This window comes from Mesoplodon mirus (genome assembly GCF_964341445.2).
Source record: "Mesoplodon mirus genome assembly, chromosome: 11".
Taxonomy (NCBI): Eukaryota; Metazoa; Chordata; class Mammalia; order Artiodactyla; family Ziphiidae; genus Mesoplodon; species Mesoplodon mirus.
In genome coordinates, this window is record NC_138987.1 from 90,010,532 (window position 1) to 90,082,620 (window position 72,089).

At 36.7% G+C, this 72,089-nt stretch overlaps 1 pseudogene across 1 annotated transcript; it reads right to left on the reverse strand.

Moving 5' to 3' along the window:
- Positions 1-3,881: 3,881 nt before the first annotated feature.
- LOC309811976 (large ribosomal subunit protein eL43-like) lies at positions 3,882-53,077 on the reverse strand (annotated as a pseudogene). Its single transcript has 2 exons — positions 52,976-53,077; positions 3,882-4,179 (listed from the first exon to the last, which is right to left on the reverse strand). The product of its transcript is annotated as a large ribosomal subunit protein eL43-like (transcript).
- Between the last annotated feature and the right edge of the window lie 19,012 nt (positions 53,078-72,089).

The window sequence follows — 72,089 nt, forward strand, 5'->3', positions numbered from 1 at the left end:
AACATAAACAAGTCAATTTACATGTCACAGTGAGGTTCAGGTTAAAAGAAAATATATAATGGATTTCTGTATATTTGTGATCTATTTTAACTATGATTTTATTTAAAAGAAAAAAAAAGAAGATAAATAGATGTACTGATTTTTCTCCATATAAACTTTGCTCTTATAATAGCCATATGAATAGTTAGTGGTAGTTTTCACCGTCAGTCACATATATTTTTTGAGTGCCTACTATGTGTAAACATTGTTCTGGACAAAGACCTTCAAAGCAGATAGGTCTCTGCTCTGGCAACAACTACTTTGAACTAATTTTGCCTCAAATCCTTGCAATAACAACTTTAGAAATCTAGAGGAAAAAACACTACCATCAAAGGGCAGGGATGCCTGGCATACAAAGTGGGTATTTTTCCATTTTGAAATGAGATCTTGTAATATGGAAGAAAACTTAAGTGTAATGCAAGTTAATTTTTTTTTAATAAATTCAAATTAAAAACCTTGAAATTGGTTGAAATGTGTCATTAAACTGATGAAGTCAGCAAGAAGATAGGCATTATGTAGTTAAAGGAGAAATAAATTTACAACATGGATATAGAATCATTAACCCAAATTTTCCTCAATCTTTTAAAATTAGGATGATTCACCAAGCTCAGGGAAGAAGGCCAGAAGGAGTTATAAACATACTTTTCAGAGTGGTAAATAAGTATCATGAAAAAAAATGTTAGATTAATCTTGATGAGTGAGTCAATTTGAGCATTAAAGATATATGGTTATTCAGTTGTAATGTCTTCTTCCTGGCATTGCACCAGAGCATAGGCTATATTTTCAGGGAATTTAAGTTCTATGGAAGGAGGACATTTGACAAAGAAACATTTCCAAATAAGACAGTTGTAGGATCTCCTTTTCTGGAGGTATGTAGGGACAAGCATTTTGGTTTTGGCTGTGTCTACAAAGCAGCCACATAAACTGAAAAATAAAACCTCATTCAAGCAAAAATTAGGGGTTCCTCATCTAATTCCAAATAACTGCTGTGGTTATTCTCTCTAGTTTTATCATTATTACATAGACATGTCTCTTGTTCTATCAAAAAGCCCAAGAATGGTTTTGGTTCGTGGCTTTCAAAATCAGAGAACCTTTATATGCACAAAAGCTGAAGCTGATTATGACATAAACTTTTAATTATAATCAAAGGGAAAAAATAAAAGAGAATGTATGTTGGTTGGAAGACCATGAATTGTTATCAGGGGGTATGACATCTAATTCATTCATCCATTCAATCATTCATTCTTTCAACAAATACTCATCGTGCATTTACTAAGGTAGGTGGGCAACAAACAAACTTCTTCAAGAAGTCTAACTTACATTCTAGGGCAACAAAATGGAGAGCAAAATAAAGATATTCTCTACTTCAGGGACTCATGGTTTGATCATTACAATAATAGCAAGAGGAGGAAGATGAGGCAGAGAAGGAAAAAGGGAAGGAAAAATTAATCTTCGCATATATAGTAAGGCTGAGAACAGCGCTTGTTACAATGAAAAACCTCTTCTTTTCTAGTTTATTGCTGCCTCTGAGTCATCTCAACCAAATATTTTATATTTTCCAACTATAGTGGTTACATTTTGCTTAATTTTCAGCACATTATTTTAATGGCACAACTTTGAATTTTGTTTTGAAACAAAAGCACTGCTACAGGATTAAGATGCAAGTGTACTTTTAAGATAGAAGTAGAGTGAACTCGATTTGGAAACAACTTTTCCGGCAATGGTATTTTTTTAAAATTATGAATTATTCAAGAATAAAGTCCAAATTCACTTCTGAAATTATCCCCTAGAATTCTAGCCTCTTTGAGATTTGCAGGATCTCCTTTGTAAAGATCTGAAATGACGACCAAACCCTTTTTACATCTATTCATACATTTATTATTAAAAAAAAAAAAAAACCTTTTAAACTTGACTGATTTATTTCAAACACTCGTACAACTGAACTAAGAGGGCGGGGTGGGGGGTAGGGAGTGTTTCTCCAGTAGCCTTAAAAAGAATGTAGCGCTATTGTGTTCATAGTTTAATCTGCTGGGATTCCATAACCAAGGAAAGATGGGTGTCAGATCTCCACGCATAATCTTCAGTACATCCGGACCTGAGAAACGGAGGTGGAGAAAACGAAAACAAGATAAAACTGAAGCAAGCTTGCCTTTAACTTTATAAGAATGTGAATAAAATAGTGTAGGGGAAAAAAAAAGCCGTCATCAGTTTCAAGATTGGGGCTCAGACACCGACTCTACCTGGGTTCCCTGTTTCTGCTCTGTGCAGATACAGCTAATGCACCACTGAAATGGGAGGCAGGTGGACGGGAAAGCCAGAGAAACTTTTTTTTTTTCCTCCATCAGATTGAAGTGAGAACAGGAGCCATACTTCGACAAAAGAAATAGAGAAACAAATGGGGACAGAACACCCACAAGTGCAATGGAAGCCCTTCACCCAGTCCTGGTAGAATGTTCTGGATCTGATAACCTTATAGTTATCTCAGAGCAAGATAAGTGTCGCCTTCAAGATTAAATATTCTTTTATAGGGAAAAGATATGGCAACCAATACCCCTCACTTCATCCTGCTTGATTAAATGGAGACTAACGATTCAAAGTAAATCATTTTTAGGTATTTAGACGCCAAGTTAAATAAGTAAGTTTTTCATTAGCATAATAAAAACACATGAAAATGCTGTTACTGTACCCAATTTGAAGAAAACTCTTAAATGGGAGAGACAATATATCAAAAACTGAAAGTTCCTAAAAAATCACATTAAGAAGTAACTGAATTACTTTTTGCAAAGTATCCATACCAAAAGGCTCTCACTAAATATAAATTTTAAGAGAATATTTTAAAATATTTTTAGATGTATTTTCATTGCAACTCTGAACTTTTTTTCTGATGACCCTTTAGATCTTAATACAATCCACGTCCTTATTTTCGTCACCTGAGTCTCCTTTTTAAGTCAAACATTAGTTTCAGATTCTAAAAGTGCTGCTTTAATGTTCATAAATAGTGTAACACACTATCTGAAAGAGAGATGGGCAGTTCTGTTTCTAGACTGTGGAGATTTTGGCTTGTTTCTTTTTCTGTTTGTGTATGAGCTGCCTGACTTATCAGTTACTGGATAAAACTGGCTTTTCAATTACTTGTATTAATACATTTCAATTTATTTTAATCTCATTTCATGTTTTATTTCATCATCCAATCAAACATTTTCTAACTACTTTCTGAATTTGTTACCAAACTTTGATACCAAACATCATTTCCAAACTTTGCTTTTCCTTTTCACTTTACCATATACACAGTGTGAAGGTGCTGTGGTCTTAATTCCATCCTTCTCTCTTGATTTCAGACCATACCTTTAAAGTGTCCTTATTACTTGCTTTTTGTTTCTTTTCCACTTGTTGCTGTTGCTTTCCTGGGTTTGGTCTTAGTTTTTGTTTTTCGATGCTTGTTAACACTGCCTCACTTCGCTGGTTCAAAAAGAACTATTATTTGCTCTATGAGTTTTCTTTTCTCTTGGTGACTATCAGCTTCTGTTTCCTATTTTGGGGCAGAAAGGAAAAAGCCTGTGAATGATGGGCTCTGATTTCAAGACTAGCCCTTTAGAGCAACTTTCTAAAGTGCCAACCATTTAATTCAGAATCACTCAGAAATCTTTCAAGGAATGCAGATTCCTTGGATCTCACCTTTTCCTTCCTGGCATAAGATGGATTTTTTTTTTTCTTCTTAGATAACAGCTCCCAGGTTATTTCATTTCTATAATCTATTTCTTTCTCTTTTAGCAGTCACTAAACTTTAGAAATCTCTGAGGATATTTATTGGGGGGTTACATAAATGAATCCATTTATTAAGGCTAGCAGTGTTTCCCATGGTAGAGCTTCTGATCTTTCCATTCCTTCTGTCTTCTGATGATGGACTTTTCTGTGACTGCAGAAATGGTATTGTAGGGTCAGTATCACTGGCTACCATTTTCATGCAGGAACCACAGTGCCAGACACCCACAGATAGCTCTCCCTCTTGGTTTTGTGACAGAAGGAGCAAGTGTACTTGGTGTACTGACTCATTTCAATTTTCTTCACCATTTTCCTGAGGGAGACACCATAACAGGTCCTGTATTTACAGACAATTGCAACCTTCTTGGTGCATTTAGCCTTGTAGCCACAAATTAGGTCCAAGATCAGAGATCTCTGAGGTTTTATCAGTGTTGTTGTTGATGTTGTTATTTTAATGAATAGAAACTATATGATCATCTCAATAGATACAGAAAAAGTGCTTTTGACAAAATTCAACATAATTTATGATAAAAACTCTCCAGGAAGTGGGCATAGAGGGAACCTACCTCAACATAATAAAGGTCATATATGACAAACCCACAGATAACATCATACTTAACAGTGAAAAGCTGAAAGCATTTCCTCTAAGATCGGGGAAAAGACAAGGATGATGACTCTCACTACTTTTATTCAACATAGTTTTGGAAGTCTTGGCCACAGCAATCAGAGAAGAAGAAGAAATAAAAGAAATGCAAATTGGAAAAGAAGAAGTAAAAATGTCACTCTTTCCAGATGACATGACACTGTACATAGAAAATCCTAAAGATGCCACCAGAAAACTACTAGAACTCATCAATGAATTCAGTAAAGTTCAGAATACAAAATTAATATACAGAAATCTGTTGCACTTCTGTACACTGATGAACTATCAGAAAGAAAAATTAAGGAAACAATCCCATTTACCATATCACACCAAAAAGAATAAAATACCTAGGGATAAACCTACCTAAAGAGGTGAAAGACCTGTACTCAGAAAACTATAAGACATTGATGAAAGAAATTAAAGGCGACAAAAACAGATGGAAAGATATACCATGTTCTTGGAGTGGAAGAATCAATACTGTGAAAATGACCATACTACCCAAAGCAATCTACAGATTTCATGCAAGCCCTATCAAAATACCAATGGCATTTTTCACAGAACTAGAACAAGTAATTTTTAACTTTGTATGGAAACACAAAAGACCCGAAATAGAAATAATAATCTTGAGAAGGAAGAACAGAGTTGGAGGAATCACACTCCCTGACTTTAAATTTCGTTTCTTTTTTTTTTTTAACATCTTTATTGGAGTATAATTGCTTTACACACTTTAAATTTCTTAAAAGACCTGTAGGAATTTTGTTTGTATTTTTTATCCTCCTATAAGTTGTATTCTTTTCATTTTAAATTTATTTTTCTCCTTTATTAGGATTCTTCATTCTCATTTTCCTCCTACCAAAGCAATCATTCAAATATATTTAACATATATTCTTTTGTTTTTATATGTTCTTGAAACTATGTCTTGCTATTTTGTGTGCACAAATTTCTAATCTACATAAATGTAATGTGTAACAAATTCTTGTTACTTTTTTACTCAGCATTAAAGGTCCACGCATGTTTCTGGATGTTCATCTGTATGGTTCATTATCTCTGAATGTCCCCTAGTATAGCATGTGACCCAACACACTGGGTCTGTCTGCTCCTCTAGTGATGGTCACCCAGATTGCCTCCAACTCTGCTACCATAAATAACACTAACATTAACATAATTTTACAAATCCTTTTTCAACCTTGTCTGAGAATTTCTCTAGGATGTATACCCAGGACTGGAATTGCTGAGTGGTTGGTAAGTATATCCTCAATTTGGCTAGATGCACCAGGTCACTTTCCAGAATGGCTACACCAACCCAGCGTGCCTACAGCACATAAGTCCTGTTATATATATGCACCTCTGCAACAGTTGGCTTTATCCAGCTTTCTAATTTTGTATTTTGGTGGTATAAACTCAAAAAAAGTTTATAAAGAAAAGAGGAATGTAACTAATCAACAGCTCTTACTGATTAGGACAAATGTTTCACATTGTAATAGATGCTGAAACTTTAAAGCAAAGAATACATCTGCATTCAAAGAACATGCAATGTAATGGAAAAGAGGGAGAGAAGACACGTGGAAAACCTTTGACAGCAGAATGAATACAATGTGGAGAAGAATAAATGGAGGTCATGTAGCCAGCAAGATTAGCAGAATCAGGGAAAATTTTCTGCAGAAACTGACCCTGAAATTTGAAGGGGTGAATACATTTGACTGAAGAATGGTCCACCTGTGCTCGGGAAAGTTTATCCTCATCTACTGAAAGTACATTGTCAGTAATCACACCCATAGAACTACACCAACCCTGGACATCAAAGTCTCAGACCCCCTTGCATTTTAAAAGATGGGTAGCACTATGCTGGACATTCAGCCAAGAGAATAGCACACACAAAGGCGGTAGGAAGAGGATACACAAAAATTACGGAGATCAACATGGACACTAGGCTGAGAATGTACTACCTGCTTTAAGTGCATGTTCTCATTGAATCCCAGCAGTCTGGGATATTGGTGTTGGTCATCTTTTTTTCTTCACATTTTTTTTTAATTAGTGACTTACAATTTTCAAAAGTTTCACATATATGATTTCATATAATCTCATAATAACCCTTTTCCCCCCACCCCTGTATTGCACCTCCCCCTTCCCTCTCCCCACTGGTAACCACTAGTTTGTTCTCTATATCCGTGAGTCTGCATCTTTTTTTTATAATCACTAGTTTGTTGTGTTTTTTGGATTCCACATATAAGTGATATCATACAGTATTTGTCTTTCTCTGACTTATTTCACTTACTATAATGCCCTCTGGGTCCATCCATGTTGCTGCAAATGTCATTCTTTTTATGGCTGAGTAGTATTCCATTGTATACATGTACCACATCTTCTTTATCCATTCATCTGTTGTTCGATATTTAAGTTGCTTCCATATCTTGGCTATTGTAAATAGTGCTGCTATGAACATTGGGATGCATGTATCTTTGTTTTTTTCAGATATATGACTAAGATTGGAATTGCTGGGTCACATGGTAGTTCTAGTTTTAGCTTTTTGAGAACCCTCTATACTGTTTTCCACAGTGGCTGCACCAATTTACATTCCCACCAACAGTGTACAAGGCTTCCCTTTTCTTCACATCCTCGCCAACATTTCTTATTTGTGTTCTTTTTGATGATAACCATTCTGACAAATATGATGTCACCTGGCAACCAACCAGACCAGGAGCCAATCAGCCTACCAGACTGCCCACATAGTTAGCCTGCCACAACAGAAGGACTCACGCAGCCCTCCTAGGGGAAATACCTGGAATATGTAGCTTGGGAGATGAGAGGGAAGTGCACTGCAGGGACACAGAGGGCACTTCTCCAAGTTCAAGACATGTAACTAACCTACTACATACATAAAAATACCAGTAGTGAAGAATGAACTAATGTCATTTGCAGCAACATGGATGGATCTAGAGATTGTCATACTCAGTGAAGTAAGTCAGACAAAGACAAATATCACTTATACATGGACTCTAAAAAAATGGTACAAATGAACTTATTTACAAAACAGAAATAGAGTCACAGATGTAGAAAACAAACATGATTACCAAGGGGAAAGGGAGGGAGGCATAAATTGGGACATTGGGATTGACATATCCTCACTACTATATATAAAATAGATAACTAATAAGGATCTACTGCATAGCACAGGGAACTGTTCTCAATACTCTGTAATGACCTATATGGGGAAATTAACAAAAAGTTGTAAATCAACAATATTCCAATAAAAATTAAAAAAAATAAAATCCATGTTGTAAAAAAATAAATAAATAAAAATTTTAAATTCTTCCTGTTTAAAAAAAAAATACCAATAACAACTTAGACAAAATGAGGCAGCAGAGGAATGTGTTCCAGATGAAGGAACAAGGTAAAACCCTAGAAGAAGAACTGAGCAAAGCAGAGATAGGCAATCTACCTGAGAAAGAGTGGTCATGATCTTTTTTACATTAAGAAAACAAAGCCTTAGAAAAGTAAGTATTTGGTACAACCAGAATTTTAACAAATGTTTGTTTTATCTCAAAGTTAATGCTTGTTTGTTGTTGTTGTTTTGTTTCCCTGGTCAAAAAGGTCATATAAATATAGAAAAAGTAAGAATTATATGACTTGCCTATGGAACAAATGAATTCTATTTTAGTGAATTAGAAGCTAGTAAATAAGGACCAAAGGCAATCTGGCTTCTGTTTGATGATAATTTTCAACTACCCTGTAAATTCTAGACAATATTGACAGGTGCCAATGGAATTTTAGAGCATACTTGGATGTCTGGAAAAGGAGACCCTATGTAATATACTAGTAAATGCTTCTAATGGGAAACTGGCTTATATTAATAGCCATCAAGGCCACATCCCCTGTAAGGTCTCTGAGTGGTAGAGATGATAGATAGATCCATAACCTGTAAAGGTGATATCATATAATATAACCTCTAATTACAATTAAACATTAATTAAATATTTTTCCAATTGTGTCCATTTCCTTGCAAAGAATTTTATAGATTAGACTCTTTCTGTTTTCATAGTCCAGCTCTTAAAATTAGTAAGTAATTGCTGTTAGTCTTGTTTAAACTTGTTTAAATACAAAGTGCACAGTGAGATATTATTTTTGCAGAGATTATGCTTCAAAGCAGATATCCTCTCAAAAGAAGGTATCATGAAAATTGAATCTGCCAGATCATCAACATGTATTGCAGAGACATCTAATATTAAAAAATAACACTAAAGGAAATCCTGTGCTTTCCACATGACATATTCTGCATTCATAAGCATGTAAAGGACAAGCTTCTTTTTTTGTGAGTAATACAATATTTCTTAAAAGCATGCATTTTTATATTCTTTATTGTTAATCAGAGAGCATACTGCTATTATACCATTAACTCACAAGAGATTTCTGACTATATTTTTATATTGATGACACAGTATCCAGCACTAAGCCAGTTGAAAAAAAACAGGCACCCTCTTATGTTAAAGTAAATTGGAATGATTTGGATCAAAGACAGAGATATTTAGATTGAGGAACTAAATCCCCCCTTGAGACAATCTATAAAGGTTCTCTTCTAAACCTAGATATTGAAGCTAAAATTAAGCAGCTCTTTTAGCTTAAATAGAATGTGCTCAAGCTGACATAAAGTTTCAGAGAAGACTCCTGTCTGTATCCCCCAGAGTTTGAAAATTCTAATGATCTGAAGTTCGAGATGGAACAGATTCTTCAGTGTTTGTCTTCAAATGGCCTGTGACTACTTGAGGCTAAGTGGGTACAAAGCTAACCTGAAACCAGAGATTCTAGGAATTTCCTGACAATATCCCTATTCAAAAATTTGGTCTCTGCCATGGCCAAGTGAGAAGAGTTTTTAAACCAAAATTCTTCTAATCTGTTATTAGAACTGTTATAAAATTTCGTATTTGTCATTGCTATATCAGGACTTCACCAAGTGAAGATGGCCAGAAACTAAATTCAAAATAATTTAAGCCAACACAATATTGTAAGTCAACTATGCTTCAATTAAAAAAAAAAAAAAGAAGTTAAACACACATTTTAAACCAGTTTCCCGACCTTTATTATATCAGAGTTACCTGGAAGGCCTGTTAAACCTTTGGGCCTATCCCCAAATGTTCTGATTCAGAAATGAGCATTTCTAACAAGTTCTCAGATGAAGTTAATGCTGCTGCTCCAGGGATCACTGACTTGAACAAGTAAATAAAAAACAAAAAAAACTCATGTGATTTTTTTTTTTTGCGGTACGCGGGCCTCTCACTGCTGTGGCCTCTCCCGTTACGGAGCACAGGCTCCGGACGCACAGGCTCAGCAGCCATGGCTCATGGGCCCACTCCATGGCATGTGGGATCTTGCCGGACCAGGGCACGAACCCGTGTCTCCTGCATCGGCAGGAGGACTCTCAACCACCGAGCCACCAGGGAAGCCCAGCTCATGTGATTTTTAAGTCCAGTGGTCCAGGAGTCCTATTGCTGCTTCAGGTCTGGGTGGCCCAAAGGGAGGAACTTAAATACTGTAATGAGAGCTCTAACTCTCCAATTATTAGTCAGATTCACTCTGTGTAAGCATTAAGTGGTTAGTGGCACACCCATAATCATGATATACAAGGTAAGCAAATTCATCGCAAAGAGACAGTCTTACCCAATTCTCTGTAAGGAAAGTTCTGGGGAAGGTTCTGTTTGGTCTTAGCTTATTCACATGCCTTTTCTGGGGGGAAAAAGTGACTGAGCCTAGGGTGATGGTGAATTGTGATTGTTCAGGTCTAGGCCATGTGCATGGCCATGTGTCCAGAAGAAGTTCCTTCAATAGGCTTGGTCATTTCAATCCTATTTCTTTTTTTTTTTTTTTAACATCTTTATTGGAGTATAATTGCTTTACAATGGTGTGTTAGTTTCTGCTTTATAACAAAGTGAATCAATTATACATATACATATGTTCCCATATCTCTTCCCTCTTGCATCTCCCTCCCTCCCACCCTCCGTATCCCACCCCTCTAGGTGGTCACAAAGCACCGAGCTGATCTCCCTCTCCTATGCAGCTGCTTCCTACTAGCTATCTATTTTACATTTGGTGGTGTATATATGTCCATGACACTCTCTCACGTTGTCACAGCTTACCCTTCCCCCTCCCCATATCCTCAAGTCCATTCTCTAGTAGGTCTGTGTCTTTATTCCCGTCTTACCCCTACGTTCTTCATGATCATTTTTTTTTCTTTTTCTTAGATTCCATATATATGTGTTAGCATACGGTATTTGTTTTCCTCTTTCTGACTTACTTCACTCTGTACAACAGACTCTAGGTCTATCCACCTCACTACACAAATCACTCTAAAAGAAAGAGGATAGTATAGAATCCTCTTTCTTTTAGAAAGATTTGTGTCCATAAAATTCCTCAGCCCTCCATGTGAGTATGCTTTGGCATGGCAGCTCCTTGGCAGGATTATGCCTGCAAACATCCATATCTAGTTTGGAAAGATAGTCTTGACCCTAGCCCTGGGACCTACATGTAAATATAGAGTTTAAATTACCTTAATGACAATTTTTAAATCTTTAGTAATGTTCTAATTATGACAGTAGCAAATTTTAAACAGTCTCTGACAGTGTTATTACCAGTCCAGAGAAGAAAGAATTCAAACAATATGAAAATTGGTGATGCAGATGAACACAGACTTGTAGTTCAGCAGTTCAACTGATTTCTTTCCTAAGCATAAGGTAAACTCGTTCACATTCAGAGGCTCTTTAAATGACATGATTTAATGTGACTAAAAGATGTACAGATGGCACTACACTGCCTCTACTGGGAGGAGAGGTCAGGCAGCAATTGGCTCTAACACAACCCATACTAATGTATAGCTACAAGCTGCCACATCAGGGTCCATCCTTCCTAGAGCCTGTTAGGTGAAGTAATCAAGCACTGTGACAGTACTCCCCAGATGCAGGAAAACATGGTGACATTAATGCTACCCTAAGTAATGTCAGACACTCACAAAATGACTATTCAGGAGCAAATTTTAAAAAATTGATTACCCATTTATTTGCCTAATAAGAAACCAAATATTATAAAATATAAAAAAGAATATATATATATATATATATATATATATATATATATATATATATAAAACAGAATCACTTTGCTGTACAGCAGAAATTAACACAACATTGTAAATCAACTATACTTCAATTAAAAAATAAATAATTTTTAATTTAAAAAAGAAACCAAATGCTATAAATATTAGGTGAGAAATCTAATATGAATCCAGCATCCTACCGATCGTTGAATTTTTTCATAGGAGCACTGAAAGATGACATTTAAAATCACAGCAACATTGGTACTTATACTTTTAATACATATTATCAAATGTAATTTGTATACTACATACTTTAGATAATAAGAATGAGAGAATTAAACCAATCAAACAACACAAAATTCCACTGATATAGATAAAGGGTAGTTGGTACTACCTTGCTATTCTAAACTCAAACTTGGCCTCATAAACTAATGAGTGCCTTATGGAAAATGACTATTGAAACACTGTGGCTTTCAAAATATTAAAGACCAGAAAAAGGACATTGTCAAGAAGAAAAAGTTACTGATCATTTATTTCATGAAAGAATCTGTACAAAATACAAGTGTGCAAGGACCAAAGAGACACATTCATTAGACAGAATATGACTACGTATAATTCCATCTATAAGAAATGTTAAATTTGGTGATATGATTTGTGATGGAAGTAGCCCAACCTACAGTTGCATCTGAAAAGCAAAATGTAAAACACTTACATTTTCCAATTTAGAAGCAATGCCTCTTCCAACTAACAGGAGATAAGGGGCACGTTCTCCTACCTCCTCATTATTGAAGAGAGAAAAATGAACAATGAAAGGCAAAACGAGACCTGGAAAGGACAAGTGACTACTGAGAATCGCCAAAGAGACTAGCAGCAGAATTAGAACAAGAACAGGTCTTGTCTACTAGATCTGTTCTCATTCTACCATAACGTTCTTCTATGTCTCAGCCATCTGTTTGTGGGCTAACTTAAAACAATTAATTACAGTACTTAGGATTACTAAGCACTGTGATCATTTACTTCCAGCTCCCAGTCAACAAGCTGTGATGTATTTTCAGTTCCATTATGCACATAAGGTAATTGGGATCAGGTGATATGTCAAATACTAAACATCTGGTTTTGAAAGAAAGACCGTAAATCAGATCTCCTTTTACTGCTGCAGCATGTTGTCTTTCAACATAACTACGTCCCTAACTGGGCTTGAACCACCAACATAGCAATTAAAAGCAAAACATATAAATAATTGTAAAGAGATTTTGGTTAAAACTCACATTACAGGAGATGTTCAACTTCACGCTCCTTAGGGCCACTCCCCTCATTCTTTTAAATTCTGTTGGTTACTGTGATATTGCTAAATAAATTGTTCAATCTCTCCTTTCTTAATTCATTAGCAATAAAATATATTTTCAACTTCCTGATGCTGAAGGTGGGAAGGTAAGTCACATTATTTCATTTCTCTTTAGCCCATTCTCCAGGCAATTTAAAAATTATTAGTTAAATGCTTCCATCATTACCACTGTAATTGTAAATAATATATTTAAACCTCTAGTACTTATTCCAGCAATTATAGATGGTATGACTCCAGTGGTGTCTCTGTTATATTAAGATGATGTTAATACACTTACTCTTTTCTTTTCAGTGAGATAGGCCACCATTGACTGTATTGTTTTAATCTAGTTTTGATATCAAAATATGCTAATCTGATAAAAGTTAGTTGGAAAGCCTCTCCTCCTTTTCTCTTCTCTGGAAGTGTATATGCAAGATTGAAATTATTTGTTCCTTGAATATTTGGTAGAATTCAACTATAAAATTATCTGGGTTTATTGCTTTTTTGTAAAAAAAATCTGACTTCTTTTATTGAAAAACCTGTTCTGGTTTACATGCTCAACTGAAGGTGAATATCCAGACCTCACACACAGCTGGTCTTCTGGAATAGCTTTTCCTGGGGAGAATTCACAGTAGCTAACCTGAGTTTCCACCATTGATCTATGTAGTCTGTAGCAGTATACAGGAACTTGCAAGGCTATACATCAAATTTCCATACGAGAAACCCTGGTCCCTAGGCTTCGAAGTTTTTAAGTTGCAGGATTAGGGAAGAACTAGCCTCCTTGGTGAAAACACAGAAGAGTCTATAACAGCAAAAAGATATGGTAGCTTCTTCAACATTCATGGTCTAGAAGAGATGTGATCAAGAGCTGGCATTCAAGCCCTGAAATTACAGCAGTGTGATCAAGTGGAACCTTTGTGCCCTGTACTTTATGACCACCTTAGCTTTTAAAGATTGGGGAGCACCAACCATTTCCCTGGTCGGAATCCCAAAACTTGTGATTCAGCTATATGATATGATGAACCAGCATCTCGATCTACTCTGTCAGCATTCTTCCGGAACTGATTATATTAAGCACAAGGCTCTGACCAGTTTTCATGGAATTTTCCTTGAGACCAGACACTTTTCTGGGAAAGCCAGGCCGTAGGAAATGAATCTTGGACAAGTTGACCCTTACCTCTTAGGTTTTCTTTTTTTTCTTAAATCATTTTTTCTAAGTAGCTTTTTTAAAGGAATTTATTTCATTGAGTTTATGAAATTTCTTAGGACAAAATTTTCATACTATTCACATCACTTTTTAAATATCTCCTTTTAAGAAAATTAATTTGCCAATTATTTGTTTTATGTTTTTCAAAGAAGCAGATTTTTTTTTTTTTTTTTCGGTACATGGGCCTCTCACTGTTGTGGCCTCTACTGTTGTGGAGCACAGGCTCTGGACGCACAGGCTCAGTGGCCATGGTTCATGGGCCCAGCCACTCTGCGGCATGTGGGATCTTCCCGGACCGGGGCACGAGCCCGTGTCCCCTGCATTGTCAGGCAGACTCTCAACCACTGCGCCACCAGGGAAGCCCTAATGAAGCAGATTTTTAACTTTGTTTTTCTATTACTGTAGCTTGTTTTTACATTCACTGATTTCATTTACCTAACAAATGTTGACTGAGTTCCAACTATTGGCTAAGCATTCTTCTAGGTACTGGGAAAAAGTAGTTTAAAAATCCCATGTGATCAAATATGCCATTCTAATGTAAATGACACAAACATGTAAGGTATATTCTGTGTTAAATGGGATATGTTCAATGGAGAAAAATATATCAGAGTAGAGGAGTTAAGAAGAATGAGAATAGAGGGTAATTTTGTAAAAAGGAGTCGAGAAAGGCCTCATAGAGATCACATTGGGGAAAGACCTGAATAGAGCAGGAAATGAACCATGTTTCTCTCAGAAAAGCATTGTATGTGGAAGTGTCAGCATGCTCCTGGTGTGAGAGCAATGCTTGGTGTTTTTGAGGTTCATCAGAATCCTTGTGTGACTGGTGTGGAGGAAGCAAAAGAGAAATAAGGGAATGAGAGGGAGATGTTTGCTCTTACTTCATTATTCCTTTTCTTCTACTTTCTTTGGATTTAGTTTGATGATACTTTTACTATTTTTTTTTTTGTGTGTGTGTGGTATGTGGGCCTCTCACTGTTGTGGCCTCTCCCATTGCAGAGCACAGGCTCCAGATGCACAGGCTCAGTGGCCATGGCTCACGGGCCCAGCCGCTCTGTGGCACGTGGGATCCTCCTGGACCGGGGCACAAACTCACGTCCCCTGCATTGGCAGGAGGACTCTCAACCACTGTGCCACCAGGGAAGCCCTAGTTTTTCTAATTTCTTGAGTTGGATACTTTGCACAATAATTTTTAGGTTTTCGTCTTTACTAATATAAGTATTTGGGACTACACATTTTCCTCAAAATACATGACTTTTGCTACATTCGTTGCATTTTATATTTTATGCTTATTATTTTGTTACAATAATAGTCCAATGTCATTCTGACAGGTGTGAGGTGATATCTCATTGTGGTTTTGATTTGAATTTCTCTGATGATTAGCAATGTTGAACATCTTTTCATGAGCCTGTTGGCCATCTATATGTCTTCTTTTGCAAGATTTTTATTCAGGTCTTCTGCCTGTTTTTTAATCAAGTTGTTTGTTTTTTGAAACTGAGTTGTATGAGCTGTTTATGTATTGTGGGTATTAAGCCCTTTTTGGACATACCATTTGCAAATATTTTCTCCCATTCAGAAGGCTGTCTTTTCATTTTGTCAATGGTCTCTTTTAATGTGCAAACGTTTTCAAGTTTAATTAGGGCCCATTTGATTATTTTTGTTTTTGTTTTCTTTGCCTGAGGAGACAGATCCAAAAATATTGCTAAGACTTAAGTCAGAGAGTGTTCTGCCTATGTTTTCTTTTAAGAGTTTTATAGTTTTTGGTCTTTGATTTAGGTCTTTAATCCATTTTTAGTCTCTTTTTATATACAAAGTGAGAAAATGTTCTAATTTCATTCTTTTACATGTAGTTGTCCAGTTTTCCCAGCACCGCTTATTGAGGACACTGTCTTTTCCCCATGTTATATTTTTGCCTCTTCTGTCATAGCTTAATGGACCATATGTGCATGGGTTTATTTCTGGGCTCTCTATTCTGTTCCATTGATCTCTGCATCTGTTTTTGTGCCAGTACCATACTGGTTTTCTTTTTTTAACTTTTTGTTTTATATTGGAGTATAGTTGATTAACAATGTTATATTAGTTTCAGTTGTACAGCAAAGTGATTCAGTTATGCATATACCTGTATCTATTCTTTTTCAAATTCTTTTCCCATTTAGGTTGTTACATAATATTGAGCAGAGTTTTCTGTGCTGTACAGTAGGTCCTTGTTAGTTAACCATTTTAAATATAGCAGTGTATACATGTCAATCCCAAAGTACCATATTGTTTTGATTACTGTAGCTTTGTAGTATAGTCTGAAGTCAGGGAACCTGATTGGCTCTTATTTTTGAAATTAAGCTTCCATGAATTTAAACTTGCTGCCATTACATGATTGCTATTTCAATCTCTATGGCTGACTGGGAGTTCATGGAGACTAGAGCATCATCTTAATCACCTTGTTTCCAGAGTAAAATAAGATACCTAATGTATAGTAGATCCTCAAAATAGATATTTGTTGGGTGAGTAGAGTTTATTATTGCCACCATTGTTCTATTTATTGATTTTCTAGATTGTATTCTCTTTTTTTCTCTTGGTTATTTGTTTTTTTATTGTTGGTTTATTATTTGCTTCCCTGTCAGAAAAAACAAAACAACCTTATAAAAAGGTTTTGTGACTACTTAGAAATCAGATTTTTAGGTGTTTCTTTGTAAGTTTCTTCTATTTGTAGTATCTAACTGGACTGGGAATTCAGTTTTGCTTTATAAAAATTAGAAGATTTGTTTCTATTTTTTTTTATGTTGCACTTTTAAGAGAATAAGAGGAGAAGTAAACCTCAAAAACACAGAAGGCTAAAGATTGATTTTCCGAAAACCCTTACAAATGAACATTTTTTAAAGAACTGGAATTTTTAATATGAAATTTATATGTTTACAGTGTTGCATTGCTGATCCTGTCCATTTCCCCAAGTACCATTAAACTTGGCTAACACCAAAAAGTCTTTTGTGAGAAGTTTATCTATGACAGCAGATAAGCAAAATGAGTTCCATCTCTAGGACAATATGATGGAAGAGGGGCAGCTTGAACAGGGTACCAAAATGACTCATAATATGACTTAGTTTGAAAGAGGCAAAAATCTCAAATAGGACATTCCTTCTTGCGCTGGACTTTCCAGTAAACATTAAATAAATATTGAATCCAATCTTTCTTAGATTTTAAGAGGCAGTTGACAGTTGAGCATTAGTTAGCTGTAGGAAAGAATGAAGAAATGTCTATGATTGTTCAAATGCAGTTGAATAGTAGAGAAGTAAGTTAGTAGGTTTGCAACAAAACAAAACAAGATAACTAAAATATATATTTAGAAGACACTTGTTTGTATTAACTTTTTGGAAACTGCTAAAATTAACATTAAGAATGATTCAGTTTATACTACACAGAAAGGAAAAAACAAATTTGGAACTAAAAACTGTTTCATGCATTTAACTTATCTTTAAATTTTAAAGTTCACATGTTATTTTTTAGGTTATATATGAATAAGACAGATGCTACTTTTGAGCTCTGGGTGTTCAAAGAAAATGGCTGCTAATCTACTTAGCTGAGGACAATAAGTTTTACCTTATGCTCAGAAAAAAATCAGGAAGATATTTTTACCGATTTTACCAACAGCAGGAGAAACTTCAAACTAATTTTTCTCTTTTAGCAAAACCACATATAAAAGTGAATGAATATAAAATCTTAATATAATTCCCTAGATTTGAAGAGCTTCTTTCTTCCAAGAGCTTAAAGCAATTTGCTTTATGTTCTTATTCAGTCTAGAAACCTTCTGTGATGTAGATATGCATTATATGATAGACAAATATGTATTTTTGCCCTCATTCTATGAATAAGATAATTAATACTTGCTAGATTAAGACTGGTTGGCTCAAGATTGCAAAACTAAATCCAGATCTCCTGATTTCATGGCCAGATCTCTTTCCAAAGACTTTATTTACATTTTAAGCAATGCAGAAATCCCCTTTGCTCCCACTTGATTTCAGTGAATGACCTTGACTGCTTGTCAGGCAGATGCCATGCTGTCTTCTAAAAACTAGATTCTTCCTCCTTTCCATATTTCCATCCATGTGGAATGCCCTTTCTCCCTTTGATGTATTCAAATCCTTCCTTCAGGTCCCACCTCATCTAAAAATTATCCTCTGGCTAAAGAGGCTCAACTTCCGTTGGTTCAGCCAAAAAAATGACTACATTCAACCAATGTGTTTAACCAACCATAACCATGATTCTGGTATGGTAACAATATCAGCATATTTCAGAAGAAAATACACCATTAGGTTGTCTTCTTTGAGGACAGGGACCATGTCTTAGTCATTTCTGTTTATTCAGTCCTTACATAGGGCCAGAAATACAGTAGACAATGAGTGTAAATGTTTGCTGAGAGAAAGTTGTTGTATAGACAGTGTTGATATATTGTCCTTTCTGAATATTTATGGAATAGTTAAAATATAGAACAACAACAATTATTATACACTTATGTTAATGTGTTTAAATCACAGAGCACAATATCAATTCAGTTGGTGGTAAGTAAAGCTGGCAACTACCTCACAACCACTGCTGGCTCTCTGCCCATCCTGCAATGTCTTTGATGTCTGTCAAATAGGTTATGATGGCTAAAGATGTGAGGAGTCTTTTCAGTTGTGCCCTCACCACATCACACCACTTCTTAGTCTCTAGCTCCATTCCCTGGGGTTATCCCCCTTTCCACTCTTTTGGTTATTCTCCACCAGCTGCTTGTATATTACCAAGTCCTCACTGGATTTGGAGCAGGGATACAAGAGTGGAGGCATGTGGTGGTAGATTGTAAGATAGCAGTTGAGGTATCTGCTTCCTCTTTCTGGCCATGATCATTTTTTCCTCCCTTTTTCAATATCTTCAACTCTCCTGAACTGTCAGACAGCAATTAGAGTTTTCCAGGTGGTTATAGGTTTTCTGTTTTACTATACCATTTGACCTGCGGCTCTCTATGTACCTAACAAGGAATCAGACACATAGTAGATGCTTGGTAAATACTAATTAATTCATCAGCCCCCTGGAAAGGGAGTTCAACAGAGGCACCTCTGAAATACCAGAAGGAAGAGCTAAGGTGACTGATGTTAATAAGAATTACTATTCATCCCCCAAATCAGCAATAGAATTGCTATTTCCAAAATTAATTCTTAACTAACATAAACCCAATCTAGCAAGCCATATTTCTATTTAGTTCAATTGCTGTCTATTCTACTCCTCTTAGAAGCTAAAAAATGCTTTTTAGTAGGAATCACAGGACCATAAACTTCCTACTTTTCCAGCTTCTTGGCTAACTGGAATAGGAAAACAGAAACGGTATTGCCATTAAAACTGAAGTTATGTAAGAGATACTGAGATCATCAAAAGCACCGGGATTCATTTATCTATGAATAATTAAGAATCAAGTTTAAAAAGTGTGTTTTAAAAGATGGCAGATCCCCAATAGCCTAGACTTCAGCACTTGCATTTTTTAAATTATGTTCATCAGCTTTAATACAAAAAACAAAGCTTTCAAACTGAGAACTCATTGATTCTCTTACTCTTCCTTTTCACTGTTCATTAAAAAAAAAAAGGTGTGGGAATCTCTCACCCATTTTTATGAACATTCTTTAACATTCATTGAACAATTCATGTATATGCTAAGCCTTGTTAGGGAGATAGCATTGGTTTTGCATTTTCCACGGTCTTGCAAAGGCACCTTCTGAGACATTTGCTACTGTAATCCATAAATGGATCATGATTGTACCCTTTGTTTCACCTCAAGCCAAAAGCAGCTCAAGTTAAATGCCAAGCTTCCCTGAGTTACAAATTTAGAATCTCTCCCAGATGCTTGCTCGCAGGGTGCATTAGCCCACTGCCTGGGTTGATTAGCATGCTCTCTCCAAGTAGTATATTGACTACCATATGTGCTTATCATTTATCATACTTATATTCATTTTATTCTTATCCCAGTAATGACAGCTTTCATGTAAAATGAAAGGAGAAAATACGGTTAATATCTTCTCAGTACACCTTTCACATCATGCACAAACACACGGGCTTCTGAATCAAACACGTGTCTTCTCTGAATTTGGATTTTAGTCTTACTATTATTATTACTCTCATTCAAAAATAATCTGAGGATAACCATTTTTTGTGTCTTCAGAAATGGTCAAGCAATAAAGCTGGCAGTGGGGTAGGGACAGCAAGGAAAGGGGATAGAGGTTTCTGATTTGTCAGTGAGGGGAAAAGCAATGACAGTGGAAAATTAAGCCAGTCGTCTGGCCTAAGACAATGCTTGTTTTCAAGCTTAATCATTGGAGAATATATCAGAGGTATGTATTCAGCTTTGGGGTCAAGTAATTTTGAAAGTCCGTTTTGGTGTGGATAGCCAAGAGCCTTAACAAGTTTGAATGAAATCCAACAAGGGCAAACTCTTTTAAGTATGTTTTCTATTGGTTCAGAAATGACAGGGTGGATGGCAGCTGGTAATGCAACTCCCCTCTCAGGAAATCTAAAATTAGAAATCTTCCTTACAGTTCTTCACCTGGAGCTGCAAAGACACTTTTGCACGTCCTGTCAATTTAATGACATTTTTCCTTCTTGCTATTGGGCATACAATGGTTAAACAGAAAACAATTTTTGAGCAGCTGCCGCAAGTAGGGTGGGAAGGATAAGATGTTTACTGGTGTTACTCAAGGAATGTCATGGTGTTTATAGTTAACAGTCCACGAAGGATGACTTTCTGACTGGAACTTGCTCAGGAGGGATCCTTTCTGTGGAAGGTTGTGGAACAAATCTCTCCCTCTGGTTCGGGATGGCACAGAATGCTCACGTTAGACACAGAGCTGCTGAGCATCTTATTTCCCTATAGAAATAAGATGACAAAGATTGCTACCTAAAATTAACTTGGGGCCACTGCATTCTTCATGATTTGTGAATAGCAAATAGCAGCACAAACCATGAAGCAAGGACATGACCAGTCAAAACACACAGAACACAGTCAAGAATGGTGTAGGAGGAATATCAGCAATGCCGGAAAACTGAGGAGCTAGCTAGAAATCCACAAAATGGCTCTTTCCAGTTCTTAGAGAGGAATACAAAAAATTGGTATGAGAAGCCCAAAGTATTACTTTTATAATTGTATATATTTATGCTTAATTTAATTCACAGTATAGTGAATAGAATTCTCCTTCCAGAGTGTGTGGTCAGACATGCCAAAACTTTCTTTGGTTGTGTTCCTAATGCCCTCCATTTAGAGCAGGGTTTCTTAACCATAGCACGATTGATATTTTGGACCAGAAAATTCTTGTTGTGGGGGGAATGCCCTGTACATTGTAGGACGTTTAGCAGCATCCTAGGCCTCTACCCACTTTATGTCAGCACTAACCCCACGAGAGTGACAATAAAAACATCTTTAGACATTGCCAAATGTCCTGGAGAGGGAGGGATGCAGAGATTAGATTGTTCCCTTTGAGAACCACTGACTTAGAGGGATACATAAGCCTTATCTTATACTAAAGTCAAGATTCTAGCCTACAGATTTGAAAATTGTCTAGTAGAAATATGGATGGAATCTTGGCAAGGTTTATTTCTGACTATACATGCTTCATGTAAAAGGCAGGGACTGATTTCAGCTAGAAGAAACATTTGTGCTAAGGAAGTTCTTTTTGCCTTCATGGAAAGACTAACCTACAAAATGTAAGAAGTTAAGGAACTGACTCAAGGATTTCCAGATGTCTTCGGAGCTTGGCTCAAAGTAAACATTCCATCACTTATTTTAGGAAGGGATGAGTTATTTTTAGTTTGTTTTTGGCTTTTTTGGGGCCTCTCCATTTGCTGCCAGTTCAGTACAAAGCCAATTGAAATAAACCATTTTCAACTGCTTACCTACTTAAAGAGCATTTTTAAAACTCATTCACCCTCTAAGCATCTCCATTTGGTTATTTTTAGTTATCCATGGCCCTGTAGGATTTCACTATTCCCCAATAAGGGTAAAAACAAATTAAAAAAAAATCTCCAAAGACACTAGCCACTTCAGGAAGAAAGTTTATTAAATTAGCAGTTGACACATCAGCACCTTGGAGGGTGGAAATGTCTCCAGCCTCTAAGACTCACCGTTTTTCAGCTCAGCTAAGTAATCAGTTGTGCAGGTATTTGCCCAAATTATTTAAAACTCTTGATGTCTAAATATTGAGAAGATCTGGTTCAAAACAGGTGGTCACATTGTTAGCGGTATTCGTAGTTTGGGCAGTATTGTTAATTAACAGATTCACTTTGACCCTCAATTTTTTTTTTGGTTGTCAAGGAGGTAAGAGAAAAGCTGTTTTATAAGTACCTTTTATGGGCCAGGTGAGAAGTTGGCTGACAGAGTATACGGATTTTATGCACTTAGAAATCCTCGAGGGATTAAAGTAGTTTTAGAGAAGAATGTGCATAATCTATATAATCTCAGAGGAAAGTCTTTTATATTCGCTTAGGGAGAGGTAAGGAAGGGATGAACAGAGGTGATGGGCGTAGGGAACACCAGGAATTTGATATGACTGGAGCATTACAGACGTATGTGTGTGTGTGTGTGCATGTGTGTGTAAGTGTGTGTTCATTTGAGCTCTACACTTGGTAAGTATTTTGTTCATTGCATCTACCTATAACTTCAGAGACGTATTAAGGATGAATTTGTCTCTGTAATAGTTTTTCCACAACACTGGTGAGTTGTCAGGGAAGATACAAATTTGTAGGCCTATATTCTAGTCTATCCATTAATCACTCAGCATAGGATTATTCTGCTACCATCAATGGTAGATTTAGTATCAAATTAGATAGTGTTAGATTGTCTTCTGGACCTGTAAACCGAAATTTTGTAGTAAATACATTTTTATCTAGACTTTGAACTACAAGCCAAAATTAAAGGTTTGGATTTTTTTGTTTGGTTTGGTTTTCTGTTTTTTTTTTTTTTTTTTTTTGCTGTATAGCCCAAATTTCTCCATATTTTCCTCATATGTAAAAATCACAGCATTAAAAAACTGAGTGTTAGTTGCATAAGAAAATTTTGCATACAGAAATACCATAGCTAATTATCATTCACTAAAATAATTTTAACAAAACTGGTTAGCTTATTGATTGTTAAAAATATTAATAAAATAAACAGGTAGAGGTGATTCAATTTCAATATCCCATAGTGTAAGATTACCAACTGAGAAAATAATTATTCCCCTAAATAATGGTTTGTGTTCATGTTGCATACTTCTGCTGTTCTCCAATGTCCTCAATATTGGTCACTGCCAGAGGCAAGTGTTAGACAAGACAGACAAATGGTCTGATCTAGAATGGCAAATTCTATGTTTCCTTAATACAGTCTCCTGGAATGACAGCAGTTATGTATTTTTAAGTCGGCTCTTCCATTATGACGATAAATGGTTATTTAAATACAGTCAGGTTCAAATTACACTAGTGGAAAATGCGGCAGGAAAAAGTATCAAAGACAAAGAACTTTTAAATAAATCTCATTTCTCGTCCCGCCATATGAGGTAATTTCCATGCCAGATGGCAGATGTTTATGCTGGTACTTAAAAGAAGTAAAAATTAAATGGATCTCAAAACTTAATTGTTTTTAGCTTAAAAATGCTCTCCAAAAAATGGGAAGTTTAGAATGATCTCAAAAACTCAGGATCTTAATATATAATTTTAATTTGGAAAAAATAGTCAACTCTTAAGTCATTCAATTTTTTTAGAGTCCATTATTGAATTTTGATATTATTTTTCCATCAATTTAAAAGATGCCACATTTTCTAGAAGGGATGGCCAAAAATGTTCAAAAGACTATATTTTAATGTATAATGATTCAATCAGCTCTTTAAAACTGAGCAACAGATGAGGTGTTTAGACACTGTTAATCATTATCTATATCAGTATAAATCAGAAAAGTTACCTATCCCAGGCTGTTTTTTTATGGTGAGGATCAACACAAGGCAAAAAACAGAGAATCTTCCCGAAACAAACAATTTCTACATGAGCAACTCCTGTTTACCCAGATGAAACCAACAATTTACCAATGAGAAACCTCTTTTTGCCTTGAAAGCTTAGCATGATGGAGAAAATTTTTATTAATATAACATCTAAATTAATTGCTCAAAAAAGCAAACTTGACCTGGTTGTTATACAGAGACTTTTCTTTTCTGTAAATACATTAACACTGATCAGAAATAAATCCTGTTTTCTTCATCTAAAATGCAGGATAAACATTTTAGCAAATATTTCTGGAAATCCCAGCTGAAGGACAGCTATAAGCCCAAATAACTCTAGCAGTCCTTTAAAACTTTTGTGTTTTGAAAAATCCCCCGAACATTTCTTCTTGTACTATAAACAGTATAGAACAGTGCCCAATTATGGGAAAATAATATTTAGTTTAGTAAATTATAGTGAAACATTCTAATTATTACTCGTAGGAACTAGAAAACCTGTAATATTCTTGAACTTCTGAATTCTGAACAATTAAGTCAACAAACTTCAGCTGAGCCCCAGTGATGAATTTCCTGTTTTACTATGTATAGAAATATAATTTCTGTGTAAGCAGAAACATGAAACCATCTCTATCCTCAATTTGTTTACAGTTTTTTTGGTGAAGACCTGGAGGCTTTTAGAAAAAAAATGATATTTTAATTATCCAAGGCTAGTTTCAGCTTCAGTTTTTGTTCTTTACAAAACCTAAAATACATTCCTGTTGAATTTATTTGAGGCCGAGTTACAAATTGCACAACCAACAAAGGATAGCTTACTCTGATCATCTGTGAGATGCTGACCTCTGAGGGCACATCACCTCTCTACAAAGAAGACTTAAGCCTTGACAAGTTTTGCCCATAATTTACTCAAGAGCGGGCATCCTTAACACATCCTTAATGTTCTCCACTCTTCTGTAGGCCACAGATGCTCTCACAAGTCAAGCCAAGCTGCTTTCTTAGATTATCACAGTCCTAGTGGAGGACCATGAGTGGGTCCATGGAATTCTAGAATGGCAGCTATGGAAAAGAGCATTTTGCATTTTTGTGAGTTAGAGTGCTAGCGAAGCTGCAGTAACAAAGTGACCACAAAATACAATCACTCAAATAAAATAGGACTCTAGCTTTCTCACATTTAACAGTGCAGAGATAGGGGAACTTATACACAGCTTTCCCCATGTAGATTCCTTCTGTTTTGTTTTCTACCATTTCTAAGTGTTGCTCATCTCGCATGGGTGAAGCAGGCTCACCACTACCCATGAAAATGGGAAAGAAGTAAAAGGCAAGCAGTTTCATTGTTAAAGAAATGACCTAGACATTGAACATATTATCTAGCTGCTAGCAAGATTGAGAAATGTAGTCCTTAACTAGACAGCCATGTGCCCTGCTAAAACTGGAGTTGGGAGGTAGGGAGGATTCTGTTCTTACAAAAAAGAAGGGGTGAATAGACACTGGGAGGGGGCGGGGCAACTAGCAGTCTGTACCTTTAGCATTTAATAAATGGTTTATAAAATAATGCTTTTGGGGCTTCCCTGGTGGCGCAGTGGTTGAGAGTCCGCCTGCCGATGCAGGGGACATGGGTTCGCGCCCTGGTCTGGGAGGATCCCACGTGCCACAGAGCAGCTGGACTCATGAGCCATGGCCACTGAGCCTGCGCATCCGGAGCCTGTGCTCTGCAACTGGAGAGGCCACAACAGTGAGAGGCCTGCGTACAGTGAAAAAAAAAATTAATAATAATAATGCTCTTGATTAATCTATCTTCCAGTAGATATTTCCTGAGTGTCTACTCTGTATACAGCACTGCACTAGGCTCCACAAAGAATTTTAACTATATACAGATTTTTACTCAAAAGAAACTCTTGATATTTGTAGAGACATAAGTTTTATACACTGAATACCACCAATAATATTATCGATAATGTTTCTAATAATGTAATATCATAGGCACTCAATCAGTGGTGCAGAAAATGTGTGATATTAGTATTCAGTATTCCTTTCCTGAAAGGAAGACTGAGGGAAAAGGCAGCAGCCAGCTCATGGATGCCCATTCTTCTTTTGCACTTTTCACCTAATAATAACAAGGATCCAATACAAATAAGGTCATTTCAGTCTTCAAATAGTAAAATTATCTTTAAAAATTTATATATATATGAAGTTGTATATTTATGTATATATATATGTATATAAACTGACCGAGAGCATGCTTATTTTTATTAATTTTGGCATAGCGATTACGCCTGTACTACTCACCTTTTAGTTAAACAGCATCCATTCTTATTGTTAGTGAGGTTGAATCAATCAACTGCATTCTCTAATGCTGGAAGCAGATGGAAATAGAATGAGTTTCTGAATCTTCCTCAAGGGCATTGTAGAGAATGCTGCACCCTTAGCTGAAAATTGCTCAATTTCGCAATGGGGTTGGCCAATGTAGACATAGTCTTATATTTTCACTAATTTTGAATTAATACTCTAGAAACCAGCAGCTGACAATGAGCCTGAACAGTTGGTTTAACACCTGAGGCCTCTTTTAAGAGACCATTCTCATCACAGTCAAACAACAGGAGGATATATTAGAGGGGAAATGAGTGCATTTTCTCTAAGACCACTTAAGTAAGAGTTTCTCTTGAACTAATTAAGATTCAATTTTATTTCAGAAACTAATGTCTGAAGCAGACATTCTGTTTGGGAATAATTAATAAACGAAAGCAGAAGGTTCCAGAGCACTCGAAATGGTACTTTTTTGCCTGGTGGATGTTCAATAAAAATGCTTGTTGAAAACAATTAAGCAGAGAATAATATTTTAGACATAATAACAAACGTTCAAGGTGAATGTTATGGTATATAAAATTATTAATAAGATCTAAGAACTTTTTTAAAGTGGAATAACGGACACCCTTGACCATTAAAAACATCCCTGATCCCCTCAACATTAGGATTTCAGCTCTTACAATTCTTAGGTATCTGAGGGGAACAAAAGACTGCAATCTGACTGGTTTTATTTTTTCAGAATAGATTGTGTATAATATGAGTTATCATTCCATTTTGAAAGGAAAAATATTTAAATATACATATTAAACTTACATTTTGGATGTGATGGTTCATGCACCCCAATTAAAAAAGATGAGCTGGTCTAAACCAGAAAAATGCTAATGTAACATGGAGGAAGCTATTTTTGCCTGGCAATTTCAATAAGCACTCAAAAGTTGTCTGAGTTGTACTTTGCATTTCATATAATAAATTGCTACACATGTAAGCAGTAGGCCAGGAAGCACTGTCTTGCCTTTCACGTAAAGCATCTTTCACAGAATCTTGAAGGTGGACGTTACATTTCTCTTCTAGTGATAATCATACCACATGAGATTAGTGACTGCCAAAAGCCCTTAGATTTGTATTTTATATTATATGACAACCCCATTTTTTTTCAAATAAAGAACCCTCTCTGTGGTGCTTCCTATTATTTTATTTTATTTTATTTTATTATTTTTTTTTTGCGTTACGTGGCTCTCTCACTGTTGTGGCCTCTCCTGTTGAGGAGCACAGGCTCCGGATGCGCAGGCCCAGTGGACATGGCTCGCGGGCCCAGACACTGCAGCATGTGGGATCTTCCCGGACCAGGGCACGAACCCGTGTCCCCTGCATTGGCAGGCGGGCTCTCAACCACTGAGCCACCAGGGAAGCCCTGTCATTTTATTTTAATAGCAGAAATAGTTGTTCACCAAAGTCATCTGCCACCCACTATGACGTCTCAGTGTCACTCTGCCTTCTACAAGTTGCATAGAACTGGGATTATTGGGGGAGAAGTGATAGTTATCAGTGCTACAAAATTGTGGGAAATGTGAAATCTTCAGGAAAAAAAGGTGAAACATCAAAATGTTCAATATTCAAGATTTCAAGGTGAGCAGGTTTTTAATACCTGACACAAAAGAGAAGGTGTGGGCTTCCCTGGTGGCGCAGTGGTTGAGAGTCCGCCTGCCCATGCAGGGGACACGGGTTCGTGCCCCTGTCCGGGAAGATCCCACATGCCACAGAGCGGCTGGGCCCGTGAGCCATGGCCACTGAGCCTGCGCGTCCAGAGCCTGTGCTCCACAATGGGAGAAGCCACAACAGTGAGAGGCCCACATACCGAAAAAAAAAAAAAAAAAAAAAGAGAGAGAGAAGGTGTGTCAAGAGAAAGAAACATAGAGTTAATTGTTTAATTCCTCCTTTATCTCTGTTACCAGTTTCCATCCAGAGGAAACATATATCTAATTCGGATTCTTACAGTTTGGGGCAGTGGTTCATTCTGTCCCATGCTGGTGTAAACAATATCCTCTGCTTTAACTGTCCTAGGAGACTCATTCTTCTTCTGTTCAAGTAGCTCACATCTACTGACCTCAAAATAGCAATCTTTTCTTCTTCAGTGTAGTATCAAAACATATCTTAAATCAAGGTTTATGAATTTAAGGCTCGATGACAAAAGTAAGCTGTATTAGTCAAGTTTTAATAACGACATTCTCAAAAGTGTCAAAGTCCAATTACAAGTCAAATCATTATGCTGTATACTTCACCTTATACATACTGTATGTCAATTATATCTCAATAAAACTGGGGAAAAATTTTTTAAGTTCAATTACATACAGTCAAATCCTTCACTTGTCATCATACTCATTATGCTTAACTAGATAGCTATTTAAAGATGTCGGGTTTCTGTGAGAGGGATTGGGGGCAAAGATCCTGAACCATTCATAAATCCCTCTTTTCTTTTTCCAGGTCACAAAATTACACTAGAGTTGCCAGACTCCTTTGGGGTTCAGTATGGCCTTGTAAATTCTGGCCAACACGTGTGAGCAGAAATCAGAAATGGTGCATGTCTTTTTAAAAATATAATAACTAGTAATCGGTTTATTATAATCATTCTTTATTCTTTTTCTTTTAAATTTTATTGAAGTATAGTTGATTTACAATATTGTGTTAGTTTCAAGTGTACAACAAAGTGATTCATTTATACACACATATGTATGTACTCTTTTTCAGATTCTTTTCTATTATACGTTATTACAAGATATTGAATATAGTTCCCTGTGCTGTAAAGTAAAAGTCTTTTGTTTGTCTATTTTATATATACTAGTGTGTATCTGTTAACCCCATTTTCCTAACTTATCGTTCTTAAACATAGAAGCAATTGTCTTTAAGTATACACAAATATCTCCATTAAAATGAATTTTCAATTACCAGGGGGTGGGGGGGGAGGGATAAACTGGGAGATTGGGATTGACATATACACACTACTATGTATAAAATAGATAACTAATGAGGACCTACTGTATAGCACAGGGAACTCTATTCAATACTCTCTAATGGCCTATATGGGAAAAGAATCTAAGAAAGAGTGGATATGTGTATATGTATAACAGATTCACTTTGCTGTACAGCAGAAACTAACACAACATTGTAAATCAACTCTAATCCAATGAAACTTTTTTTTAAAAATGAATTTTCATCCTTATATCCAGAGAGACCTAAATAGTTTAAAAACTGAGAACACATACAAACCAAAAGATATGAAAGAGAAAGGCTGAAAGGACTAAGTTTGAAGGGATGAGGAGATGTAAAATTGGGAGCAAAGCCTATCACACTTTAGGGACTAAGAGCTCCAATTCATTTAAATATTAACCAGTTAAATTTAGATCTTAAAATACAAGATGTGGATAGAGTTGAATCTGGTTGATCATACTTTCCCACCAATTGCAGTTCCTTCAGAGTAAAATGAATAGAGAAACAGCTTCATGTATTCACCTTGCCTTTTATAATTTTTGGGTTCAAAGGATTCTGCTTAAAAACAATCTCCTACTGGGTCAGTGGAGCTTTTCTTCCTTGTCTAAGCACACATCTTGTCACCACGCTCCACTTTGCCATTATCCAAATTAAAGTCCAATAAGGAAAGCTTCTAGTCGCGCATCTAAGATACATCTGGAGCCCAGGTTGGTCACACATACACTACTCCTCTGCTAAGAGGTAATGTTGATGCAGGAGTACAGTATTTCGAGTTTGTTTTTCCAAGTCTGTAGAACACACAGCACTGCTGTATCAGGTAAACACGTGCACGGGAGAAAATGAGGCATGGGCTCAGAGAAAGCAGTCAAAGGGAAATCAAAAGGACTTTCTCTTTGAGAATTCCCCAGTCTTCATTTGTAAGGTATCCAATAATTTAATTACATCACATATATAGCAGAGGACTGCGAAGATCTGGGCCGTGGAGGGGCCCCAAGATGGAAGGATCCTTGGTGTCAGTGTCAGCATATAAAGCCTCATACCAGTCAGGGACGTTGAACTGACTGTCACTTGAGCAGAAAACACATAACTATCATGTTCAGGGGCTGAAATGTTGAGGTTATTTGTCACAATAATACCAATGAGTACCTTTGTATAGGAATTCAGGGAAATCGGCCTGGTTCTTGAAGGCCTGCCTTCCGGTACTCTACGATGGAATTACAACAATTGATAGCTTGCTGATTGGGCGTTACACTTGCCCTTTAGCAAAACACGCACAGCCCTTGCTTAATTATTTCACAGGGCTCTTAGAGTTACTTTTTTTTTTTTTTTTTTTTTTTTTTTTTTTTGCGGTACGCGGGCCTCTCACTGTTGTGGCCTCTCCCATTGCGGAGCACAGGCTCCAGACGCACAGGCTCAGCGGCCATGGCTGATGGGCCCAGCCGCTCCGTGGCATGTGGGATCCTCCCAGACCGGGGCACGAACCCGTGTCCCCTGCATCGGCAGGCGGACTCTCAACCACTGCGCCACCAGGGAAACCCTAGAGTTACATTTTTAATCATATAATTTTCTGAAACTATATCACCATAAAGGTGAAAGAAATCACACTTTCACCAGAAAAACTACCGATTTTTCCAAAGGAAGAAAAACAACAAAAAAACTTTTCTCTAGTTGCTACCAGCCCGGGAGAAGAAGGAAGATAAATCATGGAAGCTTTTTCTATCTATGTCATTAGATATATTAAAGTGGGGAAAATAAAACTGTAATAGGAGAAATGTTAATTTGTGTTTCGACTGCATTGTGTTTCATGATAATTACTATTAAGCATTCACTATATGCCAGACAGTATAGGAAGTGCTTTTACATAGATTCTTTTACATAAATCTCATGACCTAGAAAGTTAGTAGTATTTTTATACCAACTTTACAGATGAAGCTTATAATAATAAAGTAACTTGCTCACAGCCCCATAGTCAGTGATGAAACTGGCATTCGAACTCAAGCTAATTCATTGAAATAACTCATTATCCTCTTAGTTTCAGTTGTTCCCAAAGCAAACCCCACTTTATTTTGTTTTTTTCTCCCTATTACTCCCTATTACCTATTATTCTCCCTATTCTATTTTGTTTCACTATTACTTAATTATTCAGTAGCCACTTGACCCATTTATCCTACATCATCTTCCTCTGAATATTCTCTTAAATGTCTTCCACTGTGTACGTAGGTCAAATAATCACCAACGCCATATGATTTAAGAGACACCAAGAAAGCTTCTTGCTTTATACTATCTCCATTAACAGCCTGACATAGAGCCTAAAAGTTACCTTTTCAGAGGGCTTTATTACGGTTAAGGGACTGCATCTATTAAAACACAAATGCCCCCACATGAGTGTTCATTCATTTAATGATCCACTCAATAAAGACTTGTTTTTTAAAAAGCCATTGCAATTTAATCTGAAATTAGATATGAGCTTATTTACCAGCGATGGAGCTCAGAGTATGGTGATTAGAAGTGGTTAAGCTGGAGGTGATCAACAACAAAAACCACAACACCCAGAACATGAAGCATTGCTCCAAAAAAGCTGACCTGACTTAGACACCATCATGGGAAGCACTGAGCAGTCTCAAGCAGCCTGGGACTGATGCACTCAGGATGAGAGTGCCTGGGAGGAAAAGAGAACATTGGAAGAGAGGGCAGAGATCTTAAAAGGAAAGTAAGGGTATGTGAGAGAAGATGTTTAGCAACTTTCCTTTGGCTCTAGACCCATCTGTGTTCTGGGTACCCCCCCTCACCTCGCCTTTCATGAACTCTGACCCTCCAATCAAACACATGGCCTCTAGAGTTCCCTCAATTTCTGATTTCTTCAGCAGAAAATTGCCATGTCAGACTTTTCACTCACCATTTCACTGAATGATAAGAATAGCTCAAGTGGACATTTAGTTTTTCATCCAAACCATTGCAAGGGGACACTAAAGAAACCGAGGCTATCCCAGGTAACCCAGATATATGTTGTCCTACTAACAACTAACTTTTATTGAGAGCTCCTTCTGTACCAGGCACTATGTTAAATTCCTTACGTGGACTATTTCATTTAATCCCCACATCAACCTTACATATGAAACATCTTCCACTACTATCCTTCTACCACTGAGGAAACTGAGATCTAGAGAGATTTAGTAACATTTCCAATCCATTTAGCCTTTTATTTCTACAACACAAGTGGTTAAAAACTGTAGCATTCAGATTCATAAAATATGCCTCTTCCATAGCCCCACGTGAATCATTATTCTTGTTTTAGATTGTTTAAGCAAAGCCCCCTTGTAGAATTTCCCCATAGAAAAGCCATGACTCAAGGCCATATTCAAAGTAAAATTTCCTGCTGGGCTTTATGTATCCCATCAAGGTCCCCAAGGGCTAAAGGCGTAGTTGAGAAGCTGAGTTCCAGAACTCTTTGAGATATTCTAGGAAAAACCTGCACCCCATTCTAAATCAGGTAAGATTCTCCACCTCACTCCATGGCTCTTGATCTGACATTCTCTTCCCATTTCTCCACCATTCCGGAGCTCAGTCTACTTAGAGGTTACTCAGTAAGGAAAACCCAAAAATAAAACTTGGCTCTGTGTACTATGGTTAAATTAATCTTAAATAATAAAAATCGGACAGAAAGCTTTTAATTCCTCTTTCTTCCTCCCTCTACTGCATTGTGCCAAGTTAGAGGGTCCCGGGCAGTCAGTAATCCAAACACCCCAAAACTCACGGGATTAGCAGGAAGTTTCTTAGGTGATGATATTATTATCCTCACCCTTCTTGAGGTGTAAAATTTCCATGAGGTTGGGAATCCTCAAGAGTTTACTATTCATCATTTGATTAGGAAATGAATGGAAGAGACAAATAAGACTGATTTATTTTTGAAAAATTGTCATAAAGTTTTAACAGACACAGTTTTAAGTATTTTATAATTTGATAAAAATAGATAGGCCAGAGTTGTTACCACAACTCAGTAGTGCTCTGGGTATAAAATACGGTCCCAAATGGCTTGGAACTGTTTAGATTTCTGTTTGAATTCCCAGCTTTCTCTCTCTGGCCCAGCAGGATGGGTCATATAGCTTCCTTTAACAAGCCACTACTTACGACTGAACCATGGAGACTTCAAGATGTACTTAACCTTGATGGAGGGAAACATTGTATCTAATAAAAACGAGTCAAAATTCTGAATTACTGCAAAGCACTGCAGCAGCAAGCTGCAATTCCAGTCATATGAAACTTCTGTTTACAGTAAAAAGATGATATGAATCACAATGACTCTCACAGAAGGACTCAACTGCCTACCTAGTCACATTCCATATATTTATAATATATAATTTCATTTTCCTACCAGCTTATTACACATATTAAAGCAATACTTTTCCTTGTACAGCCAAGATTCATTGATAAAACAATGAAGTGAACTAACACCCTTCCTAAATAAAGTTTCACCAATAGCACTGTATGTTAATGGACTTATTTCATTGTTAATGTGACTGACTGCTTATTGATTCCTGCAGGAATCCAGCAAGGGCTTCAGAGTACAATTTAGTTTGGAGAGCTCTGGGTCCAACATCTATGCTCAATTACAACTTTCAGAAGGGGAGATCAATAACATTTAAATTGCTTATGGTAATCACAACTTCAAATCATTGAGATCAGCATAAGCAATCTGCTGACCCCAGCCAAGCTCCTAAATTGAAACTTGTAATGAGTGGTCATTTAGTTTGGGTCCATTCATATTATTTTGGAGGCAGGTGATGAACAATTAAAGATCAGCCAGCACCTTCTCTGCACAACCTTCCTATCTTTATTCCCAAAGTATTAATATGCAGTAACCCTCGGGTTCATGTTTTGCACTTCTTTAATGGGTATTCTGTATGAATAAGCAATTATATTTTCTATTAAACAATTTCAGTGTAATTGAATTAGCAGTTATAATATTGCTGGGGCAAGCAAAAGCTTTCCTAGGGAAAAATTAAGTGATATTGGGTAGTGCAAATTAATTTATAGAACTGAAAAATGTAACCAATTAAATAGAATTGCCTTTGCTTCCCCCCTCCTCCAAAATACAATTAAGCAGCACATTGTTTCAAAGAATATGTTTCAGAGCAATTTGTTTTCAATCATAATAGCTGTTTTTCATTCACTATGAAAAGCTGTCTATTATAATGAAAGTTTCATAGGCATTTTTCCTTGACAAAGCAGGTTGCAAGTTTAAACAAAGATAGCCTGCAGATTACTTCCTTGATAAGGAGTCACCTTAGAATTACATTTTAATAAATCATGGAAAATAAATCTTCTGCATTACAGCATGAAGGTTTAAAGAAAGAAAAAGCAAGTAGAGAGAAACTAGTCAATGGAAATCTCCTGCTGCTAATATAATAATAGATGGACCAATGATAATATATAAGGCGTATTACACTCACACACACAGCCAAAAAGAAAAATGTAAGATAAATATCACGGAAGTCAACTGTCACAAATGAGACTTGAGTAATAATTCCATCTTTACCATTCATCATTCTTACTGAGCCTCCTCCAAACATTTTGCTGAATTATAAACTAGGGTATTTAGCCCACATTTTTTTCAACCTAATGAGATGGCCATCTTTAGATTATTACTAAGATTTAAAGCATCCTACCAAGTTTTTCCAAACAAAGTAAAATATAAATATATACATATATATGTCATATATACATATATATATATATATATATAACACATATAATATATGATATGTATGTATATATTTAGAAAGGAAATTAAAACTCTTGTTGGAACAATTGTAAATATTTAATAAATCTACATTAGTAAGAAAATTGTAGTAAAAATATTTAGTAATACCAATGTCATTTCTTTTATGGATGCCTGGATCTGAAAAGACCATGGGTCTCTCCACATGAATTCCATAAAAAGGATGGTTTAGATTCGTTAGCATTGTTTGGATTCATTGGATAGCCCTTAAAAGGCTTTTATGCAGTCAATGACGAGTCAGGTTTCTAACTTGGGTGCAGTAAGGACTGACTGGAAGGGCAGAATAGGCCAGAGCGAGGGAGGGCGGGTAGTGACTCCTGCACTCGTCCAGGTTAGGAGGTGGGCATTTGAATTAAGGAAGAAGTGGAGAAGGAAATGAAGTCATCCGTTTTCAGAAGCTGAATTGACAGAACTTCACCTTTGATTGGCTATGGAGGAGGAGAGGACTCAAGAATAGCTTGAAGGTTTCCATTTTGGAAAAACTGGAAGGCTGATGTCACTATTTATGAGTTAGAGAATGTAGATTAAGGAGTATGCAGGGGAGGTGACTAAATTCATGTGTTAATTGAGAGTATTTCCAAAAGACTGAATTAGATTAATGTTATTCCTGGACCTTCTGCCTCTACTGAGACAGTAGTGATTGAAAAATGCATTTACTACAGAAACAACTACTGATGTTCCTTTGGTAGGTTTATCTTCACATAATCCCATCTACCTATTAAATCAGTGAGTTAGGTCCATTGTCTGAGAGGGTATGGCTTCTGTACTTGGACAAAATTTTTTTGGCAATCTACTAAAATAGCTATCTTTGGCTTGGTTCTAAGGTTTAAAGGCATACTATCGATTTTCTCAAAAAAGATGGAGAATATATATTTCATTCAGCCTCTAAGGTTTAATGATAAACATAGTGAATAATGGTTTGAGCCTGTAAGAAATTTCATCTAACATTCAGAAAATATTTGGCAACGATTTATATTCATTTAAAAGAAGTGGATATAAAAATTCTTCAATTGGGAGAAAATAGTGAAGCTAAGTGTTTTAAGGTTTATAAAGTTTAACAAACTGTAACTAGAAGGTTTTTAATTTTTTTTTTAATTTTAAAAATAGGAAGACATCATGGAGCCTGGCACAATATCTGGCACATAATAGAAACTCAATAAATGTGAAATAAATGTGTTTATATTTGAAATGTAAAGTGAACAGCTGCCCATACATTTTAACTTGTCCATATATTAAAGCAGTTGTTTATGTATTTTACTATCAAACAAATGAAAATATTTTGGCAGTTAATAATTCAATATAACTCTCCACACACACACTATAGTAATTCACCTATCACCTACTCTGTTTTAATAACTTACTGCTGACATTTTTATGGTTATACAATATTAACAATATAGTTCATATTTGAACTTTTTGGAAATAGACAATTGCGAAATATATAAACTTCATGGATAAGAAAAGTTTACATGAGTTTCGTGACCATTATAAACTTAACTTTCTTACACATATTCCTGGAATTTAAGATCTGATGAGACATAGAAATAGATGATGAAGTATTTCTCTTTTTACACAGTTACCTTATTTATCCATGCTCATTCATAGACTATTTTTTCACTTGATGAGGATTCTTGATTCTGCTGTTTCTTTCCATTCTGTAACATCATCTGCTTTATCCCCTGAGGACTCCCCTATGCTATTCAGCATTTCCATGCACACAATCCATAAAAAAACTTAAAACTTCTGTTCACTTTATCCAACATTTATTAAAAACCCACTATGTGAGCTTCCTTCTTATATCATTTCTTCCTCCTTGATGATATCAGAGACTATCATACGATCCAGCTATTCCACTTCTGGGTTTTTTGGGTTTTGTTTTGTTTTTTTGTTTGTTTGTTTGTTTTTTGCGGTACGCGGGCCTCTCACTGTTGTGGCCTCTCCCGTTGCGGAGCACAGGCTCCAGACGCTCAGGCTCAGCAGCCATGGCTCACAGGCCCAGCCGCTCTGCGGCATGTGGGATGTTCCCAGACCAGGGCACAAACCCGTGTCCCTTACATTGGCAGGCGGACTCTCAACCACTGAGCCACCAGGGAAGCCCTACTTCTGGGTATTTATCTGAAGTTAATTTGAAACAAGTTAATTTGACAGAAGTCAAAATGTGTTATAAACATTAAACTTATATAATACTATAAATCAATGTTACCTTGAAAGAAAGAGAGTGACATTGCTCTGTATAATCCAGTGGACCCTTTACTGTATGACTTCTAAACCTCACTTTCCTCATTTATAAAATGGAGATCAAAAATATTACACATTTGGGGCTTCCCTGGTGGCACAGTGGTTGAGAGTCCGCCTGCCGATGCAGGGGACATGGGTTCATGCCCCGGTCCATGAAGATCTCACATGCCATGGAACGGCTAGGCCCGTGAGCCATGGCCGCTGAGCCTGCATGTCCGGAGCCGGTGCTCCGCAACGGGAGAGGCCACAGCAGTGAGAGGCCCACGTACTGCAAAAAAAAAAAAAGTACACACTTGAAAAAGAATAGATATATGTATATGCATTAACTGAATCACTTTACTGTACACCCGAAACTAACACAACATTGTTAATCAACTATACTCCAATATAAAATAAAAATTAAAAAATAGCACCCACGTTATAAATTTGTTGAGGGAAAAAATGCAATGTTGTCTATAAACTCTTTAAAACAGTCCCTTAAACATAGAAGGTGTTCAGTTAATGTTGGTTTTTATTCTCCTTTGCATGGATCCATTTTTCAAACCAGTATGACAGATTATTATGGGACTATGTATGTTTACTTACATCTCATTATTGTCCTCAAAATTCTATGAAAAATGCCTTCCTGTAGCCAATATCAAAGTTTTCATTCCATCATATTTATACCTACTTATTAATAATTTACTGCAGATTAAGGACTGGTGGTACAAATATGAGTAATCTTTGTTTCCAGTATAGACTTTTAGTTCAATAAACTCTCTGCCTTCACATTTTCCTAATGTGAGACATCTGGCACCATCTTTTCCTGGTTCTCAAATCTCCCCACTCTTTCCTCTTTGTCTATTTAAATTTATTGACCATTTTTTTATATTAACTACAAGTTTTATCAATGAATCAACTTTGGTTCCCTGAATTTCTTCTTTACACACTCTTACCTAAGGTACATTTTTACTCACATGGGGCCATTTTTTTCCAATAAGAAAATTATATGTAAAATGATTTATCCCTCATCTCTTCTTGGCTACATCTTTACATATTATTTTATGATATCAACAATCAAAACATGAGACAGGGCTTCCCTGGTGGTGCAGTGGTTGAGAGTCCGCCTGCCGGTGCAGGGGACACAGGCTCATGCCCCGGTCCGGGAAGATCCCACATGCCGCGGAGCGGCTAGGCCCGTGAGTGATGGCCGCTGAGCCTACACATCCAGAGCCTGTGCTCCGCAACAGGAGAGGCCACAACAGTGAGAGGCCCGTGTACCACAAAAAAAAAGAAAAAAAAAAAGAAAAAAAAAAAAAAAACCATGAGACAACTTAGTCATAGTTGAAAAAGAAAGCACTTTAGGGTCAAGTAGACCTGTCTGATTCCTAGCTGTGTAACTTATCTGCATGACTTCAGTCAACTTATTTGATTTCTTTCTCCTTTTCTCATCTTTACAATGAGAATAATTGCACCTAGCTTTTGGGGTTACGATGAAGATAAATTGAGAGAGTGAAGTAGAGAGTTTTGTATAATGCCCTTGTTATCTAAGTGTCATTGGAAATAGATGAATTGGAGAGAGATTAAATTATTGTTATTTAATTATTTAATATATTGTTCTTGTAAGCTTCCAGAATTTTCTACTTAACTATGGAGTCCCAACTTTAAAAATGTTATTTAGCAATTTAATTTGCCTATTAGAAAAAAGTCAGTTTATAAATGAAATAATTTATACCAGTGCACTATTACTAGTAAGCTGCCGCCTGGGTGGGAGGGAGTACATCGTGTTTGCATGTCTCTGAATTCCAGTCTCGGCTCTGCCACTGGCTGGCTATGTGATTGGTAGGTGGAGAAATCACTTCATTTCTGAGCTCAGGTAATCTCATGTGGAAGATTAATTTGGGATTCTAAAGTCCCTTCCAATGTTAATATTTTATGATACTAAACATTCCTTTTTTTTTTTTCAAAGTTAAACTTATGGTCTGGGTTGAACAATGTCTCTTCCAAATGCCTGTGTTGAAATCTTAATTTTCAATTTCTCAGTGTGACCTTATCTGAAAACAGCATCATTCCAGATGCAATGTTATTGCAGGAGGATGGGCCCCTCATCCATGTGACTGACGTCCCTATAAAAGTGGAAAATTTGGAGATAGACATGCACACAGGGAGAATGTCATGTGAAGATGAAGGCAGAGATTGAGCTGATACTTCCAAAAGCCAAGGAACATCAACGAGAGCTAGCAAACTACCAGAAGTGAGAAGAGAGGAACAAAAGAGACTTTTTCTCACAGGACTCAGAAGGGAGCAGTCTAGTTGACATCTTCTTTTTTTATTTTATTGAAGTATAGTTGATTTACAATGTTGTGTTAATTTCTTCTGTACAGCAAAGTGACTCAGTTATACATATATATTCTTTTTCATATGCGTTTCCTTTATGGTTTGTCGGAGGATATTGAATATAGTTCCCTACGCTATACAGTAGGACCTTGTTGTTTATCAGTTCTATTCAATATATACAGTAGTTTGCATCTGCTAATCTCAAACTCCCATTCCTTCCATCAGACTTGTAGCCTTCATTCTGTGAGACTACATTTCTGTTGTTTAAGCCATCCATTTTATTGTACTTTGTTACGGCAGCCCTAGGAAACTGATTCTTTTTATTCTATAATTAACTAGAAAATGCTTAGCTTCAATTATAATACAAATACATATATGTTTATATGTATTTGTAGGTATGAAGAATATACACTACCAGAAAACTTATTTGATTAATTGATTGTTTCAAGCAGACTGTTGATTGAAATATTGAGCAATTAACCATGGAATTCAATGACTGAACATTAGCATCTCCAATTGAGAAGAGTAAGGAAAACAAAGCTTCAAAATTATAATGGTTTTTTAACATCAGAAAGGTCCCTAAATATATTTCTTTCGCTTTGAAGTCTAAGAGGATGTTGCTGTCTCTAGATTGCCCTCTCAGTTTTTAACTCCCTAAATCTGTTTCCTTAGCCCATGAGAAGTGCAGAAGAAGCTTTCCCCATCAGCATTCTTGGTTCATATCACACTGGCTAGTTACCTCTGTGGAATTTTGATTTTCTTATGAGACTGCTTTTCCCATTTGCCTTGCATTTCTTTTTGTTTTCCTTTCTGTGAACACTGTGAGGGTAAGGTTTAGAACAGTTTTGTTAAGTTTAAGAAATATCTAGTTGACCAATGCCTACAAAATAGCATAGTATGTATACTTTTGTCCTACAGAAAGACCATAATTGATCATTTAGGAACTTCTTACCATAAACCCTTCACCCCTAAAACTACTAGGGGACCACTTTTAGTTGAAAAGATCTAAGTTCAGGACCAGAACATTTTAATGCCCCGTCATTCACTGGAATGTAGTCGTAGCTGCTTCTGTTAGGAAAATATCTTAAGGATATTTTCTAAAAGATTTTTTAGTTTATATAAATATGCCATAGTGATTAAGAATACCAGGTCCAGAGTTAAACTAGACAGGGTTCAAATTCCAATTCTATGGCTTTAATAGCTGGTGATTCTGGGATTACTGTGTAACCTCCATAAACAGAATCCTCATCTCTTCTAATAATAATACAACCTTGCAAGTTGTGGGGAGGATTAATGAGATAAGGTGTGTAAAGTACTTAACAGCATTTGGAGCATAGTGTTGAGTATGAAATGTTCAATAACGGCATACTGTGTTCTTCTTAGCAATGGTAGTAATATTAATAGCATTTCCAGCTTTCAGAGTCATTATCAACAATTGAAAATTTCAGCTTGGCAGATTGAGTGCCTCCTAAGTGATCACAAGGCAATTAAACAGGCTTAATGTTATCTGGCCACTTCCTATCGACACAATCTAACTTGGGCCTCTGAATATTAGCACGTGGAATTTGAGCTCATTCACTACGATGTGGCACTCTTGCTATCCATATAAACGTAGGGTTCACTCAGGGAAAGTCCAATGTATGACACAGAGATATAATTCAAAATAAAGATATAAACTGTAAATAACTACTTCTAATTGAGTAGTTCATCGTAAGACAAAGTAAAAACTTTTTGACTCTCTACAGTTTTCAGGATTTTGTACACTGCCCACGTTTAGTTCCTCTGTCAGACCTGCCATTTTATGTGTAATATAATGCTGCTTAAGGTCATCAATCTTTAAAAAAGTATACCATTGCTTATAGCCACTCTTGCTTTGCAATACAAATGACATAATTACTTGTTCTGGCTGGAGGGGGTCCAGTTCCTCTAGTTCATTTTTTAAATGCAAATCTTATTAAGTATTTTATCCTAAAATGGCTAATGCAAAAAGGGCAGTCCTAGACTAAGATGGACAACATGCCTAAAAAATAAATACTAGGCAAGTAATGAAAGCTGAATCAAATCAGCACACTGGAAACCAAATTGATTACTTATTGAAATATGTTAACATGGTGTAATGGGTAACAGCCAAAGTCAGATATAGAATAATATTACATGAATCATTGTCAGTTAATCACAAAGGTTTATAAAAGCAATAAGAAATTTTTAAAACCTTTGCCACCAAAATCTAGATGCTCATAAAAAATTACAGGTAGTAATCTGTATATTATATAGTTTGGTGTAAGGACTCTTCTTTTTTACAGGTCCTCTTTTTTGTATTTCTCCAAAATTCATAGGTCTGTTGTCAAACAGAATAATGGGCAATTCTTCTACAAAATCTTGTAAGAAACTTTTATGAATGCTAAATGCATCATCTCTGCTCAATTCATTTTAAGACTTCAGCTATGGAACAAAGTCTTTTTGAAAATTCCTTTTTATTTGGAAATGTATAATACATATAAAAAGTATATTTTGTATACTTTTATGTGTGTGCAGTTTAAAGAATAGAAAAATAAACACCCCTGTACTGTACACATCACTGTCCTAGCCTAAAAGACTGTAGTTTCTGTCTTTGGAGATACCTGGGTGGAACAATGTCTTTTAAGAAACTGCTTTAATCTTGAAACTATACTGAAAATAATTAATTGTTTGGTTGCTTTAAATATATCCATTGGTTTCTAGAATGTATCCATTACCACTCATAGTTAAAAAATAAATAAAAAAACAATTGTTTTGAAGTCCAGTTCAAACAACTTGCAATGTAATTTTGAAAACTGAAATGTTAATACTTCATATGTTTGTTCAGTGTTTAACAATTACAGAGCTCTTCACAACTATTGTTCCTTTCCTAATTATTTGTAAACTTAAAAGATATAATTCCTGAACAGTATTTATTTATTTCACAGCAGTTAAATAGCAGTAGGGAAAAGCTGGGACAGCACATCAATGCAAACTCTAATAATTATACTACTTTTGAACTTTAGATTGGTCCTTTATGACTCAGTTTCCCCACAGATATATTTGAAAAACATACTAACCACCCCTCGGGACTGACAAGATATTTGAGTATTTTGTAAGCCTGATAAAAGAGAGCTCAACAAAGAGGGAAAAGACCATTGACTCCTGCTGGGAACAAGGTGACTTCATTAGAACATCCTGGGGTGCCCTTTTGAAAGTGTGTTAAATTGTGTTAACAGTTTGGTTAAGAGGTGGGAGTGTGACGAGTTTAAACTTGTCTTATTAAAATACTAGTGTGATTCGGAGTTGTGTTTTGCAAGACCGTTACAGTATTTTCTCACTCCTCTCCCTAGAATTCCTTACACTTTCTACCCCTCAGCGGCTGACTGTTATCAAGGCTCCGTTCTTGAGTGATTTCTAGCCCTAGGACTCTTTCTTTGTTTCAGTCATCAAGAACTATTAGCAGCTCATTTTCCCAAGGAAGGGCCATTTCAATGTATTATTCTGTTGTTTCAGCAGCCCTTTGTCTTCCCCTTTGAAGAAGAAATGAACCACCCTGCTTTGCAGAAAGGCCAGCATTGAGGGAAGCATATTGCTTTTTGTGATGAGAGATGTAGGAGGCCCAAGTGACTGGACACACACACCCTAAGGGTTATCCGTGCAACCTGTAATTAAGTTTTTAGAGGCTGATTACTTTCTGTTGCTTAGATGCAAAGCAAACAGAAGTGTCGTACACAGGATAAAAGCCAAAGAGCTGAGTACGTGTAAACCTCTTTTGGAAGATTTATTACATGTCACAATGTGGCTATAACTTATTCTCATCTGTCCCTCTTGGCACTTACAAACAGTGATGAAAATGGAGAGTCTTTACTCAGGGAACTCTTGACTGCATTACTATTAAATTATTTGCATATTGGTAGCACAGAGGGATCCTAGGATGGCATTTTTCCAAGTTTCATTACCCTACTCCTCACCACTCAGTAAGAGTTCCCACAATTCCAATGAGGTGGAGAAAAAACTGTAGAGCTATTTGCCTTCCAAGTATTTTCACTGTTAACTAATGAAGAATGCAGGTGAATGACACTAAATGAAAGAATGGAAGGACAGAAGAAGAGATGGATGGATAGAAGAACTCAGTTGTTAATTAACAGAGAAAACTGTATGGGTCATGGGGACAGGGAAATTTAAATGAATGAGTACAATTCTATTGCAATACCAACAGAGCCCCCTATTGGTAATATAATATACTTTATCTTATTGCCATTCTATTTTAATGAACACTTCCATCATTGGAGCACTTGTTATGCCATAGACAGATAGATGGCCATGGATCTTTCTCTGTCCAACTGTGTGCCTTTCACTAACTATAAAGTGTATCCACCTGGATGTGCACTACCATATACTCACCTTAACAATCAGACTTAACACATTAATACATTTTATTAGTAGAATCAGGATAGCTTGGGATGAAGTTGGAGAGAACTAAAGGTCTTCCAAATGCTTAGTAGCCTCCCAAAGTCATCTCAAGTTAAATAATTACTTAAATAATAAGAGAATCAGCAAATGTGTGTTTGAAATTTTCAACTTAATATTATTTTCACTGATCTATGTTACAGACTTAAAATGCAACCTCAAGGCAAGTCCCCTGAATCTGTTTTCAGCTACAGATTTGCCCCAAATCTCTATCAACACAAAATTTCAGGAGCCATTGCTCCTTTTCTTCCACCCTGATAATTTTCAGGTTGATTTCCTTGTGTGCATCCCAGCAGCAGTTAATCCTGCTCATGCTCAGCTGATGGCTGAATTAACCCTATTCTCCACATCTATCCCATTTCATAATGATTTAATCCAATCAGTCTTCAACTCAAAACTCTTACTCTTCTTAGAAATTCTTCCTCATTGAACCCTAATCCTTGATTCACCCACAAATCCATGCAATCCCTCTTTTGTTAGTCATATAAATTATTTTTAAAAATTCAATAAGTACTTAATTAATTTAAAGTGCAAAGGGGTGCCTAAATAAAATATTTATGTTTCTGTCCCATTTTCAGCCTTTTCTGGATTCTCTTAATCTGGTATCCTTTAAATATTGTTGTTCCTTGATTTTGTTTTAAAAAAATTTTCTTTCTTTGGCCCTTGTATAATCTTCCTTGAAAATATCAACACCCTTATAGTTTCTTTTAACTACTACCAATATACAGATGACTCCCAATGCCTATTTTTATCAGGATATACAAGAACTCCTTCCAACTCAACAAATCTATTTATTCAACAATCATTTACTGAGAGACTTCCAGTTTGGGCCATGATAGAGTACCTAGTCTTGTAATTAAATTCCTACCATAAACAAATAGAAAACCTAGAAAAAATTTATAAGGGAACTGTTTGTAAGTATTCAACAGTAACAGAGGCAAGGCTACAACCCATGAAAGAGAGGCCCGTGAGTGAGCACCACAGTCACCTATCAGGACCTTGGATAACTCCTGGACCAACCATGCACTGAGGGAACTTCCAGGATGCCTAGCTGAGAGCAACTGTTGGAAAGTAGTGTAGAGTGGTCAACTAAGTCAGTTCTGTTATGCCAATATTAGGACCCTTGCTAGGGATGCCTGAGACTCTTAAATCAAAAATTTGATAGTCATGGAGTTGTTCCTCTCTGATCTCCCTTCAAGGAGGACTTGCCATTCAGTTGTGTTGAGTATAGTTAGCTGACAGCCTCCACCTGTGATGCTTTAAGGACACAACTCAGCTTTTGAGCCAAGGCCATGTTCTTGCCAGGCAGCACCAAACATATGACTAAGCAAAGGAAAAAGGCACTTCAATGGAAAAAAAGAATGTCTTTCCAACATATGGTGCTGTAACAGCTGGATGTTCACATGCAAAAAGAAAAAAAAAGACAGGAAGAAAGAAAGAAAGAGAGAATCTAGATACAGATCTTATACCCATCATAAAAATTAACTCAAAATGAATCATAGACTTAAGTGTAAAAATCCTGAAATATAACTTAAGAGAAAATCTAAATGACCTTGGGTATGGTCATTTCAATAAGAAGATTCAAAGAACTGACAAAACCAAATTTATCTAATTAATATATAGAGAACATTATATGCAACAACCACAAAATACATATTATTTTCTAGTGCATATAACACATTTACCAAAATAGACCATAATCTGTCCTTAAAATAAGCCTTGAAAAATTCCTAAGGATTTTAATCATAGTCTAATCATTTAAGTATTAAATTAGAACTGAATAACAGATAGATGAGTAGAAAACCCTAAATATTTAGAAATTAAGCAACACACTTCTACATAAGCCTTGATTCAGAGAATAAATCACAAGATAAATTAGAAAATATTTTGAGCTAAATGATAATAAAAATACAACATGTCAAAATTTATGGGATACAGCTAAAGCAGGCTTACCAAGGATTATATGCATGTATCAGAAAAGAATTGTCTAAAATCAATAATTTAAGCTTCTACCTCAAAAATTTAGAAAGAGAACAGTAAACTAAATTGTAGTCGAAAGTAGAAGGAAGAAAATAATTAAGAGCAGACAATAGAGGCATACAACGGAGACAGTCAACAAAGCCAAAAGTTGGTACTTTGAAAAGATTAATGCAATTCATTAACTACTAGTAAGATGGACAAAAAAAAAGGGGTGAGAAAGTAAAAAACATAAATTATCACTGTCTAAAATGAAAAAAGGAAGAAACTATACATTGCAAAGACATTAAAATGGGATAAAGTAACTTTTAAAGAAACTTACATTCATGAATTTTTTTTAATCAATGAAATGGAAACAAACCCTTGAAAAACACAAGTTATCAAAACCGACACAAGAAGAAATAGAAAATCTAAATAGTTCTATATATTTTAAAGTGTTTTTATCCAAATTAAAATCTATTGATTCAATATTATTCCAATGAAACTTAGAACTTTGTTGGGGAGTTGAGAATTGAAAACTTGATTCTAAAATTTACATGAAAAACTAGGGACCTAGAATACTCAAGATAATCTTAATAAAGTTCAAAGTTAGAAGACTTGCTCTACCAGATTTTATAATACAGTAATTAAGACAAACTTACCTATGGTTTAGAATAGACAATCCAAAAGTAAACCAACACATATATGGTTGCCCAATTTCCTACAAAGTTACCAATACAAGCTAGTGGGAATAAAGATGATCTTTTCAATAAATAGTTCTGCAGCAGTTGCATATCTCTATGGGATATAAACAAACCTTGAACCTTTCCACACACCTTACAGAAAAATTAATTTAAGGTGGATATTAGACCTAAATTTGAAAATTAAACAATCAAATTTCTGGAAGAACACAAAACGACATCTTCATGAACTTGGATGAGATAGAGTTTTCTTAAAAGAACATGAAAAGAACTGATAGATAAAGGAAAAATAATAAATTTGATTCAGTTAAGAACTTCTGTTCATCAAAAGAAAGGCAAACAGGGCTTCTCTGGTGGCACAGTGGTTGAGAGTCCGCCTGCCGATGCAGGGGATACAGGTTCGTGCCCCGGTCCAGGAAGATCCCATATGCCGCAGAATGGCTGGGCCCATAAGCCATGGCCGCTGAGCCTGCGTGTCCGGAGCCTGTGCTCTGCAATGGGAGAGGCCACAACAGTGAGAGGCCCGCATACCGCAAAAAAAAAAAAAAAAAAAAAAAAAAAAAAAAAAAAAGAAAGGCAAACCACATCTGAGAAAATATATTTGCAATACCTCTGATAAAGAAATTGCATTCAGATATTGCATCCAGATATATAGAGAACTCTAAAAAATCAATAGAAAAAAGACAAACAACCCAACTAAAAATGTGCAAAAGAATTGAAGAGGCAGTTTACAAAAGATGATATTCAAATGGCCAATAAGTATATAAAAACTTGCTCACCATCATTGGTCATTAAGGACATAAATGTAAACTCTATCTACAAGGAGACACCACTATAATACCACCAGAATGGCTAAAATCAATGACTAATAATATTAACTGTTGGCAAGGTTATGGAGCAACTGGGATTCTTATATTTAACTTTGGAGTGTATAAATTGGCCCAGCCACTTTTAGGAAGTAATAATATATTATAAAGCTAATCCTGTACCTATCAAATGACCCACCAATCTAATGCTTAGGTATATACTAAAAAAAAAAAGTGTAAATTTCCACAAGAAATAATAGGTATAAAAATATTAATAGTAACTTTTTTCATAAAAATGAAAAACTATAAATAGTTCATATGTTCATGAAGAAGAGAGTGAAAAAATTCATGACATATTTATGCAATGGAATTCTACACCACAATATAAAATTGAACATGTAACAGCATGGATGAATCTCAAGAATGTGTCTAATGAAAGAAGTCAGACTCCAAAAAAGTAAATACTAAGTGATTCAATTTATAGAGTCCATATGTAGTTGTAGATCAGTAAAATTAATTTACTGCATAAGAGTTAGAATAGAACTGGTTGTGCAAAGAAGGTGTTGACTAGGGTGGGGCAGGAGGGAATCTTTTGGGACGTTGGAAATGTTCTATGCCTTCGTCTGAGTAGTACTTACATGGAGGTATGCAATATAAAAATCATTGACCTCTGCACTTAAGCTTTGTATATGTTACCATATCTATATACACAGATAAATAATTTATCAATAAATAAATGAAAAGTACACACATGTACAAGTAATCATTTATTCATCACCTGTAATGTAGCTGACACTGTATTTAAAGTTAGGACTTAAAAGGTGAATAAATATCCTGGCCCACAATCTGGTGGTAGAGTTGGGAAGACAGCTATTTTAACACACACATTAAGATAGAATAATTCATTTTCAGAGTCATTATCATGTTGCTGTGGAAATATCTAGGACAGGAACAACTAAGTCTTTGGGGGACCGATGGAGAAGCCTTCACTCAAGGACCAATTTTGAGCTTGGAATTTCAAAGGAAACAGAAATGTGCTGGGGAGAGAGAAAATAGGGTAGGTGGAGTTTGATATTCCCAAGAGATAGAATAATATATATAAGGTGAGATTCTGAAAATATGGAGTTCATAATTGCTGATGTAATTAATGAAATGCATTATAGCCAGATTATAAAGGGCTCAATAATTTAACACTAATGACTCCTAGGCATGAGTCAGAAAATTGTGGGCATGTCAAAACCATCTTGGAAGTTTCTTTAAAACATAGAGTTTACTCCAGAGATTCCCATGCACCTCCTGCACTTTCCACCCCTCTACCTGAGAAACACTCTCATAGGAAGCCACCGTAACCGGCAGAAGTATACTAAGTACCATCAGTATTTGAGAAAGAAAGATTGAGAATCTGCTTTAGGGCAAGGCTGTGGTGAGCCAAGAAAGGAAAGATCGGGTCTCATCAAAGGCAAAGGCAGAATTTCAAGCTATTTCTGAACTAAACATAATTGGACTTATAGTCTGATTGGAGGGGCAAGATAAATTCACTCTTCCAATTGTGGAGAATATTATCCTTGGATATTTCTGGGTTTCTACCTTGTCACGACATTGGAATAGTTCTTACTAAACATACTTAGTTCTTGCTAAAACAATATTACATTAATTATAAAGGTAATGAGAATCTTTCTCAAAGTATATATTTTTAATGTTCACTATGTCCCTCTTTGCACCAGACAAATGCATCTCTGAAATAGTCCTCTGGTTTTGTGGCAGGATTTCATGCAGTCATAAGGGAATATAGATAGTTTTCTATCTGGCTTTTTTATGTCTTACTTTTTTTCCATACAATTTATGTTACACTGAGAAGGTGGAGATTCCTCACCTTTCATCTATAAAAATATTCTGTGTTGTCAGACTCTCTGAGCAGTACATTTGACAAGCTTTCATGTTCCATCTTTCCCATTAAAAATCTGCACGATGAATAAACACTGCCCCCAGTACTTAATTAAAATAGTTTCCCACCACCTTTCACCCCTTTTGCTCACAGAGTAATCTAAACCTAGCACATTAAGGGAGAGATCAAAGTGATGTTGCTGTTTTATGTACAGTAGGTGCAGCTGGCTCATTTTTGAGTTACCACTCTCTAAGGCAGAGATAAGGCATGCAAACAGTTAGTTGTGGCCTTTCACCCACAAAATTGAGTTCATAGTGAAATATATGCGATGCACAAAAGAGATAAATAGGAGGAGATGTAGAAATCATCATAAAGAGGGAAGGGAGGCAGAAACTAGACACAATTTGAACATCCTCGATACTGAAATGTCACAGAATTTAGAATGAATAATTATGACAGAATTTAAATCTCTTTGCATGTGCTACCATGGGGAAAAGGCCTTATTATCTCTGTCCAACAAACACAGGACAGACAGACCAGGCACCATGTAACCTCTATTCATATGTTAACCCCTAAAACTACCCTGCTAACCAATTTCTGAAAACTTTTTTCTAAATTTGAACCTGATTTATCCCCCAAGTTATGAGCTTCATCACCAGTCTAGTTCAAATATCAAACATTGTTCTTTGAAGGAAGGAAGTTACTCCCGCATCGTCAATGTAATTTTATGCCAGTGGCTAAGGATCACATTTTACATTGTGGACCACATTTTGCTTTTTCTTTTGTCCTCCTCTCCTTTTATAGAAAAACCTCTTTAATCCCAGCCAGTATGTGGAATGTTGATGTCCAGCCACTTCAGGAAAATTCTGTAAGGAAATGGCAGTTTTGACTAAAGCAGACAATGTACGTCTCTTGCCGTATTTCTTTTGAGGGTGTCTTCAAGTTTGTGCCACATAGCAGATTTTATGAGCTGAGAAGCATTGCACTATATTTAGCATAGTATTGTCTTCTAAGAGCAGGCAAAAGCTTTTTTAAAATTTTGTTTTACTGTACCACATAAGTAAGCCCAGGCATGCCAAATAGTTTTAGAACAATGTGAATGCTAGGAACGCAACTGGGTCCTTCCGGAAAGGCAATCAGGGATACTTTAAGATATTTAATCTGGGGTTTTTGCTTTCTCTTTGATAAACTACCAACAAGTAACCCTCTGATAAAACTCATGAATAAATACATCTGTGAGGGGTTAATGTCTGTTTATTCTTTTTTTTTTCTAATTTCATTTTATTTATTTTTTTTGAAAAATCAGGTTCTTATTAGTCATCCATTTTATACACATCAGTGTATACATGTCAATCCCAATCACCCAATTCATCCCACAACCACTACCACCCTGCTGCTTCCCCCCCCGCTTAGTGTCCATACGTATGTTCTCTACATCTGTGTCTCAATTTCTGCCCTGCAAACCAGTTCATCTGTACCATTTTCTAGGTTCCACATATATGTGTTAATATACGATATTAGTTTTTCTCTTTCTGACTTACTTCACTCTGTATGACAGTCTCTAGATCCATCCACGTCTCTACAAATGACCCAATTTCATTCTTTTTTATGGCTGAGTAATATTCCATTGTATATATGTACCACATCTTCTTTATCCATTCATCTGTTGATGGGCATTTAGGTTGCTTCTATGACCTGGTTATTGTAAATAGTGCTGCAATGAACATTCGGGTGCATGTGTATTTTTGAATTATGGTTTTCTCAGGGTATATGCCCAGTAGTGAGGAGTATGAGTATTGCTACTCCAGTTTTCTTTTGATTTCCATTTGCATGGGATATCTTTTTCCATCCCCTCACTTTCAGTCTGTATGTGTCCCTAGGTCTGAAGTGAGTCACTTTTAGATAACATATATATGGGTCTTGTTTTTTTTATCCATTCAGCAAGCCTGTGTCTTTTGGTTGGAGCATTTAATCCATTCAGGTTTAAGGTAATTATCGATATGTATGTTCCTATTACCATTTCTTAATCGTTTGGGGTTTGCTTTTGTAGGTCCTTTTCTTCTCTTGTGTTTCCCACTTAGAGAAGTTCCTTTAACATTTGTTGTGGAGCTGAATTCTCTTAACTTTTGCTTGTCTATAAAGCTTTTGATTTCTCCATCGAATCTGAATGAGATCCTTGTCAGGTAGAGTAATCTTGGTTGTAGGTTCTTTCCCTTTCATCTCTTTAAGTATATCATGCTAGTCCCTCTAGCTTGTAGAGTTTCTGCTGAGAAATCAGCTCTTAACCTATGGGAGTTCCCTTGTATGTTATTTGTCATTTTTCCCTTGCTGCTTTCAATAATTTTTCTTTGTCCTTAATTTTTGCCAATTTGATTACCATGTCTCGGTGTGTTTCTCCCTGGGTTTATCCTGTATGGGTCTCTCTGCACTTCCTGGACTTGGGTGGCTATTTCCTTTCCCATGTTAGGGAAGTTTTCGACTATAATTTCTTCAAATATTTTCTTGGGTCCTTTCTCTCTCTCTTCTCCTTCCTGGACCCCTATAATGTGAATGTTGTTGCATTTAATATTGTCCCAGAGGTCTCTTAGGCTGTCTTCATCTCTTTTCATTCTTTTTTCTTTATTCTGTTCCTCAGCATTGAATTCCACCATTCTGTCTTCCAGGTCACTTATTCGTTCTTCTGCCTCAGTTATTCTGCTATTGATTCCTTCTAGTGTAGTTTTCATCTCAATTACTGTATTGTTCATCTCTGCTTGTTCATTCTTTAATTCTTCCAGGTCTTTGTTAAACATTTCTTGAGTCTTCTCGATCTTTGCCTCCATTCTTTTTCCGAGGTCCTGGGTCATCTTCACTATCATTATTCTGAATTCTTTTTCTGGAAGGTTGCCTATCTGCACTTTATTTAGTTGTTTTCCTGGGGTTTTATCTTGTTTCTTCATCTGGTACCTAGCCCTCTGCCTTTTCATCTTGTCTATCTTTCCATGAATGTGGTTTTTGTTCCACATGCTGCAGATTGTAGTTCTTTTTGTTTCTTCTCTCTGCCCTCTGGTGGATGAGACTTGTGCAAGTTTCCTGAGGGGAGGGAGTGGTGGTGGGTAGAGCTGGTTGTTGCTCTGGTGGTCAGAGCTCACTAAAACTTTAATCCGCTTGTCTGCTGATGGGTGGGGCTGGGTGCCCTCCCTGTTGGTTTTTTGGCCTGAGGCGACCCAACTCTGGAGCCTACCCGGGCTCTTTGGTGGGGCTAATGGCAGACTCTGGGAGGGCTCATGCCAAGGAGTACTTCCCAGAACTTCTCCTGCCAGTGTCTTTGTCCTCACGGTGAGACAGAGCCACCCCCACCTCTGCAGGAGACCCCCCAACACTAGCAGGTAGGTCTGGTTCTGTCTCTATGGGGTCACTGCTTCTTCCCATGGGTCCCGATGTGCACAGTACTTTGTGTATGCCCTTCAAGAGTGGAGTCTCTGTTTCCCCCAGTCCTGTTGAAGTCCTGCAATCAAATCCCACTAACCTTCAAAACCTGATTCTCTAGGAATTCCTCCTCCTGTTGCCAGACCACCGGGTTTGGAAGCCTGATGTGGCACTCAGAACCTTCAATCCAGTGGGTGGACATCTGTGGTATAAGTGTTCTCCAGTTTGTGTGTCACCCACCCAGCAGTTATGGGATTTGTTTTTATTATGATTGCACCCCTCCTACAGTCTCATTGTGGTTTCTCCTTTGTCTTTAGATGTGGGGTATCTTTTTTGGTGAGTTCCAGTGTCTTCCTGTGGATGATTGTTCAGCAGTTAGTTGTGATTCCAGTGTTCTCACAAGAGGGAGTAAAAGCACGTCCTTCTACTCCGCCATCTTGAACCAATCTCCCATGTCTCTTCATTCTAACTCTGTTTTTATTATCTCTCATTTCTGCACTCACTCATCTTTTCCAAGCAGGCTCTGTGATCCTTTCCATCAGAGCATGCTTGCAAAAGGATGCAAGCTATCTTCCTTCTCTTTTGAAAATGCTTAAACTTTGTGAAGTGATCCTGCTAAGTGCTCTGGATAGGGAAAGAAGCGAGTGGCTTGCCTTCAAGAATGGCTGGAAGGGCTTCCCTGGTGGTGCAGTGGTTGAGAGTCTGCCTGCCGATGCAGGGGACATGGGTTTGTGCCCCGGTCTGGGAGGATCCCACATGCCGCGGAGCGGCTGGGCCCGTGAGCCATGGCCACTGGGCCTGTGCATCCAGAGCCTGTGCTCCACAACAGGAGAGGCCACAGCAGTGAGAGGCCTGTGTACCACAAAAAAAAAAAAAAAAAAAAAAAAAAAAAAGAATGGCTGGAAGGAAGGGAAGGCTATTTCCCTCAGGCTGAGAAGTCTAAGTTCTCCAGAGCATCAAGAATTAGAAAGTCAACTTGTGTCAGCCCTCCATGGAGATGATAAAACTGCAGAGTATTGGGGTTTAATCTGGGATGAATTTCTGTAAGGCAGTGAGCTCTGGGGACAGGGTCTCCTTGTTTTGCCAAAGATTCAAGTGTCACCAGATTTGAAGGATCTGGAAGAGCCAGAGATTCAGCCTGTCACTCAGGCACTTCTACCATATGCTTCAAACAGGCGTTTCTGACCATTATCCACCACTCTCAAAGAGATGATTATTATTCCAAACAATCTGGAATAATTTGGATTTTTTTCCAGAGCACAGTCTTTGGTTACTTAGAGTCACCCTACTTTGATTCATAATATGCCCTCTCTCTGGGATATGCTCCACACATTTCTTCCTAACTGTCTAATCTTATTCATCTTCTAAAGACTTCCTCTCCCTCAAGGAAGTCTTCCCAGAGTGCTCCAGGTTTCAGTAATCTACCCTTTCTCGAAACAAATCATTTATACCCTCGCTCCTCATTTCAAGATCAGTTGCAACAGTTGTAATTTTTATGTAGTTATTACTATTCAGTTATTTAAATGGCTTGAACTTATATAATTTTAAGTTCTTTGAAGGTAGTAATCATGTCAAATCATTCTTCATGTTACCCACAGTGCTTTGCAAAACACTATTGTGTGGTGGTTAAGAACATAGATGCTGAAACCAGACTTCCTGGGATTAAGTCCTGGTTCAATCACTAACTAGCTGCATGTCCTTGGACAAGTTATTTAATTTTTATGCCTCAGTTTTCTCTTCAGTGCAACATAGGCATAGTGATAGCTATTATTTCAATAGAGTTGTGAAAATTAAATGAGTCTATACATTTAAAGAGTTAGAGCAGTACTTAATAAATGTTAGCTGTAATAACAATTATTATTTTAATTATTATTGTAATTATTTGTTCACTGTTTTTCTGGAATATCTTCTTTTGCTGTTTTTACTTATGTGGATTCAATTAGAAAATATTTCTTTTGTTTCTACTGAGTGCAAAGCACTGTTCTACACACATGGAGATGGAAAGACATATGCAAAATATTTCCTTCTCTCAATGAACTTAGAGTGTGAAGAGTACCTACTCTTTAAGGAGAACTCACTCCATCTCCTTGATCAAGTCTTTCTGGAAGATTTCTCTGAATGTGGCCTATCACATGTCATAGCTTGACTATCGATTGTAAAATGCCTGAGGCAGGGCCTGCCTTATCGTCCATTTTATCACTCACAGTATCTACCAGAATGTCATTGTAAGCACTGAGTAAATATTTAGTGATTGATTTGGCCTTATTTGTCATTATTTCTTTAGTGCAAATCTCAAGAGAAGCAAATACTAGTTTTATTAGAAATGCCTTATTGTTAGACGAGGCTGAGTTTCCACAGTGTTGACCTTTGCAGTAATACTAATAAGAAGCTGTAATAATTTTAGTGGAGTCAAGAAATTTGAAGTCAATTTTCAAAAGCTGTTAAATGTGAGATATATTTGTATATATCCTTGTATTTTTACATCAGGGTGAAAATAACTTCTTTTAAGGGTATCACATATGTCCTATGTTTTGAATTTTGCTACATGGATCTTATGACTCACAAACTATTGAGAACTCAAGGCTATCTTAGAATAGCATCTGAAGTTACAATGCCCTTAAGTACAGCACAACATTTTATTCTATATCTTATAAAAAGATAATAAACAACACAATCATGTACAATTTTACTTTTCCACACTTGATCCTGAGTGGTTTGCTTTTTATTGATCTTCTTCGAGGTCTAGGGTTACAACTGTTTTCATAACTTTTAGAATTAGATCTCTGATTTGATTATATACCTTTTTATAACCTTACATCTAGCACTCAACATGTAAGAAGGACTAATAAATATTTGTTGGATGCAGAATGGATGAAAATTCTCTTCTGTTAACACTCAGAATGTCAGAGAAGAAAAAAGATTATTTGACAAAAGTGTTTTTAACATAAATCAAACTTCACAGCAAGAATATGCTTGAAATAATATATATTTTAGCTATGAATTGAAGAAAATCAAATTTAGAATAAAATAAAATTCAGGGTGGAAGTTACTCTTAATTTGTACATTTAATTGGGACAAAGAAATAAAATCAGAATGAAATTAATGAATAATGAATAACAAGACTATGCTGTGAAAATTTATGATGTCAGCTGTATCCCCTGATCCTAGAATAGTGCCTGGCATATTGGCATATGCTAGGTGCTCAATAAATATGAGCTGAACTTTTTAAAAAGTGAACTTTTTAGTTAAGAGATGGACAGCCTTCTGTTAGATTTATTTAAAAGAGGATCTCAGATGAATTAAAAAATAAACAATACAAGAGTTATATAAATCTGCAGGGTTAAGCTAACTAAAAATATCATTTATATTCTAACTTTCATTGCTTATGTTCTTTCAGTTTCATAAAAAAAATTGTTTTCTAAACCAAACTAATATCAAATGTGATCTTTGCTGTTGAGGAAACCACATAGCAAAGCTACCAAAGTGGGGTTAAATTTACATTCTGTCAAATCGTTTTACTATAAGAGTTCGTGGAAGTCAAGCATACTGGCTAATTCCCCAAGGAGAACTGAATGCTCCAAAAATAATTCAGAACTCCCACTCTTACCTACTAAAAGAAAAAAGAAGAATAGATGGAAAATATAGGAAGTGAGAGAAGAAAGAAAATGTAAAAAAAGAAGAATGGCTGTTCAATTAAGGTGACAATGGATCTTTGTATTATCTAGGGACTGAACAAGCCATGGAATAATTCTCTAAGAGTCTTTCCTAGAATCCAGCATATAGACGCAAGCCAAATTTAGTTGAAGCATGTTAAAAATTGAACAGAAACACACACACACACGGACTAAAATAAAATAAATGGGAATAACTTGGAACTATAATAAGACATAACAAGTGATCACAAGAACCAGCAATTTCCGTTGTCGAATCTTGTGTTTTAAAACTAGAAAGTATTTTATAATTCTTCATAGCTCAACTATACGACTTTCTACCACCATTCATAAAATGCATTTCTTTCTCATTTGCATAATGAGAAAGAAGTGGAAGATTTCAAGATCAGTTGCAACAGTCCCTGGTGGTGCAGTGGTTGAGAATCTGCCTGTTAATTCAGGGGACACGGATTTGAGCCCTGGTCTGGGACGATCCCACATGCTGCAGAGCAACTAGGCCTGTGAGCCACAAGTACTAAGCCTGCGCATCTGGAGCCTGTGCTCCCCAACAAGAGAGGCCGCGATAGTGAGAGGCCTGTGTACCGCAATGAATAGTAGCCCCCACTTACCACTACTAGAGAAAGCCCTCACACAGAAATGAAGACCCAACACAGCAAAAATAAATTAATTAATTAATTAAAGATTTGTACTTGGTGATAATTTCATTCATCCATTCATTTTCCTTTCATTTATCTGTTCATTCAATGAACATTTTTGGTGTGCCTATATGAGGAATATTCTTATTGGTCTAGATAGAGTAGAAATAAATACATGCTTATATATATGTGTGTGTGTGTGTGTGTGTGTGTATGCATACATACATACAAAGTACAGTTCCCTAATGGGTTGGTGAAATGGACAATATAATGGTGGCTGGAGAAAGAGAAGGAAACAGTAGAAGTTAGCTTTGAAAAAGAGAAACAATTTTCTCTGATAAAGGGAAAAAAGTACTGGTATTAATATAAATAATTTAGGAATTGTGAATAGGAGATTACTGACAAAATGGAAAATTAGCATGAGCTACTGGCTTCCTCTACCAAAATTATCCCTGCAGATTTCAGAAAAGATAGAAGAATAGACATAAGAAATCAATATAAAAACTAACAGAAAGCCTTGGGGACATTGAAGACTACCTTAAATTGGGGGGGTGGGGGTGTTTGACAGTTAATTTTATGTGTCAGCTTGACTGAGTCACAGGGTGCACAGTTACTTGGTCAAACTTTATTCTGGATGTTTCTGTGAAGGTTTTCTTTTGTTTTGTTTTGTTGCAGTACACGGGCCTCTCACTTTTGTGGCCTCCCCCGTTGCAGAGCACAGGTTCCAGATGCACAGGCTCAGCAGCCATGGCTCATGGACCCAGCCGCTCTGTGGCATGTAGGATCTTCCTGGACCAGGGCATGAACCCGTGTCCCCTGCATCAGCAGGCAGAAGCCCTGTGAAGGTATTTTTAAAAATAAGATTAACATTTAAATCTGTCCCAAGGATGCAAGGATTCTTCCATATATGCAAATCAATCAGTGTGATACACCGTATTAACAAATTGAAGAATAAAAACCATATGACCATCTCAATAGATGCAGAAAAGGCTTTTGACAAAATTCAACACCAATTTATGATAAAAACTCTCCAGAAAGTGAGCATAGAAGGAAGCTACCTCAGCATAATAAAGGCCATATATGACAAACCCACAGCAGACATCATTCTTGATGGTGAAAAACTGAAAACATTTCCTCAAAGATCAGGAATAAGACAAGGATGCCCACTCTCACCATTATTATTCAACATAGTTTTTTGGAAGTCCTAGCCATGGCAATCAGAGAAGAAAAAGAAATAAAAGGAATACAAATTGGAAAAGAAGAAGTAAAACTGTCACTGTTTGCAGGTGACATGATACTATATAGAGAGAATCCTAAGGATGCCACCAGAAAACTACTAGAGCTAATCAATGAACTTGATAAAGTTTTAGGATACAAAATTAATGCACAGAAATCTCTTGTATTCCTATACACTAACAACAAAAGATCAGAAAGAGAAATTAAAGAAACAATCCCATTCACCACTGCAACAAAAAGAATAAAATACCTAGGAATAAACCTACCTAAGGAGGCAAAAGATCTGTACTCAGAAAAACTATAAGACACTGAAGAAAGAAATCAAGGATGGCACAAACAAATGGAGAGCTATACCATATTCTTGGGTTGGAAGAATCAATATTGTGAAAATGACTATATTACCCAAAGCAATCTACAGATCCAATGCAACCCCTATCAAATTACCGATGGCGGGGCTTCCCTGGTGGTGCAGTGGTTGAGAGTCCGCCTGCTGATACACGGGACGTGGGTTTGTGCCCCAGTCCGGGAAGATCCCACATGCCACAGAGTGGCTGGGCCCGTGAGCCATGGCTGCTGAGCCTGTGCATCTGGAGCCTGTGCTCTGCAATGGGAGAGGCCAGAGCAGTGAGAGACCCATGTACCACAAAAAAAAAAAAAAAAAAAAAGACAGAAGACCTAAATAGACATTTCTCCAAAGAAGACATACAGATGGCCAAGAGGCACATGAAAAGCTGCTCAACATCACTAATTATTAGAGAAATGCAAATCCAAACTACAATGAGGTATCACCTCACACTAGTTAGAGTGGGCATCATCAGAATATCTACAAGCAAGAAATGCTGGAGAGGATGTGGAGAAAAGGGAACCCTTTTTCACTGTTGGTGGGAATGTAAATTGATACAGCCCCTATGGAGAACAGTATGGAAGTTCCTTTAAAAACTAAAAATACAATTACCGTATGACACAGCAATCCCACTACTGGGCATATACTCAGAGAAAACAATAATTCAAAAAGACACATGCACCCCAATGTTCATTGCAGCACTATTTACAATAGCCAGGTCATGGAAGCAACCTAAGTGTCCATCGACAGATGAATGAATAAAGATGTGGTACATATATACAATGGAATATTACTCAGCCATAAAGGGGAACGAAACTGAGTCATTTGTAGAAACGTGGATGGACCTAGAGACTGTCATATAGAGTGAAGTAAGTCAGAAAGAGAAAAACAAATAACGTATATTAACACATATATGTGGAACCTAGAAAAATGGTACAGATGAGCTGGTTTGTAAGGCAGAAATAGAGACACAGATGTAGAGAACAAACATATGGACAGCAAGGGGGGAGAATGGTGGGGGTGGCAGGGGTGGTGCTTGTGGTGGGATGAATTGGGATTGACATATATATACTAATATGTATAAAATAGATAACTAATGAGAACCAGCTGTATAAAAAAATAAAATGAAATTCAAAAAAAATCTGTAGACTAAGTAAAGAAGATTTCCCTGCCTAATGTGGGTGGACTTCATCTAATCAGTTGAAGGACTGAATAGAACAGAAAGACTGATCCTTCCCCGTGTGAGAAAGAATTCATCCTACCTGACTGCCTTCAGACTCAGACATCAGCTTTTTCCTTCCTTTGGGCTCGAACTGAAACATCAGCTTTTCCTGGATTTCAGGACTGCTGGTCCTCAAACTAGGGCTAGACCAACCATTCTCTTGGTTCTCAGATTAAGGATGGAACTACACCATCAACTCTTCTGGGTCTTCAGCTAATCAATTCTCCCTTCAGACCTTGGGGCTAGTCAGCCTCGATAATGATGAGAGCCAATTCCTTATTCCACTGTCTCTCTCTCTCATTCTGTTTCTCTGGAGAACCCTATTATAGAGTGTGTGTGTGTGTGTGTGTGTGAGAGAGAGAGAGAGAGAGAGAGAGAGGAATTTAGTGGTGAAGTTGTAGTATAGGGGTGACAATATAAAGTGTGGGGCATGGGCTTCCCTGGTAGTTCAGTGGTTGAGAGTCTGCCTGCCGATGCAGGGGACATGGGTTCATGCCCCGGTCCAGGAGGATCCCACATGCCGTGGAGCGGCTGGGCCCATGAGCCATGGCTGCTGAGCCTGCACGTCCAGAGCCTGTGCTCCGCAACCGGAGAGGCCACAACAGTGAGAGGCCTGCATGCCGCAAAAATAAATAAATAAATAAATAAAAATAAATAAATAAAGTGTGGGGCAACAAAAGCAAAAGTGGAAGTTAAGATGCTGAATCATTTTTAGGCTCTATTTTTGGTTTTCCCCCTTTTGTCCTTGAGAGAATCATTATTTGCTCCATCACAACCAGGAAGCAGAAATCAATAGGAAAAAACTCAACCACACCATGTTGACTATGTATTATGCAGGCTATCCTAGGCATTTACTCATTGACTACCACTACTCCCCGTCCTAACTGAGCTAAGGGATATGGGGGAGGGAAGAAGAGTGCCATTTAAGAACGTTAAAGGTAGAAAAAGATTTGTAAGTACATGTGGTGATGGATGTTAACTAAATTTATTGTGGTGATCATTTCATGATATTTACAAATATTGAATCATTATGTTGTACACCTGAAACTAATATATCTCAATTTTTAAAAAAGAATATCAAAAGAAAAATTATAAGAACAAAACATCAACTAAAAAACAATGAGTTTCAAACTTTCAACTGCAACACTAGAGTAATTATAAGAGAAATAGAAGATGGCTAAAAAATCCAATATACATGTCTCTGAAGAAGAAAAAGTGTTAAAAACAATAAGTTTTATAAATGTGAAATTAAAATACCAGTTGAAACTAGATATACAAAGAGCATAAAATGCTTAGGTAGGAAAAAATGAACTCTGAAGAGCCAATACCAAGCCATATTCTTTCAAAGACCACTCTTCTCATTTGGTTCTTCTGATTTCCTCTGGGCTAGGAAACCAAATCACAGAGATTATTAGAAGTTGTAAATTAAGTCAATATGGCCTGAGTGCAGGACTGGGTTTTCTTGCCTCTACTTCTATGTCTCTGCAAAATTCTCTGATTTTATATTTGTTTCTGTTGTTAAGCTCACCTTCAATGTTTCTGTTTCTCCAGGTTCTTGAACATTTTCTCATTTAATTATATACCAGTGATTTTTAACTTTTGACACATTTGAGAACCTGATTTTTTAAACTGTGCTAAATATACCTCCCAAATATAAATACACAGAACACTTTTCCTAGAATTTCAGGAAGTTTCTAAATCCTTGAACTCTTAGAAGAATTCATAGAATTTGATATATGAACTATATATAAGATATATGGACTCTTAGGTGAAGAAATATATAAACTGTTAGGGTAAGGAATATACAGAGTAAGGTCACAGCTCTGGTGTGAGACTAAAAACCTCTATTTAAACCTTTAGTTTAAAATCCTCAATATTTGGGGATGGGAACACTTGTGTTGAAGGAACATAAGGCTCATATTTGTGACAAAGAAAGTTATATCTTGCAGGTGATTTGCACTTCTTTGAAGAAAGATATTCCAACCCTCTGAATGCAATCTTCTTTTTCAACACAGCTGGAAAAAGCATTCTCCCTAGCATAGAGAAGAATGGAATAGTCTAAAGGGCCATTTTCCATATTCATTTCCTTTTAACCTAGGAACTATAGTATCATGAAAACTCCTTACATTTGTGTTTTACTTCATTTTACCAGTAGATAGTATAGGATTTGATATTCAAACGAAGAGTGGTTGGGTAAATTGCTCAAAACCATGCAGTAAGATAGTGGTGGTACCACCACTCCAAGACCTTCTAATTCTCTAGCTAATATTCTTTCAGTTATACCATATGACTGCCTGTATTCATTCATTCATTTCCTCACTCATCTAAGAAACATTTATTGAGTGATCTGTCTATATATGACTTCTTGACAATAAATCCAATTGCATTACATGACATGCATTTGTCAAATGCTAAATCTATCAAATGCATAAAGCTTGGCCCTGTTGTAGTTATAAAAGTGAACAAAACAGAGTTAGTTTCATTCATTCACTGAAAATATATTTATTGAATTCCTTTTGTATGACAAACATTAGGCTGATTACAGGGAATACTGCAGTGAAGTAGGTAACTTACAGTCTGACAATGAAGATTTTAAACAATTAATCATGTATTGTATGCTATTAAGGAAAAATTCATGTTACCATAAATGTTTTTTAGAAGATCAACATTTTCTAAGGACTCAGGGGAGACTCCGAATTATGGAGAGATACTTATACTGAGACCCAGGAGATGAACAGGAATTATCTAGTTAAACAGGGGATTAAGGGCTGAGGGAGAGATAAAATAACCTGTATCTGGCCTGGCAAAAGTTATATGAATATAATAGAAGAAACATTGATAGGTATTTACATAATTATTAAACCTATTTGATGTAAGAGGGGGGAAAACAGTGAAAAGAACATAGAGGGAAGAATTCACTAATTTCACCTGGGAGAATTTTTAAAAGAATGGTCATTTGAATTTTGCCAAGAAGAATAAATAGAATTTTTGACACAAAAGAGTAGAATGAATGAACATTCCAATCAAAATGAACGAGTGATACAAAGCCATGGAGACAGGGAATCATGGTGCATATTTAGGAAAGAACTCACATAGCCAAAGCACAAAGTCAGCAGTACCTATAGTGAGTAGAAAGAGATAAAGGGGATATCAAGCAAATATATTATAGAATCTTGATAGCAGAAGAAAAATCATATTAAATGCTGTTCAACACTTATTTGATGATGGTTTTCAGATCAGAGCAAAGAACATCATGCTATTAAATTTGAATTGTGTCATAATGGCAATGAGGCATCAAGGTTTTTTGGATCAGAGAAGAAAGTGATCAGATATCCCTTTAAAAATACAAGTCTCTTGGCAACATGGAGGGTTACTGGTCAAGAGAAGAGACTGAAATCAAGGAGTCCATGAGGAGTCTACTGAAATCATCAAGGCAAGAGATATGAGATCAGAATGTATTAGTGGCAGTAACAACGGAATGGGAGGAAAAATGAATGAAAGTATGTTTTTCAGAAATAAAATGGATGTAAATTAACTTACTGGGTTGAAAGAAAAGGATTTGAAAATAAGTTCACATTTTCACACTTGAGTGACTAGAAAATAGGGGATCAAGAATGGATTTATGGAAAATGAGGACTTAAGTATATACAGAAGGAACTGCCCAGTGGGCAGTTAGACACAAGGACTTGAAGCACAGGGAGATTCTGAAGGATTGCAGTGCATTCTTGAGTGACTGACTTTCCTCTAGACTGTGGTTTATAACTAGTTGTCATCAGGTAATTAGAAACATCTTTACTGGTGTGGTGTCCTGTAGTTTAAGAATTACTGATGACTTTTTATAATTTTTATTTTATATTGGAGTATAGTTGATTAACAATGTTGTGATAGTCTCAGGTGCACAGCAAAGTGATTCAGTTATACATATACATGTATCTATTCTTTTTCAAATTCTTTTCCCATTTATCTTGTTACATAATATTGAGCAGAATTCCCTGTGTTATACAGTAGGTCCTTAGATCAAAAGAATATTCCACTTAATAATCAAGAGTTCTGATAGAAAAATAAATATTTATAAAAAATGAAACCAAAAAGTTAACTCATGTATATATATAAAGTAATAAACCACACAGTATGAAACAAACAAACAAAATGAAGATACAATGAGGTATCACCTCACACCAGTCAGAATGGCCATCATCAAAAAATCTACAAACAATAAATGCTGGAGAGAGTATGGAAAAAAAGGAACTCTCCTACACTGATGGTGGGAATGTAAATTGGTACAACCACTATGGAGAACAGTATGGAGATTCCTTTAAAAACTAGATATAGAACTACCATATGATCCAGCAATACCACTCCTGGGCATATATCTGGAGAAAACCATAATTTGAAAATAACATGCACCCCAATATTCATTGTAGCACTATTTACAATAGGCAAGACATGGAAGCAACTTAAATGTCCATCAACAGAAGAATGGATGAAGAAGATGTGGTACATATATACAATGGAATATTACTCAGCCATAAAAAAGAACAAGATAATGCCATTTACAGCAACATGAATAGACCTAGAGATTATCATAAGTGAAATAAGTCAGAGAGAGAAAGACAAATATCATATGATATCACTTATATGTGGGATTTAATTAAAAATGATATAAATGAACTTATTTATAAAACAGAAACAGACTCACAGACCTCAAAATAGAACTTATGGTTCCCAAAGGGGAAAAGTAGGGGGAAGTGATAAATTAAGAGACTGGGATTTACATATAAACACTACTATATATAAAATAGATAACTAATAAGGACCTACTATATAGCACAGAGAACTCTACTCAATATTCTGTAATAACCTATATGGGAAAAGAATCTGAAAAAGAATCAATATATGCATATATATAACTGATTCAATTTGTTGTACACCTGAAACTAACACAACATTGTAAATCAATTATACTCCAATAAATTTTTTTTAAATGAAGAAAAAACAAATCTAGGTTTCAAAAATATATTGTGTCCCTTCTTAGCACCTTTTTTTACCTGTAGGATCTTGTGACTATCTTATTACCTTTAGAAGAATCCAACCATCTTTTTATGCTTAAGTGGATAAAATACAAAACAAATTGAAACTAAACTAAACTAGACCATAATGGCCATAGATAAAAAATATATATATTCATTCTGATCCTGTGTCCTTCCTACCTGAATCAAATCAATTCAGGATTATGGCTAGAGATGTTAGGTTCCCAGAAACACCAATGAGAGATGGCTGTGTGAAGCAGATTTTATTCCTTCCTATAGATTAACTCTACTAATTAGTTCCAAATATGTCTGATTTTGTTTCTTTTGTCAGCATGTATATAGGTGAAGAGAGTTAAAGGAAAATACGTGGGCCTCTCACTGTTGTGGCCTCCCCCGTTGCGGAGCACAGGCTCCGGATGCGCAGGCTCAGCGGCCATGGCTCACGGGCCCAGACGCTCCACGGCATGTGGGATCTTCCTGGATGGGGCACAAACCCGTGTCCCCTACATCGGCAGGCAGACTCTCAACCACTGTGCCACCAGGGAAGCCCAGGAAAAGATTTACTTTGGGGAACTATGAGTCATAGACTTGATCAGTGTGAGTAGAGTAATAAAATAGAGGATATATCCCACTTTCTAAGTCTGGGGGCTGATGGTATTTTTAATGATGAAAGGAAAAATGACAAGGTGACAGTTTAAAAGGTGAGAAGTTCAATTTGTGCCAGATTTAGCTTGGATGGGTGGCAGTATACGTATATGCCCATGTCACTCAGGCAAGAGTAGGTGTAAAACTGGAGCACAGCTGAGATTTGGAAAACATCTTCATACACATGGTGGGGACAAGTAAAGAAATAAGTAACAGAGCACAGTTTTCAATCCTGGACCTCAGAGGAAGAAACAGTTAACTGGAAGAAAATATAAAAATAGCAAATCAGTGCCCAGGCATGAAAAGGTGTCCATGAGAAAGGAGAGTTAGATGTTATTCATGGCAATTTATAGATTTGGGAGGTCATAGACTAGATTTTGCAAAAATGGCTGGAGATTTTTGCAGTTGTACGTGAAGGACTTTACTCCATTCCTGTATACTTTCAGATAGGAAATGCATGTTTCCTATCCAAAATTTCTCTCAGGAAGATAGGTCAAGGTGAGGTTGATTCTATGACTTCTGTTGGACTTAAAGACTGTGACATATTCATGTATGTAAATAATATATCCTTCACAAGTAAGATGCTAAAAACACTTGATGATTGATTAAATTTAATGTACCATTCGTTTAGCATCTGCATCTCTTCTTGGTCCTCTAGAAGATGAGAAGATGAATAATAAATCATGGGTCTTGCTCTCCACTGTCTTACAATCTAGTTGCAGAGAGGAATGTACATAACCATAATACAAAGCTGGATAGGTCATTTATTGAATGTAAATAGAACTGTCCTCTGGATATGTTATGGAAAAGGAAATAAGTTGGATGGATTGGGGAGACTCTAAGAATTGATGGAAGACTGGAGAACCAAACTGGAGCACTGACAGCCACCAAGACCAGACAGGAGGCTAAGATGCAGAACCACCATAGAGGAATGATCTGGTGAGGTTGTCCCTGCCCAGGTGGAATAATCACTTTCTGAGAACATAAAGGGAGCACAGGATTGGCCTCCCATGAATCAGGTGCCCTTGGATAGAGGAGTGAAATGGAGAAGCTATCATCCCAATAATAAAATTCAGAGGACCTTTAGGAAGGGACAATGGATAGTAGGCAGCAGAATAACAAGTACCCAGGTAATTAGAGTCCAAATAAATGTACAAATGAAATACTTTCAGAAGGCAGATGACGAGTAACCTAATTCTAGGGATAAATAATAAACATATACAACATGGATTTTCTGTGCATAGGCTATAGACATAAGGGACAAACAAAATATCTCAGAACTGTTTTTTTGTTTCACATTGATATCAAAATGTTTGCTGTGATATATTCTTATGCCCAACTGCATATACTGGAAAAAGGGAATACCCAGATGATTATAGGATTATTGAATACCAGGTCTGAGCTTGCCTTAATACACAAGGACACAGGCCAGATTTATGCTTCCACATGAAACAACTAAATAAATGGAAGAAATACATGAAACCATAGTTTTCAACATACTAGACATTAGGCAGTGGAAGACAGGGATCCCTGAGGGGATGGAAAAGTGAGCTGAACTCTGTGATTGCTCCAGGTTACTGTCCAGAGAGCTTACAAGCTCAAAGAGGGGAAACTGAAGCAGAGCTCAGCAGACTTGCTTAGTTGAGGAAACAAGAGAGTCTGGGGAAAACAAGGCAGCTAGAGTTTGCAGGGCAGAGTGCTATAGATCAGAGAGTGGTTACTGAGAGGATACAGAGGCTCCCTTAGACCAGCTGAGTACTGATCAGCACGTGATGTGAGAAAAATCACCCAAGACTCAGGAAAGAATTACCCAAAAAGACTAGAGGAAACAATATCTGGAGCTCAGACATAGGAAAGGGGCCTTGTTCTCTGCAGCCAGACTGGAAAACCTTGTAATTCATGAGGCATGAAGTAGGGTATTCAGAAGAGTTTTATCTCAGTAATTAGCTCTAGGTTGAACTCTTTTCCTGCACTCACTAACAAATCTTAAAAGGAAGAACCAAAAGGATAAGGCCATTTCTAAGTAACTTAACTAGAATATCAAGTGACTGTGTGCCCAGAAATCCAAGGGAAGTGGTACATTTGGGATCAGACACATGCAAGTTCAGAGGCAATAGCACAAGACAATTACAGAGAGGTAGCCCATGTCAGCTACCACTGCTGCACCTCAGCTCACTCCTATGGCCTCATCTGGGTTCCCTTATGACCTGAGAATGCTGAAGGAAAAAATTGGTCTTGGTATATATGGCTCAGACTGAAAATGGGTCATCTTGGTATGTGTGAAACCAGCTGAAACTGAATTCTTACTTGGAAGTGGCCCTGAAAGACAGTTGTGAGAGGAAATCTTCACATTGAACAGAGATGTGGTTGGGATACCCGATGATCCACATTGAGTAAAAAGAGAGGTGTTTATATATATATATATATATATATATATATATATGAATCTATATACAGGTAGTGGAAAATGGATTGGCCAGTTGTTCAGAGGCTTGGAAGACAGCACTTGTCCCACAGAAAAAGAACTCAATAAACATTAAAACAGAATGACTCAATCAGTTGAGGTTAGCCAGTCTTGGCCAATGGCTACTCCACTGTCAACACAATGGGTGCAATAGTGGAGTAGTTACGATGGTGAAATGAAGACTATGCATGGGCTTAGCATGGACACTCACTCATCAAGGTTGATCTAGTCACTGCTCCTGCTGCTAAATGTTCAACCAGCCAGCCACAGAGATTTAAAGTGATGGTAAGAGACGAATGCTGGGTCCAGATATGGCATCATTTCTCAGGGAGATCAAAACAGCCACTTAGTGTCAACTTAAATACATTTAACCCTTCTGCTCTGGAAAGGGCAGTTATTCATCTTGACAAAAATGGGCACAGATTTCAAGCATAAGTTTGCCTTACTTACTATGCTAAGGCTTAGAGAGTGTCTGACCCATCGGCATAAAATTCCATCTAACATTACTCCAGACTAAGAAGCTCACTTTACAGAAAAGGAGGGATGGCAGGGGGTATATGACCATAGACCTATCACATATGCACATACCATACCATCCAGAAACCATTGGTTTGATGGAGTAAAGGAAGAGCTTTATGAAGGCACAAGTGAGACAAAAATTAGAAGATGATTCCATACATGAATAGGACAATATCCTTTACAAGCAGCATATATCCTAGGAAAGCAACCTTCAAATTGAGCTGTGCCCTCAATAAATAGAATACATGGATCTAGAAATAATGAACTACAGTAGAAGTGGGCCACTTGGGGAATTCGTGCTACTCACTCTTGGAACTCTGGACTTCATAAGTTTAGTGATCTAGTTCCCAGAAGGGAAATATTTTCACCAGGAAACAAAACAATACTCTCATGAAACCTCACATCAAACTCCGTATTCCAAGAAACCAGTAGAGAAGGAAAAGAGTAGCCATATTGTTAGAAGCAATGCACCCTGATCAATCGGAAGTGATAAGGCTACCCTTAAACAATGAAGGCATATGTGTAGTACTCAGGTGATCCACTGGAATGTCTTGTGTTTTTCCCTTGCCAATTTTATTGATAAATGGATATGTGCAATAGCCATGGATATAGTGACCAGGGATTTAGACTCCTCAGGATTGAAGTCTGGATTATCAGGTCAAGTAATCTAAACCAAGAGAGATGGTAGCCAAGAGTGGGAGAAATGGGTAGCAAAGGATAGTAGAGGAAGGAGAGAAGAGTATCTATTGCAGCCTTGAGATCAATTGCAGAGATGAGCTTGTAATTCATCCCATTAACCTTTCTCAGGCAAGTTTCCCCCAAAAAAGAGACCAATCAGAATTCTAGAGAAGTTGTTCCCAGAGTTTATCCTGCAAAACAAATGGATCTGAAAAACTCAAGGGGTGGACTGTAATGGATGCTAGGAGCCTCAGCTAATGTGTGAAGGTCCTCAGTTGAGTCCTTCACTGGCATTCGCCCACAACAGGAGAGGAGTCTCACTCAAGGTCACCTCCCCTTCTCATGGGCAGCCCAAATCCACTCATTGTTTGATGAATAGGAATAAAGGTCCAGCTCTGAAGATTAATCTCAGTTTCAGAACTCCCTTTAGGATCCAATGAGGCTTTGTTGTGATTGCATCAGAATTCAACCCTTCCCTCTACCATTCTCCACCTTTCTCTCCATCACAGGTGTTGATCCCAGGAGCACTCCTCAATTAACATCCTTCATGGAAACTTCTGGCTCAAATTTTATTTCCCAGGAAACCCAACTTAAGATAGTTTTCTATTTACATTTAAAAACATGTAAAAAAAAAGATATATTCTGGAAAAGTTCATTATGAGAGTAAGTTTAGTGTCTTCTAATAACAAGTGATATTGATTTTCCTTAGATTATGAATGTGCTCAAGTTTGTAGAATCAAGATGCAATTGGTTTCCTGAACCAAAAGACATGAATCTGCAGTTAGGGCATTTTCCTCCCAGATTGTAGTGAGCATCCTGATGAGGTGGTCTGAGATATCAAAATGATCCTGAGTGTGATTATTTTAACAAATTAATATTTTTAAACCACTGATGAAAGAGATGAGAAAAATTATTATCTTGCATGATTCTTAAAGCTAATACATGAAGAAAAACTTTAAGGAAAATTAAAATAGAAATGAATTGTTAGCATAAACATTTCCTTCTAAATCACCCTTAATCCTTACACTGGAATCAAACTGCTTTCAGCATTAATATACTTTGGGTTTTCACCAAAATCCCTCTAGACAGCCTTCATCAGCTGCCAATATGTCTTCATCACAGACCCAAGTAGTCTGTTCATTCTGATTAGACTGTTGGAGCTAATTTAAAGTATGGCTTTTGTTGTGTCTACAGAAGCCTAATCAGCTAGGAAGATTCTCTGTCACCCTGGCATCCAATCCGTCTCCACATCACTGAAGCAGAAAGACAAAGATTATGGCCATCAAAGTATATTTTCAGGCAGAGATGTGACTCTCCAAACTAGCGCTTAGTTAAAATTGTCATGTTTTAAAATCACTTCAAGGATATTCAGATTTTTGATAGAAATTTCAGGAAGGTCAGAAGTGTCTCAGTTGTTTTATCTTGACTAGGTCTTACTTCCTAACCAGAGGGTAAGTTCCTTGCATTTCCTACAGTATCTTACAGATAGACTGGTTTTATATGGTATATATATATATATGTGTGTGTGTGTGTGTGTGTGTGTGTGTGTGTGTGTGTGTATTCAACAAGGTAATTTATTGAGAAAGTTTCTTGTTACTTTGAGTTTTTTTCTGATGCCATCTCACTGGAAAATAATAAAGTTTCTCCTCTTCCATCAGTAAGGATAAACCAGAATTGTGTTTCTAAAGTTCTGGGTTCTGCCTTACCACTACCCCCTGGTGAAGAAAGAAAGCCTTTTCTTCAGAGTCAGAGAAGAGGATATGCCAAGCAAGTTTTGGCTCTTTGAAGGTGATAACTACAGAGGCTTGTGTGTTAAGGAGATGTAGGCTCAGGTATCTGAGAAGAGGTAGGAACAGAAGATATTGAAGAGGGAATGACTCAGACTCAAAGTGCCTGGTTAGACCCCACAGACTGGAAAAGAAGACCGTTGGATTTGGGTTTATGGGATTGGTGGTGACCTGGCCACAATCAAATGAGGGATGGAACCTTGGATAGAAATGACAACAAGTGCTTGGTGAAGAGGCCTGATTTGGGTAGTAGAGCCACCATCTCTGAATAGGGCACATAAGCCTGGACATCAACCATGATCTTCCTCCAGTGAAACTCATAAACTCTAAACATATATGCTAAGGGTAGGAGTGAGATCTCCAAATTAATCGGGGGACTTTTTACCAATCCTTGAAATGGACCAAACTTTGTTTACAATATAAAGAGATGTGTCATTTCTTGCCTCTGAGTATAGAGAAGCAATTTATACCTATCATGTTTGTTTTGTTTTAAAATAGTAATAGGAAAACCAACATTTTTTGAACACTCACTTTGGACTAGACACCATGTTAGATTCTTTTTATGTATCATTTTATTTACTCCCCATGAGTTTAGGAGTGAGGCTTTATTATTATTAACCCCATTGAGACAACTGAAACACAAGAAAGTTAAAAAATCTGTCTACATATATCTAGTTGGTGGTAAATGTGGTATTTAAACACAGGTTCTCTGCCTCCAGAGCACAGGATTTTATCTTTCTACTTCTTTTTTTTTTTAAATTAATTTATTTATTTGTTTAGGGCTGTGTTGGGTCTTCATTTCTGTGCAAGGGCTTTCTCTAGTTGTGGCAAGCGGGGGCCACTCTTCATCACAGTGCGTGGTCCTCTCACTATCGCGGCCTCTCTTGTTGTGGAGCACAGGCTCCAGACGCGCAGGCTCAGTAGTTGTGGCTCACGGGCCTAGTCGCTCTGTGGCATGTGGGATCTTCCCAGACCAGGGCTCGA